This window comes from Mus caroli, unplaced genomic scaffold (genome assembly GCF_978045245.1).
Source record: "Mus caroli unplaced genomic scaffold, Mus_caroli_1 scaffold_5, whole genome shotgun sequence".
Lineage (NCBI taxonomy): Eukaryota > Metazoa > Chordata > Mammalia > Rodentia > Muridae > Mus > Mus caroli.
Genome location: NW_028227260.1, coordinates 62,315,583 through 62,387,671, shown reverse-complemented (window position 1 = coordinate 62,387,671; position 72,089 = coordinate 62,315,583). Strand labels below are relative to the sequence as shown.

Here is a 72,089-nt window from a genome sequence, read left to right as displayed (position 1 = left end):
TTGAAGCAATAGCATGAATTTGCATGATAGTTGGAAGAGGAAAAGGAAGTGTTTGGACCTTTGTAAATCTAAGGAAAAAGGATCAGATGAAAATTATGGTTTTCTTTCCAATTAAACATGCATTGGATAGGTTTTTACAACAAGAGAAATGAAAATGATTTCATGTACATGTTCATAACAAAAGCAAAGGAAATCAGTATTTATTAGATAATTTTGTTCAATAAAGCATAGCATACCCTATAACAGTTAAAGTTTAATTATATTGTGGATTTGAATCATGGGTTATGGCCAGTGAGAATCAAGAAATTCTATGATCCTGTGTTCCTCAGAGACCAGTCTGCACAGGTGAGCGCGGCCTGTGGAGTGTGAGCAAGCAGACTGCAGAACCAACACAGCTTCTGTAACAGGCCCTGTTTTGGGTTTCAGACATTGGGCACCTTCCCCCACAGAGGAGAGGTGGCTGCCTGGGAGGGTTCTGAATGTCAGAGCAGGTAAGGGAGCTGTAGGACCCCCGATATGGGGACCCCCACTCTAGTCCAGCGACAGGGTGCACCTGTGAACACACAAGAGTTCTTCTTACTGAAATACACACAAGGTTTTATTGGCAGAGCTCTGGGCCGACATGTACCTCACACAGGAGGCAGGGGAGTCGACATGAGTCTTGAGAGCTAGGGGTTTTTATGGAAGAAAAAGGGATAGGGGTGTGAGGAATTTCAACAAAGGTATGGGATTGGCTCATTCAAACAGTAACAGAAAGAATACATGTCAGCAAAAGGGCATCAGGACTTTGTTACTGTGGGCTGGGGGCTTATCTTTGTTCACATAGCAACCAGTTGATGTATGACTTTACCCAGTGTCAAGGGGCAATAGATAGAGGGGAGGTTCTGGCCAGATGGTGTTGACTCAGACAAGATAGCTTGTGTCCTTGCATTCCTTTTCATCTTTATGGTCAAGCTCTTCTTAGGAATGTCTTAACAACAGCTCTGCCCTGGCATGCATGCCTGGGCCTGTTCTGCTTTGTTCTTGGCTCCAGGCCGTGGGATCATAGACAACTTTTTTTTTTACATGAATCACAAGTTACAAAATCTCATTTTCCTTCAGAGCCATCTTGTGTCCTGGGTCCCTCAGAGACCAGTCTGCGCAGGTGAGTGCGGACTGTGGAGGGTGAGCTACCGGACTGCAGAAGCAACACAGCTTCTGGGACAGGCAGAAGTGACACAGCTTATGGGACAGACCCCGTTTCATGCTCCAGACATCTGAGCACCTCCCCTGCCAGAGGAGAGGTGGCTGCCTAGGAGGGCTCTGACCGCCAGAGCAGGTGAGGGGGCCATCTTGTGTCCAGGGTCCTTCAGAGACCAGTCTGCAACAGGTAAGCACGCAGACTGCAGAGGCAACACATCTTCTAGGACAGGCCCTGTTTTGGGCCTTCATCTTCAGCCAGGAGGCAGGTCTGAACGCCAGACCTCTGTGCACCTTCCCTGCAAGAGGAGAGCTTGCCTGTAGAGAGTACTCTGACCACTGAGACTCAGGAGAGAGCTAGACTCCCAGGTCTGCTGACAGAGGCTAACAGAATCACAGGACAAACAAGCTCCAGCCAGAGACAACTATAACAACTAACTCCAGAGATTACCAGATGGCAAAAGGCAAACGTAAGAATCTTACTAACAGAAACAAAGACCACTCACCATCATCAGAACCCAGAACTCCCACCTCAGCCAGTCCTAGATACTTTGTTCCTTCTTAGCATGGGGAACAAAGTACCCACGGAAGGAGTTACAGAGACAAAGTTCGGAGCTGAGACAGAAGGAAAGACCATCCAGAGACTGCCCCACCCAGGGATCCATCCTATAATCAGTCACCAAACACAGACACTATTGCATATGCCAACAAGATTTTGCTGAAAGGACCCTGATATAGCTGTCTCTTGTGAGGCTATGCCAGTGCCTGTCAAGTACAGAAGTGGATGCTCACAGTCATCTATTAGATGGTCCCCTAAAGAAGTAGCCAGAGAAAGTAACCAAGGAGCTAAAGGGGTCAGCAACCCTATAGGAGGATCAACAATATGAACTAACCAGTACCCCATAGAACTGTGTCTCTAGTTGCATATGTAGCAGAGGATGGGCTAGTTGGACATCATTGGGAGGAGAGGCACTTGGTCTTGCGAAGATCATATGCCCCAATACAGGGGAATGCCAGGGCCAGGAAGCAGGAGTGGGTGGGTAGGTGAGCAGGGTGGGGGGAGGGTATAGGGGACTTTTGGAATAACATTTGAAATTCAAATGAAGAAAATATCTAATAAAAAATAAGTGAAAAAATATTATCTTCCAGCTTTTAATTTTACTTTCATCCTGTTTAGAGGGTAGAGAAATAGAAGTTTTAACATGAGCAAATCAAATTAACCAAATAACTCCATTATGTTGGCTGTGCTTTTTTTTTTAAATATTTTTTATTACATATTTTCCTCAATTACATTTCCAATGCTATCCCAAAAGTCCCCCATAGCGCCCCCCCACTTCCCTACCCACCCATTCCCATTCTTTTGGCCCTGGCATTCCCCTATATTGGGGCATATAAAGTTTGCAAGTCCAATGGGCCTCTCTTTCCAGTGATGGCCGACTAGGCCATCTTTCGATACATATGCAGCTAGAGACAAGAGCTCCGGGGTACTGGTTAGTTCATAATGTTGTTCCAACTATAGGGTTGCAGATCCCTTTAGCTCCTTGGGTACTTTCTCTAGCTTCTCGATTGGGAGCCCTGTGATACATCCAATAGCTGACTGTGAGCATCCACTCCTGTGTTTGCTAGGCCCCTGCATAGTCTCACAAGAGAGAGCTATCTTTGGGTCCTTTCAGCAAAATCTTGCTAGTGTATGCAATGGTGTCCGCGTTTAGAAGCTGATCATGGGATGGATCCCTGGATACGGCAGTCTCTAGATGGTCCATCCTTTCATCACAGCTCCAAGCTTTGTCTCTGTAACTCCTTCCATGGGTGTTTTGTTCCCAATTCTAAGAAGGGGCACAGTGTCCACATTTTGGTCTTCATTCTTCTTGAGTTTCATGCGTTTAGCAAATTGTATCTCATATCTTGGATATCCTAAGTTTTGGGCTAATATCCACTTATCAGTGAATACATATTGTGTGAGTTCCTTTGTGATTGTGTTACCTCACTCAAGATGATGCCCTCCAGGTCCATCCATTTGGCTAGGAATTTCATAAATTCATTCTTTTTAATAGCTGAGTAGTACTCCATTGTGTAGATGTACCATAATTTCTGTATCCATTCCTCTGTTGAGGGACATCTGGGTTCTTTCCAGCTTCTGGCTATTATAAATAGGGCTGCTATGAACATAGTGGAGCATGTGTCCTTCTTACCGGTTGGGACATCTTCTGGATATATGCCCAGGAGAGGTATTGCTGGATCCTCCGGTAGTACTATGTCCAATTTTCTGAGGAAGCGCCAGACTGATTTCCAGAGTGGTTGTACAAGCTTGCAATCCCACCAACAATGGAGGAGTGTTCCTCTTTCTCCACATCCTCGCCAGCATCTGCTGTCACCTGAATTTTTGATCTTAGCCATTCTGACTGGTGTGAGGTGGAATCTCAGGGTTGTTTTGATTTGCATTTCCCTGATGATTAAGGATGTTGAACATTTTTTCAGGTGCTTCTCTGCCATTTGGTATTCTTCAGGTGAGAATTCTTTGTTCAGTTCTGAGCCCCAATTTTTAATGGGGTTATTTGACTTTCTGGAGTCCACCTTCTTGAGTTCCTTTTATATATTGGATATTATGGCTGTGCTTTTTTTTTTAATCAAGTGTTTGCCTAGACAGAAGTCATAAATATTTCCTCTTATTTTTTATAAATATGTTTTCAATAATTTTCTTGTTTATAAATATAATACACATTTATATTTAGAAGAAGTTCATTTGTTTCCGTTTATGGACATTGGTGTTTTGCTTTCATGTGTGCCTGAATGAAGGTGTAATATCTTTTGATACTAGAGTTCCAGGTCATTTTAAGCTGCTATGTGAGGGGTGGGAATTGAACCCAGGTCCTCTGGAATAGCAGTCAGTGATCTTAACAGGTGACCTAACTGTCAAACCAACCTACCTTTCTTTCTTTCTTTCTTTCTTTCTTTCTTTCTTTCTTTCTTTCTTTCTTTCTTTCTTTCTTTCTTTCTTTCTGTCTGTCTGTCTGTCTGTCTGTCTGTCTGTCTTTCTTTCTTTCTTTCTTTCTTTCTTTCTTTCTTTCTTTCTTTCTTTCTTTCTCTTAATTCACTCATTTTTAAGATAGACATTCTTGATATATTGCCCAGTTTGGATTAAAGCTCGTGAGTGTAAGGAATCCTTGCATTTCAACCTTGAGTAGTTGATACTCCACATACACATTTTGCTTGGCTTGGTTTCTGTTTTTTTTTTTAGATTCTATTTTCTGGAAAGGGAGATGTAAACTCACTGTTAATTTATCTTTAAATGGGTTGTAGAATTCTCCAGTGAATCTGTTTGGGACTGTGTATTTCTAAATGGTTTTCATATAGAGAGTAAGTTTCTTTCATGACTACAGGGGTATTTTTATCACCTAGGCTCAGATTTAGTACATTATGGTTTTTGAGGACTAGTCTCATTTCGTTTGTACACACTTACATATGTAAAATTGTTCTGTGATTGTAAAATGAATGCTGTTTTCCTGCATAAATTAGTGATTTCTGTCTATTTGTTTTAGTGCAGATGAACCCTGGTCTCTCACACTGAATACCCCCATGCCCCATTGCCCCCTCAAAACCTCCCTTCACTCTGTTAGATCTCAAGGGAGCTTCCTTTCCCAAATGATTCTCACCTTTACCTCTTCAGTGCTAGCAACCAGGCCTAAGGCATTCTAGCCCAACTGCTCTGATTACCCCCAGCCTGTGGAAAATATCTGAGCTGGAGTCTTATGTCTCTCCCTTCAGGCAATGACCGTTCCTGCTCTGCGTCATAGCCTTCAATCTGTCCTTTACTAAGTTGTTTTTTCCTGTCCTCTCCTCTATTTTGTCCTTTTGCCTCCAGTCTTGTCACATCAGTTTTCTCTACCCCACAGCCTCTAGACAGTTTGTTCCCTCTGATATCCCTGATGCTTTGCTCCTAGCTGCAGACAATACCCTTCTTGTGACACAAACACACACCTCACCATTACTTAGAGACACTAGATGAGTCCCTTAAAGTTTCCCACCAGCTCAATTCTACCTCCTTTCCTGCGACCCTGGATTGTTGATTGAGGATAGATCCCTCAAAGACCCACCCCCCACACTTGTTTGATTCCCATTGTTGAGAAGATAGCATGAGAATCTCAACTGCTTCCATTCTCAGTGAGTGGAAGAGGTAAACTTCCTCCTTCTTAAGCAGGCAGAGCTCATTGCACTTGCTGGGTCCAATCCTCAGCCTGGAAACTGCAGTGATCATCTATCTTGACTCTCTATAGCTACCTACCTATAGCATGATTCATCCCATCTCCTAGATTTGGAGATAATAGCGGTTTCCTTATACCAAAAGCCAACACTATCATCAATGGGAGTATTTTCTCTATCCCTGTGAAGCATTCATATTCCCTAAAGGGGATGCTACCATTCACTGCCAAGAGTGTCTCACAGGCAAAGACTTTGTCACCCTGAGGAATTGAATGGTACCTCTTTGGGTTGGCCTAGTAGTCTAGGGCCAGGATGTGTCCCACTGTCTCTTTTCTCTGTTTACATCACATCTCTCCTGATCCATCCTCACTTGTGTTTTATGTTTTCATCCAGAAACTGTGGGTTCTTCAGGAATTAGTTTACTTACTGAACATTTCTTTTCAGCTGGGCTATGCCTTTCTTTCCTGAGTAGGACCTTTTGCTTTTTTGTCACACACATGAGCTTCCGGCTTCCTATTAATAGAATGATTGTCATTCTGCACAGGTGAGAGTGTGCACTACAGAAGCTAACAGCTTCTGGGACAGGCGGGAGCCACAGAGCTTCTAAGGCAGCCCCCTTTTCGGGCCCCAGACATCCAGCCACTTTCCCGGCCAGAGGATAGATGTCTGTCCGGCCCGTGAGCGCTTTGCCTGAGCATCAGCGGCAGACATCTTGGTTCTGAGACTCTGCAGAGAGTATTCTGCACAGGTGAGAGTGTGGAATACAGAAGGTAACAGCTTCTGGGAGAGGCCAAAGCAACTCAGCTCCGGGAAAAGGTCCTGTTTTGGGCCTTCATTTTTGGCCAAGAGGGAGGTCCGAATGCCAGATATCTGTGCATCTTCCCTGTAAGAGGAGAGCTTGCCTGCAGAGAGTGCTTTGACCAACTGAAACTCAGAGGAGAGAGCAAGTCTCCCAGGTCTGCTGATAGACTCTAACAGAATCATCTGAGGAACAAGCTCTAGCCAGAGACAACTAAATCAACTAACTCCAGAGATTACCAGATGGGGAAAGGTGAACATAAGAATCTTACTAACAGAAACCAAGACCACTCACCATCACCAGCACCCAGCACCCAGAACTCACACCTCGCCCAGTCCAGGGCACCCAACACACTGGAAAAGCTAGATCCAGATTTAAAAGCATATCTCATGATGATGGTAGACGACATCAAGAAGGACTTTAATAACTCATTCAAAGAAATACAGGAGACCACTGCTAAACAGGTAGAAGATTTTAAAGAGGAAGCACAAAAATCCCTTAAAGAATTACAGGAAGGTTCCGGGACCCCGCCGAGTGTATTCTGCACAGGCCCCAGACATCTGGCCACCTTCCGGCCAGTGGAAAGGGGTCTGAGCTGAGAGGGAGCGCTTTGCCTGAGCGTCGGCAACAGACATCTTGGTTCCGGGACCCCGCCCAGTGTATTCTGCACAGCCCCAGAGATTACCAGATGGCGAAAGGCAAACGCAAGAAATCATGACCACTCACCATCATCAGAACGAAGCACTCCCACCCCACCTAGTCCTGGGCACCCCAACACAACCGAAAAGCTAGACCCGGAATTAAAAGCATATCTCATGATGATGGTAGAGGACATCAAGAAGGACTTTAATAACTCACTTAAAGAAATACAGGAGAACATTGCTAAAGAGTTACAAGTCCTTAAAGAAAAACAGGAAAACACAACCAAACAGGTAGAAGTCCTCAAAGGAAAACAGGAAAACACATCCAAACAGGTGATGGAAATGAACAAAACTATACTAGACCTAAAAAGGGAAGTAGACACAATAAAGAAAACCCAAAGTGAGGCAACGCTGGAGATAGAAACCCTAGGAAAGAAATCTGGAACCATAGATGCGAGCATCAGCAACAGAATACAAGAGATGGAAGAGAGAATCTCAGGTGCAGAAGATTCCATAGAGAACTTCGGCACAACAATCAAAGAAAATACAAAATGCAAAAGGATCCTAACTCAAAACATCCAGGAAATCCAGGACACAATGAGAAGACCAAACCTACGGATAATAGGAGTTGATGAGACAGAAGATTTTCAACTTAAAGGGCCAGCAAATACCTTCAACAAAATTATAGAAGAAAACTTCCAAACCTAAAGAAAGAGATGCCCGTGATCCTACAAGAAGCCTACAGAACTCCAAATAGACTGGACCAGAAAAGAAATTCCTCCAGACACATAATAATCAGAACAACAAATGCACTAAATAAAGATAGAATATTAAAAGCAGCAAGGGAGAAAGGTCAAGTAACATATAAAGGCAGGCCTATCAGTATTACACCAGACTTTTCACCAGAGACTATGAAAGCCAGAAGAGCCTGGACAGATGTTCTACAGACACTAAGAGAACACAAATGCCAGCCCAGGCTTCTATACCCAGCCAAACTCTCAATTACCATAGATGGAGAAACCAAAGTATTCCACGACAAAACCAAATTCACACATTATCTTTCCACAAATCCAGCCCTTCAAAGGATAATAACAGAAAAAAACCAATACAAGGAAGGAAATCATGCCCTAGAAAAAGCAAGAAAGTAATCCCTCAACAAACCTAAAAGAAGACAGCCACAAGAACAGAATGCCAACTCTAACAACAAAAATAAAAGGAAGCAACAATTACTATTCCTTAATATCTCTTAATATCAATGGACTCAATTCCCCAATAAAAAGACATAGACTAACAGACTGGCTACACAAACAGGACCCAACATTCTGCTGCTTACAGGAAACCCATCTCAGGGGAAAAGACAGACACTACCTCAGAGTAAAAGGCTGGAAAACAATTTTCCAAGCAAATGGCCTGAAGAAACAAGCTGGAGTAACCATTCTAATATCGAATAATATCGATTTCCAACCCAAAGTTATCAAAAAAGACAAGGAGGGACACTTCCTACACATCAAAGGTAAAATCCTCAAAGAGGAACTCTCAATTCTGAATATCTATGCTCCATATGCAAGGGCAGCCACATTCATTAAAGACACTTTAGTAAAGCTCAAAGCACACATTGCAACTCACACAATAATAGTGGGCGACTTCAACACACCACTTTCACCAATGGACAGATCCTGGAAACAGAAACTAAACAGGGACACAGTGAAACTAACAGAACTTATGAGACAAATGGACTTAACAGATATCTACAGAACATTTTATCCTAAAACAAAAGGATATACCTTCTTCTCAGCACCTCACGGGACCTTCTCCAAAATTGACCATATAATTGGTCACAAAACAGGCCTCAACAGATACAAAAGTATTGAAATTGTCCCATGCATCCTATCAGACCACCATGGCCTAAGAATGATCTTCAATAACAACATAAATAATGGAAAGCTAACATTCGCATGGAAACTGAACAACACTCTTCTCAATGATACCTTGGTCAAGGAAGGAATAAAGAAAGAAATTAAAGACTTTTTAGAGTTTAATGAAAATGAAGCCACAACGTACCCAAATCTATGGGACACAATGAAAGCATTTCTAAGAGGGAAACTCATAGCTCTGAGTGCCTAAAAAATGAAACTGGAGAAAGCACACACTAGCAGCTTAACAACACATCTAAAAGCTCTAGAAAAAAAAGAAGAAAATTCACCCAAGAGGAGTAGAAGGCAGGAAATAATCAAACTCAGGGGTGAAATCAACCAAGTGGAAACAAGAAGAACTATTCAAAGAATTAACCAAACATGGAGTTGGTTCTTTGAGAAAATCAACAAGATAGATAAACCCTTAGCTAGACTCACTAGAGGGCACAGGGACAACATCCTAATTAACAAAATCAGAAATGAAAAGGGAGACATAACAACAGATCCTGAAGAAATCCAAAACACCATCAGATCCTTCTACAAAAGGCTATACTCAACAAAACTGGAAAGCCTGGACAAAATGGACAAATTTCTAGACAGATACCAGGTACCAAAGTTAAATCAGGATCAAGTTAACGATCTAAACAGTCCCATATCCCCTAAAGAAATCGAAGCAGTCATTAATAGTTTCCCAAACAAAAAAAGCCCAGGACCAGATGGTTTTAGTGCAGAGTTCTATCAGACCTTCAAAGAAGATCTAATTCCAGTTCTTCACAAACTATTCCACAAAATAGAAACGGAATGTACTCTACCCAACTCATTCTATGAAGCCTCAATTACTCTGATACCTAAACCACAGAAAGATCCAAGAAAGATAGAGAACTTCAGACCAATTTCCCTTATGAATATCGATGCAAAAATCCTCAATAAAGTTTTTGCTAACTGAATCCAAGAACACATCAAAACAATCATCCATCCTGACCAAATAGATTTCATCCCAGGGATGCAAGGATGGTTCAATATACAGAAATCCATCAATGTAATCCAGTATATAAACAAACTCAAAGACAAAAACCACATGATCATCTTGTTAGATGCTGAGAAAGCATTTGACAAAGTCCAACACCCATTCATGATAAAAGTCTTGGAAAGATCAGGAATTCAAGGCCCATACCTAAACATGATAAAAGCAATCTACAGCAAACCAGTAGCTAACATCAAAGTAAATGGTGAGAAGCTGGAAACAATCCCACTAAAATCAGGGACTAGACAAGGCTGCCCACTCTCTCCCTACCTATTCAACATTGTACTTGAAGTCCTAGCCAGAGCAATTCGACAACAAAAGGAGATCAAGGGGATACAAATTGGAAAAGATGAAGTCAAAATATCACTTTTTGCAGATGATATGATAGTATATGTAAGTGACCCTAAAAATTCCACCAGAGAACTCCTAAGCCTGATAAACAGCTTCAATGAAGTAGCTGGATATAAAATTAACTCAAACAAGTCAATGGCCTTTCTCTACACAAAGGATAAACAGATGGAGTAAGAATTTAGGGAAACAACACCCTTCTCAATAGTCACAAATAATATAAAATACCTTGGCGTGACTCTAACTAAGGAAGTGAAAGATCTGTATGATAAGACCTTCAAGTCTCTGAAGAAAGAAATTAAAGAAGATCTCAGAAGATGGAAAGATCTCCCATGCTCATGGATTGGCAGGATCAACATTGTAAAAATGGCTATCTTGCCAAAAGCAATCTACAGATTCAATGCAATCCCCATCAAAATTCCAACTCAATTCTTCAACGAATTAGAAAGTGCAATCTGCAAATTCATCTGGAATAACAAAAAACCTAGGAAAGCAAAAACTCTTCTCAAGGATAAAAGAACCTCTGGGTGGAATCACCATGCCAGACCTAAAGCTGTACTACAGAGCAATTGTGGTAAAAACTGCATGGTATTGGTATAGGGACAGACAAGTATACCAATGGAATAGAATTGAAGACCCAGAGATGAACCCACACACCTATGTTCACTTGATCTTTGACAAGGGAGCTAAAACCATCCAGTGGAAAAAAGACACCATTTTCAACAAATGGTGCTGGCACAACTGGCGGTTATCATGTAGAAAAATGCGAATTGATCCATTCTATCTCCTTGAACTAAGGTCAAATCTAAGTGGATTAAGGAACTCCACATAAAACCTGAGACACTGAAACTTATAGAGGAGAAAGTGGGGAAAAGCCTCGAAGTTATGGATACAGGGGAAAAAATTCCTGAATAGAACAGCAATGGCTTGTGCTGTAAAATCAAGAATTGACAAATGGGACCTCATAAAATTGCAAAGCTTCTGCAAGGCAAAGGACACCGTCAATAAGACAAAAATGCCACCAACAGATTGGGAAAGTATCTTTACCTATCCCAAATCGGATAGGTGACTAATATCCAATATATATAAAGAACTCAAAAAGGTGGACTCCAGAAAATCAAATAACCCCATTAAAAAATGGGGCTCAGAGCTGAACAAAGAATTCTCACCTGAGGAATACCGAATGGCTGAGAAGCACCTGAAAAAAATGTTCAACATCCTTAATCATCAGGGAAATGCAAATCAAAACAACCCTGAGATTCCACTTCACTCCAGTCAGAATGGCTAAGATAAAAAATTCAGGTGACAGCAGATGCTGGCGAGGATGTGGAGAAAGTGGAACACTCCTCCATTGTTGGTGGGATTGCAAGCTTGTACAACCACTCTGGAAATCAGTCTGGCAGTTCCTCAGAAAACTGGACATAGTACTACCGGAGGATCCAGCAATACCTCTCCTGGGCATATATCCAGAAGATGTCCCAACCAGTAAGAAGGACACATGCTCCACTATGTTCATAGCAGCCTTATTTATAATAGCCAGAAGCTGGAAAGAACCCAGATGCCCCTCAACAGAGGAATGGATACAGAAAATGTGGTACATTTACACAATGGAGTACTACTCAGCTATTAAAAAATGAATTTATGATTCCTAGGCAAATGGATGGACCTGGAGGGCATCATCCTGAGTGAGGTAACCCAATTACAAAGGAACTCACACAATATGTACTCAGTGATAAGTGGATATTAGCCCAGAAACTTAGGATACCCAAGATATAAGATACAATTTGCTAAACACATGAAATTCAAGAAGAACGTAGACCAAAGTGTGGAAACTTTGCCCCTTCCTAGAAATGGGAACAAAACACCCATGGAAGGAGTTACAAGACAAAATTTGGAGCTGTGAGGAAAGGATGGACCATCTAGTGATTGCCATATGCAGGGATCCATCCCATAATCAGCTTCCAAACGCTGACACCATTGCATACACTAGCAAGATTTTGCTGAAAGGACCCAGATATTGCTGTCTCTTGTGAGACTATGCCGGGGCTTAGCAAACACAGAAGTGGATGATCACAGTCAGCTATTAGATGGATCATATGGCCCCCAATGGAGGAGCTAGAGAAATTACCCAAGGAGCTAAAGGGAACTGCAACCCTATAGGTGGAACAACAATATGAACTAACCAGTACCCCGGAGCTCTTGACTCTAGCTGCATATGTAACAAAAGATGGCCTAGTCGGCCATCACTGGAAAGAGAGGCCCATTGGACTTGCAAACTTTATATGCCCCAGTACAGGGGAACTCCAGGGCCACAAAGGGGGAGTGGGTGGGTAGGGGATTGGGGGGGTGGGTATGGGGGACTTTTGGGATAGCATTGAAAATGTAAATGAGGAAAATACCTAATAAAATTAAATTAAAATAAAAAAAGTTAATATTCCTCCAACTTGGATCAATATCTAAACAAAAAACAATAAAGGAGAGTAAAGCAAAAAAAAAAAAAAAATCTTCCAAGAGGAACTATCAATTCTGAATATCTTTGCTCCATATACAAGGGCAGCCACATTCATTAAAGTAACTTTAGTAAAGCTCAAAGCACACATTGTACCTCACACAATAATATGGGAGACTTCAACACACCACTTTCAACAATGGACAGATCATGGAAACAGAAACTAAGCAGGGACACAGTGAAACTAACAGAAGTTATGAAACAAATGGATCTAACAGATATCTACAGAACATTTTATCCTAAAACAAAAGGATATACCTTCTTCTCAGCACCTCATGGTAGCTTCTCCAAAATTGACCACATAATTGGTCACAAAAAAAGCCTCAACACATATAAAATATTGAAATTGTCCCATGCATCCTATCAGGTCACCATGGACTAAGGCTGATTTTCAATAACAAAATAAATAATAGAAAGCCAACATTCACATGAAAACTTAACAACACTCTTCTCAATGATACCTTGGTCAAGGAAGGAATAAAGAAAGAAATTAAGGACTTTTTAGAGTTTAATGAAAATGACACCACAACATACCCAAACATATGGGACACAATGAAAGCATTTCTAAGAGGAAAACTCATAGCTCTGAGTTGCCTCCAAAAAGAAACTAGAGAGAGCACACACTAGAAGCTTGACAACACACTTAAAGCTCTAGAACAAAAGGAAGAAAATTCACCCAAGAGTAGTAGATGGTAGGAAATAATCAAAATCAGGGGCAAAATCAACCAAGTGGAAACAAGAAGAACTATTCAAAGAATCAACCAATGGAGGAGCTGTTTCTTTGAGAAAATCAAAAGGATAGATTAACCCTTAGCCAGACTCCCTAGAGGGCACAGGGACAGCATCCTAATTAACAAAATCAGCAATGAAAAAGGAGACATAACAACAGATCCAGAAGAAATCCAAAACACCATCAGAACCTTCTATAAAAGGCTATACTCAACAAAACTGGAAAACCTGGATGAAGTGGACAAGTTTCTAGACAGACACCAGGTACCAAAGTTAAAACAAGATCAGGTTAATGATCTAAACAGGTATATATCCCCTAAAGAAATAAAAGCAGTCAGTCATTAATAGTCTCAAAAAAAAAAAAAAAAAAAAGCCCAGGGCCAGATGTGTTTAGTACAGTGTTCTATCAGACCTTCAGAGAAGATCTAACCCCAGTTCTTCACAAACTATTCCACAAAATAGAAACAGAAGGTACTCTACCCAACTCATTCTATGAAGCCACAATTACTCTGATACCTAAACCACAAAAAGACCCAACAAAGATAGAAAACTTCAGACCAATATCCCTTATGAATATTGATGCAAAAATACTCAATAAAGTTCTCTCTAACCGAATCCAAGAATATATCAAAACAATCATCCATCCTGACCAAGTAGGTTTCATTCCAGGGATGCAGGGATGGTTCAATATATGGAAACCCATCAATGTAATCCAGTATATAAACAAACTCAAAGACAAAAACCATCTTCTTAAATGCTGAGAAAGCATTTGACAAACTCCAACACCCATTCATGAAAAAAGTCTTGGAAAGATCGGGAATTCAAGGCCCATACTTAAACATGATAAAAGCAATCTACAGCAAACCAGTAGCCAACATCAAAGTAAATGGTGAGAAGCTGGAAGCAATCCCACTAAAATTAGGGACTAGACAAGGCTGACCACTCTTTCCCTACCTATTCAACATTGTACTTGAAGTCCTAGCCAGAGCAATTCGACAACAAAAGGAGATCAAGGGGATACAAATTGGAAAGGAAGAAGTCAAAATATCACTTTTTGCAGATGATATGATAGTATATATAAGTGACCCTAAAAATTCCAACAGAGAACTCCTAAACCTGATAAACAGGTTCAATGAAGTAGCTGGATATAAAATTAACTCAAACAAGTCAACAGCCTTTCTCTACACAAAGGATAAACAGATGGAGTAAGAATTTAGGGAAACAACTCACTTCTCAATAGTCACAAATAATATAAAATACCTTGGCATGTCTGTAGCTAAGGAAGTGAAAGATCTGTAGGATAAGATCTTCAAGTCTCTGAAGAAAAAAATTAAAGAAGATCTCAGAAGATGAAAAGATCTCCCATGCTCATGTATTGGCAGGATCAATATAGAAAAATGGCTATCTTGCCAAAAGCAATCTACAGATTCAATGCAATCCCCATCAAAATTCCAACTCAATTCTTCAACGAATTAGAAAGGGCAATCTGCAAATTCATCTGGAATAACAAAAAAACTAGGATAGCAAAAACTCTTCTCAAGGATAAAAAAACCTCCGGTGGAATCACCATGCCTGACCTAAAGCTGTACTACAGAGCAATTGTGATAAAAACTGCATGGTACTGGTATAGTGACAGACAAGTAAGCCAATGGATTAGAATTGAAGACCCAGAGATGAACCCACACACCTATGGTCACTTGTTCTTTGACAAGGGACCAAAAACCATCCAGTGGGGAAAAACAGCATTTTCAACAAATGGTGCTGGTACAACTGGTGGTTATCATGTAGAAGAATATGAATTGATCCATTCCTATCTCCTTGCACTATGGTCAAATCTAAGTGGATTAAGGAATTCCACAAAAAGTCAGAGACACTGAAACTTATAGAGGAGAAAGTAGGGAAAAGCCTTGAAGATATGGGTACAGGTGGAAAATTCCTGAATAGAACAGCAATGGCTTGTGCTGTAAGATTGAAAATTGACAAATGGGACCTCATAAAATTGCAAACTTCTGCAAGGCAAAAGACACAGTCAATAAGACAAAAAGGCCACCTACAGATTGGGAAAGGATCTTTACCTATCCATATCAGATAGCTGACTAATAAATAATATATGTAAAGAACTCAAGAAGTTGTACTCCAGAAATTCAATTAACCCCATTAAAAATGGGGGTCAGTGGTATACAAAGAATTCTCACCTGAGGAATAACAAATGGCTGAGAAGCACCTGAAAAGATGTTCAACATCCTTAATCATCAGGGAAATGCAAATCAAAACAACCCTGAGATTCTACTTCACTCCAGTCAGAATGGCTAAGATCAAAAATTCAGGTGACAGCAGATGCTGGCGAGGATGTGGAGAAAGAGGAACACTCCTCCATTGTTGGTGGGATTGCAAGCTTCTACAACCACTCTGGAAATCAGTCTGGTGGTTCCTCAGAAAATTGGACATAGTACTACTGGAGGATCCCACAATTCCTCTCCTGGGCATATATCCAGAAGATGTTCCAACTAGTAAGAAAGACACATGCTCCACTATGTTCATAGCAGCCTTATTTATAATAGCCAGAAGCTGGAAAGAACCCAGATGCCCCTCAACAGAGGAATGGATACAGAAAATGTAGTACATTTACACAATGGAGTACAGGTATTAAAAAGAATGAATTTATGAAATTCCTAGGCAAATGGTTGGACCTGGAGGGCATCATCCTGAGTGAGGTAAAACAATCACAAAAGAACTCAAATGATATGCACTCATTGATAATGCCACCAACAGATTGGGAAAGGATCTTTACCTATCCATATCAGATAGCTGACTAATAAATAATATATGTAAAGAACTCAAGAAGTTGGACTCTGGATATTAGCCCAGAAACTTAGTATAACGAGATATAAGATAACATTTGCAAAACACATGAAACTGAAGAAGAACCAAGACCAAAGTGTGGACACTTTGCCCCTTCTTAGAATTGGAAACAATCACCCATGGAAGGATTACAGAGACAAAGTTTGAAACTGATACAAAAGGATGGACCATCTAGGGACTGCCATATCCAGGGATCCATCCCATAATTAGCTTTCAAACAATGACAGCATTGCATATACTAGCAAGCATTTGCTGCAAGAACCCTGATATAGCTGTCTCTTGTGAGACTAGGCCAGGGCCTAGCAAACACATAATTGCATGCTCACAGTCAGCTATTGGATGGATCACAGGGCTCCCAATGGAGGAGCTAGAGAAAGTATCCGAGGTGCTAAAGGGATCTGCAACCCTATAGGCGGAACAACATTATGAACTAACCAGTACCCCGGAGCTCTTGACTCTAGCTGCATATGTATCAAAAAAATGCGTAGTCGGCCATCACTGCAAAGAGAGGTCCATTAGACTTGCAAACTTTATATGACCCAGTACAGGGGAACGCCAGGGCCAAAAAAATGGGAATGGGTGGGTAGGGAAGTGGCAGGGGAGGGTGTGGGGGACTTTTGGGATAGCATTGGAAATCTAATTGAGGAAAATATGTAATAAAAATTATATATATAAAAGAAAAACCTGTATAGAAGGATGGATGGATGGATAGATACAATTTTATTTTTGATAATTGTACTGGCTAGTTTTGTTTCAACTTGACACAGCTGGAGTTATCACTGAAAAAGGAGCTTCAGTTGAGGAAATGCCTACATCAGATACAACTGTAAGGCATTTTCTCAATTAGGATCAAGGGGGAAAGGCTCCTTGTGGGTGGGACCATCTCTGGGCTGGTAATCTTGGTTCTATAAGAGAGCAGGCTGAGCAAGCCAGGGGAAGCAAGCCAGTAAGGAACATCCTTCCATGGCCTCTGCATCAGCTCCTGCTTCCTGACCTGCTTGAGTTCCAGTCCTGACTTCCTTGGTGATAAACATTAGTATGGAATTGTAAGCTGAATAAACCCTTTCCTCCCCAATTTGCTTCTTGGTCATGATGTTTGTGCAGGAATAGAAACCCTGACTAAGACAATAATTTTTCTTCTTATTCAGAGACTTGATGTGAAAATGTAAATTAATGTAAAGTTTTATTTCTTTGATAAATAGTACTTAAAGTTGTGAGATGTAATAATCCCAGCCAACAATCCTCTGTCCTGTGTAGTAGAGATGGGGATATGCAAAACCCTCTTCCATGGAAATCTTTCTTTGTTATGTCATGTATTTTATGAGCACCACTACCTTAAAAAGATAAACAAGTTAACTTTCAGCATTGGAAGGAGAAGGAGGGAGAAGTGGAGGAGCTACATCAGTAGGAGGAGACTGCCTATTTGCTTCCACCTCTGATTACCCTTTGCTTTTGAGTAGCCTTTGATTAAAAGTATCAATAGCTTCCATTTTAGAGCTTCCTTTTTAGGATGTAGAGCTAGAAGGAATTCCTTGGTCTTTGCTCAGGAAGATATATCTCTGGGAATATAATCCCTCTGTTTGTGTGACAAATAGGATCTCACCCAGAAAGTTACTCTTAAAGTGAATGAATGAATTGTGTGAGACATGCTGTTCTTCAAAGCACTTGGTGTCTAAACTCTTTTAAATGAGCTACTTACAACAAAATCTATACTATTTTGGTTAAATATATATAGTACTAAAATGTAATTTGGCTTCTCTGAATGTGTAGTATCACTGTTGGTGTATGGTATAAATATATATTGAATGAAGGGGAAAGACAAACTCAGAACTTCCTGGTGGCTGCTTTTCTGATGACTACATTGTTCAGTTCCTTCAGTTTCATCTTGGTGCATGTGTGCAGATGAGCAGATGAGTGGATTTGAAGATGTGCATTCTGACCATCTGAACTTGAGCCTTAGAAACCTAGAGCAGCTCTGTGCTGTGTCAACTACATGTTGAAAACCACATACCTCCCAGATCATACCATCCAAGAAAACCTTGATATGCTCCTCAATGGAGGCTGCAGCCTACTAAGAACATTATTTTGTTCACATATAAAGTGCTTTAAAATGATTGAATCTTTCAGAAGAATCGTGGTTCTTTATGAGTAATTACGAGACTAAAACTTTGCTGTTAAATGTGTGTGAGATCCCATATAAACAAAGTTTGTCTTCACAGTGGTGATGGCATTACTGTGGTCCTACATGATCTACAACCTAGCATGGTCTACTTTTTAAGGTAAGGACTCTGTCCTACATAACCAACCACCAGCCTGTAACTAGAAGACTTTTTTTTTTTTCTTGAGACAAGGTTTCTCTGTGTAGCCCTGGAACTGACTCTGTAGACCAGGCTGGCCTCAAACTCAGAAATCTGCCTGCCTCTGCCTTCCAAGTGCTGGGATTAAAGGCATGTGCCACCACTGCCCAGCAAGAGGAGACTTCTTAATCTATATGAGTTGAGTACTTAGAATTGCTACAGGAAGTCTAGCTCTTTGCTGGCAAAGTGCCCGTATACTCATGCAAGTAATCATAGTTTAAGCTCAAGAAGCTAGAAAAGATAAAAGAAAAAATGGTGAAAATAGAGCAAGGATGGGTGAGCGAGCAGACTGCAGAAGCTACACAGCTTCTGGGACAGGCAGAAGCAATACAGCTTCTTGGATAGGCAGAAGCAACACACCTTCTGGGATAGGCAGAAGCAACACAGCTTCTGGGACAGACCCCATTTTGGACTCCAGACATCTTGGCACCTTCCCCACCAAAGGAGAGGTGTCCACCTGTGGGGGCTCTGCCAGAGCATGTGAGGGAGCCATCTTGGGCCTTGGGTCCCTCAGAGACTAGTCTTCTCAGGTGAGAGTGTGGACTACAGAAGGGACACAACTTCTGGGACAGACCCTGTTTTGGGCTTCAGAATCTGGGCACCTGCCCTGCCAGAGGAGAGGTGTACACCTGGGAGGGCTCTTTCGGAGCAGGTGAGGGAGCCATCTTGTGTCCAAGGTCCCTAAAAAACCAGTCTCCGCAGGTCAGCTAGCAGACTGTGAAGGGTGAGCTAGCAGACTGCAGAAACTACATAGCTTCTGGGACAGGCAGTAGTGACACAGCTTCTGGGACAGACCCCATTTCAGGCTCCAGACCTCCGGGCACTTTCCCTGCCAGAGGAGAGGTGTATGCCTGGGAGGGCTCTGCAGGAGCAGGTGAGGGAGCCATCTTGAGTCCAAGGTCCCTCAGAGACTAGTCTGCACAGGTGAGAGTGTGGACTACAGAAATGACACAGCTTCTGGGACAGACACCATTTCAGGCTCCAGATATCCAGGCACCTTCCCTGTCAGAGGAGAGATGTCTGCCTGGGAGGGCTCTGATCGCCAGAGCAGGTGAGAGAGCCATCTTGTGTCCTGCATCCCTCACCAGTCTGTGCACGTGAGCATGCAGACTGCAGAGGCAAAACATCTTCTGGGACAGGCCCTGTTTTGGGCCTTACTCTTCAGCCATGTGGCAGGTCTGAATGCCAGATATCTGTGCACCTTCCCTGCAAGAGGAGAGCTTGCCTGGAGAGAGTACTCTGACCACTAAGACTCAGGAGAGAGTTGGACTCCCAGGACTGCTGACAGAGGCTAAGAGAATCACAGGACAAACAAGCTCTAACCAGAGACAACTGTAACAACTAACTTCAGAGATTACCAGATGGTGAAAGGTAAACGTACGAAGCTCACTAACAGAAACAAAGAACACTCACCATCATCAGAACCCAGCACTCCCACCTCAGCCAGTCCTGAGTACCCCAACACACCCAAAAAGCAAGAATCGGATTTAAAATCATATTTCATGATGCTGGTGGAAGACTTCAAGAAGGCCATTAATAACTCAAAGAAATACAGGAGAACACTGCTAAAGAGGTAGAAGTCCTTAAAGAATTACAGGAAAACACAACCAAACAGGTGATGGAATTGAACAAAACCATCCAAGACCAAAAAGGGAAGTAGAAACAATAAAGAAAAACCAAAGGGAGACAACTCTGGAGATAGAAACCCTAGGAAAGAAATCTGGAACCATAGATGCGAGCATAAGCAACAGAATGCAAGAGATGGAAGAGAGAATCTCAGGTGCAGAAGATTCCATAGAGAACATCGGCACAACAATCAAAGAAAATGCAAAATGCAAAAAGATCCTAACCCTTAACATCCAGGAAATCTAGGACACAATAAGAGGACCAAAACTATGGATAATAGATATAGATGAGAATGAAGAGTTTCAACGTAAAGGGCCAGTAAATATCATCAACAAAATTATAGAAGAAAGCTTCCTAATCTAAAGAAAGAGATGCTCATGAACATACAAGAAGCCTACAGAACTCCAAATAGACTGGACCAGAAAAGAAATTCCTTCTGACACATAATAATCAGAACAACTCATGCACTAAATAAAGATAGAATATTAAAAGCAGTAAGGGAAAAAGGTCAAGTAACATATAAAGGCAGGCCTATTAGAATTACACCAGACTTCTCACCAGAGACTCTGAATGCCAGTAGATCCGGGACAGATGTTATGCAGACCCTAAGAGAACACACATGTTAGGCCAGGTTACTATACCTAGCCAAACTCTCAATCACCATAGATGGAGAAACCAAAGTGTTCCATGATAAAACCAAATTCACACAATATCTTTTCATGAATCCAGCCTTTCAAAGGATAATAAATGGAAAACACCAACACAAGGAAGGCAATAATGCCCTAGAAAAAGCAAGAAAGTAATCCTTCAACAAACTCAAAGAAGACAGCAGCAAGAACAGAGTCCCAACTTTAACAACAAAAATAACAGGAAGCAACAATTACTTTTCTTTAATTTCTCTTAACATCAATGGACTCAATTCCCCAATAAAAGACATACACTAACAGACTGGCTACACAAACAGGACCCAACATTTTGCTGCTTACAGGAAACCCACCTCAGGGAAAACGACAGACACTAACTCAGAGTAAAAGGCTGGAAAACAATTTTCCAAGCAAATAGTCCGAAGGAACAAGCTGGAGGAGCCATTCTTATATCGAATAAAATTGACTTCCAACCCAAAATTATCAAAAAAGACAAGGAAGGACACTTCATACTCATCAAAGATAAAATCTTCCAAGATGAACTCTCAATTTTGAATACCTATGCTCCAAATGCAAGGGTATCTACATTCATTAAAGAAACTATGGTAGAGCTAAAACATATTGCACCTCACACAATAGTAGTGGGAGACTTCAACACCCAACTCTCATCAATGGACAGATCCTGGAAGCAGAAACTAAACAGAGACACATGGACACTAACAGAAGTTATGAAAGAAATGGTTTTAACAAATATCTACAGAACATTTTATCCTAAAACAAAAGGATATACCTTCTTAGCACCTCATGGTACCTTCTCCAAAATCAACCATATAATTGGTCACAAAACAGGCCTCAACAGATACAAAAATATTGAAATTATCCCATGCATCCTATCAGGTCATCACAGACTAAGGCTGATCTTCAATAGCAACATAAATAATAGAAAGCCACATTCACGTGGAAGCTGAAGAACACTCTACTCAATGATACCTTGGTCAAGGAAGGAAGAAAGAAAGAAAGAAAGAAATTAAAAACTTTTTAGAGTTTAATGAAAATGAAGCCACAACATACCCAAACTTATGAGACACAATGAAAGCATTCCTAAGAGGAAAACTCATAGCTCTGAGTGCCTCCAAAAAGAAACAAGAGAGAGCATACACTACCAGCTTGACAGCACACCTAAAAGCTCTAAAACAAAAGGGAGCAAATTCACACAAGAGGAGTAGATATCAGGAAATAATCAAACTCAGTGCTGAAATCAACCAAGAAGAAAGAAAAAGAACTATTCAAAGAATCAACCAAACCAGGAGCTGGTTCTTTAAGAAATTCAACAAGATATATAAACCCTTAGCAGACTAACTAGAGGGCACAGTATCCTAATTAACAAAATCAGAAATGAAAAGGGAGACATAACAACAGAAACTGAGGAAATCCAAATCACTAACAGATCCTACTACAAAAGGCTATACTTGACAAAACTGGAAAACCTGGATGAGATGGACAAATTTCTAGAAAGATACCAGGTACCAAAGTGTAATCAGGATAATATTAATGACGTAAACAGCCCCATATCCACTAAAGAAATAGAAGCAGTCATCAATAGTCTCCCCCCCCCCAAAAAAAAAAGCCCAGGACCAGATTGGTTTAGTGCAGAGTTCTATCAGACCTTCAAAGAAGATCTAATTACAGTTCTCCTCTTAAGTATTCCACAAAATAGAAATTGAAGGTACTCTGCCCAATTCATTCTATGAAGCCACAATTACTCTGATACCTAAATCACATAAAGACCCAACAAAGATAGAGGACATCAGACCAATTTCCCTTATGAATATCGATTCAAAAATATTCAATAAAGTTCTTGCTAACCGAGTCCAAGAACACATCAAAGCAATCATCCATCATGATCAAATAGGCTTCATTCCAGGGATACAGGGATTGTTTAATATATGGAAATCCATCAACGTAATCCACGATATAAACAAACTCAAAAACAAAAATCACATAACCATCTTGTTAGATGTTGAAAACACATTTGACAAAATCTAACACCCCTTCATGATAAAAGTCTTGGAAAGATCAGGAATTCAAGGCCCATAACTAAACATAATGAAAGCTATATACCACAGCCTAGTTTTCATTATCAAAGTAAATGGAGAGAAGCTGAAAACAATCCCACTAAAATCAGGGACAAGACAAGGATGGCCACTTTCTCCCTACTTATACAATATAGTACTCAAAGTCCTAGCCAGAGCAATTAGACAATGAAAGGAGGCCAAGGGGATACAAATTGGAAAGGAAGAAGTCAAAATATCACTATTTGCAGGTGATATGATAGTAGGTATAAGTGATCCTAAAAATCCCACCAGAGAACTCCTAAACCTGATAAAACAGCTTCAGTGAAGTAGCTGGATATAAAATTCAATAAAAAAAATCAATGACCTTTTTCTACACAAAGATAAACAGGCTGAGAAAGAAATTAGGGAAACAACACCCTTCACAATAGTCACAAATAATATAAAATACCTTGGTGTGACTCTAAGGAAGTGAAATATCTGTATGATAAGAACTTCAAGTCTCTGAAGAAAGAAATTGAAGATCTCAGAAGATCGAAAGATCTCCCATGCTCATGGATCGGCAGGATTAATATAGTAAAAATGGCTATCCTGCCAAAAGCAATCTAAAGATTCAATGCAATTGCCATCAAAATTCCAACTCAATTCTTCACTGAGTTAGAAAGGACAACTTGCAAATTCATCTGGAATAATAAAAATCCTAGGATAGCAAAAACTATTCTCAATGATAAAAGAATCTTTGGTGGAATCACCATGCCTGACCTAAAGTTGTACTACAGAGCAATTGTGATAAAAACTGCATTGTACTGGTACAGCAATCGACAGGTAGATCAATGGACTAGAATTGAAGACCCAGAAAAGAATCCACATAGCTATTGTCACTTGATCTTTGACAAGGGAGCTAAAACCATCCAGTGGAAAAAAGGCAGCATATTCCATAAATGGTGCTGGCACAACTGGCGATTATCATGTAGAAGAATGCGAATTGATCCATTCGTATCTCCTTTTACTAAGGTCAAGTCTACATGGATCAAGGAACTGCACATAAAAACCAGAGACACTGAAACTTTAGAGGAGACAGTGGGGGAAAGCCTCAAAAATATGGGCACAGGGGAAAACTTCCTGAACAGAACAGCAATGTCTTGTGCTGTAAGATCGAGAATTGACCAATGGGACCTCATAAATATTGCTAAGCTTCTGTAAGGCAAAAGACACTGTCAATAAGACAAAAAGCCCACCAACAGATTGGGAAAGGATCTTTACCTATCCTAAATCAGATAGGGGACTAATATCCAATATATATATATAAAGAACTCAAGAAGATGGACTCCAGAAAATCAAATAACCTTATTTAAAAATGGGGTACAGATCTAAACAAAGAATTCTCACCTGAGGAATACTGAAGGGCTGAGAAGCACCTGAAAAAATGTTCAACATCCTTAATCATCAGGGAAATGCAAATCAAAACAACCCTGAGATTCCACCTCACACCAGTCAGAATGGCTAAGATAAAAAATTCAGGTGACAGCAGATGCTGGCGAGGATGTGGAGAAAGAGGAACACTCCTCCATTGTTGGTGGGATTGCAAGCTTGTACAACTACTCTGGAAATCAGTCTGGTGGTTCCTCAGAAAATTGGACATAGTACTACTAGAGGATCCCACATTTATTCTTCTGGGCATATACCCAGAAATATTCCATCTTGTAATAAGGACACATGCTCTACTGTGTTCATAGCAGCCTTATTTATAATAGGCAGAAGCAGTAAAGAACTCAGATGTCCCTCAACAGAAGAATGGATACAGAAAATGTGGTACATTTACACAATGGAGTACTCCTCAGCAATTTAAAACAATGAATTTATGAAATTCTTAGGTAAATGGATGGATCTGGAGGGCATCATTCTGAGTGTGGTAACTCAATCACAAATGAACACACATGGTATGCACTCACTGATAAGCAGACATTAGCCCAGAAACTTAGAATATCCAAGATACAATTTGCAAAACACATGAAACTCAAGAAGAAGGAAGACCACAGTGTGGATACTTTGTTCCTTCTTAGAATGGGGAACAGAATACCCATGGAGGGAGTTACAGAGACAAAGTTCAGAGCCAAGATGGAAGGAAAGACCATCCAGAGAGTGCCCCACCCGGGGATCCATCCCATATACAGTTACCAAACCCAGACACTATTGCATATGCCAGGAAGATTTTCCTGACAGGACCCTGATATAACTCTTTCCTGTGAGTCTATGCCAATGCCTGGCAAATACAGAAGTGGATGCTCACAGTCATCTATTGGATGGTGGTACACAGGGCGCCTAATGAAGGAATTAGAGAAAGTACCCAAGGAGCTAAAGGGATCTGCAACCCTATAGGAGGAACAACGATATGAACTAACCAGTACTCCCCCCCCAACCCACAGAGCTGTGTCTCTACTTGCATATGTTGCAGAGGATGGCCTAGTTGGCCATCAGTGGGAGGAGAGGCCCTTGGTATTGCGAAGTTAATAAGGGAATGACAGGGCCAGGAAGTGGGACTGGGTGGGTTGGGGAGCAGGATGGCAGGAGGTTATAGGGTTCTTTGGGGATAGCATTTGAAATGTAAATGAAGAAAATATCTAATAAAAATATAAAAGATAAAAAGATATTTACTGGCCCTTTAATTTGAAAAATCTTCATTGTCATCTACTCCTATTTTCTGTAGATTTGGTCTTCTCATTGTGTCCTGGATTTCCTGGATGTTTTGAGTTAGGATCTTTTTGCATTTTGCATTTTCTTTGATTGTTGTTTCCATGTTCTTTATGGAATCATGTGCATCTGAGATTCTCTCTTCTGTCTCTTGTATTCTGTTGCTGATATTTGCACCTATGGTTCCTGATTTCTTTCCTAGGGTTTCTATCTCCAGAGTTGTCTCCCTTTGGGTTTTCTTTATTGTTTCTACTTCCCTTTTTAGATCTTGGATGGTTTTGTTCAATTCCATCACCTGTTTGGTTTTGCCATCACCTTTTTGGTTTTGTTTTCCTTTAATTCTTTAAGGGATTTTTGTGCTTCCTCTTTAAGGGCTTCTACCTTTTAACTGTGTCCTCCTGTATTTCTTTAAGTGAGTTATTAATGTCCTTTTTTTTAAAGATTTATTTATTATATGTAATTACACTGTAGCTGTCTTCAGACACACCAGAAGAGGGAGTCAGATCTCATTACAGATGGTTGTGAACCACCATGTGGTTGCTGGGATTTGAACTCTGGACCTTCGGAAGAGCAGTCGGGTGCTCTTACCCACTGAGCCATCTCACCAGCCCTATTAATGTCCTTATTAAAATCTTCTACCAGCATCATGAGATATGATTTTAAATCTGAGTCTTGCTTTTCCGGTATGTTGGGGTATCCAGGACTCATTGTGGTGGGAGTGCTGGGTTCTGATGATGGTGAGCAGTCTTGGTTTCTGTTAATAAGATTCTTATATTTGCCTTTTGCCATCTGGTAATCTCTGGCTTTAGTAATAGCTGTCTCTGGCTGGAGCTTGTACCTCCTATGATTCTGTTAGCCTCTGTCAGCACTCCTGGGAGTCCAACTCTCTACTGAGTCTCAGTTGTCAGAGTACTCTGTGCAGGCAAGTGTGCAGAGGTCTGGGTCTCAGCTCTGCCTCCTGGATGAAGATGAAGTCCTGAAGGGGACTCTGTCCCAGAAGCTATGTTGCTTTTGCAGACCGCATGCTCTCTTGTGCAGACTTGTCTCTTTGGGATCTGGGAAGCAAGATGGTGTTCTCACCTGGTCCAGTGGACAGAGCCCTCCTTGGAGGCCACCTCTCCTCTGGTAGGGAAAGTGCACAGAGGTCTGGGTCTCAGCTCTGCCTTTTGCCTGAAGATGAAGGCCAGGACTAGCTTTTCGGGTGTGTTGGGGTGCCCTTGACTGGGCGAAGTGGGAGTGCTGGGTTCTGATGATGGTGAGTGGTCTTGGTTTCTGTTAGTAAGATTATTACGTTTACCTTTCGCCATCTGGTAATCTCTGGGGTTAGTTGTTGTCGTTGTCACTGTTTAAAGATTGGAGCAGAAGCTGTGTTCCACTCACCAGCAGTCTCAAAATCCTGTGGCGGGAGTCGTGGGTAGCTGGCATTACCCAGGTGCTGTTCAGGCTGGAAGAGGCCTGTGGTCCTACTCAGGCCGGTTTTCTGCTTCCCTAACTAATGCAGTCTCAGGTCCCGTGCGCAATTGGATTGGAGCAGAAGCTGTGTTCCACTCACCAGAAGTCTTAAGATCCTGTGGCGGGTGTTGTGGGTAGCTGGCGAGTGTCAGCGGACCCTGTGCCCTAGCTACCCCGGTGCTTTTCTGACCGGAAGACGCTTGTGGCCCTACTCAGGCCGGATTTCTGCCTCCCCAACCAAAGCAGTCTCAGGTCCAGCGTGATTGGACTGGAGCAGAAGCTGTGTTCCACTCACCAGCAGTCTCAAAATCCTGTGGCCGGGGTCGTGGGTAGCTGCGCTCTAGCTACCCCCGTGCTGGTCCGGACGGAAGAGGTGGGCTTACTTCTTAAGACCTGGCTTTCTCTGGTGTTAGCTGGTCATGTTGTCTCTGACTGTAGCTTGTCCCTTCCATGAGTCTGTGAGCCTAGTATCTTAGGTGTGTCAGCACTCCCTGGGAGAAAAGCTTACTCCAAAAGAATTGGAGTGCAGAGAGCTGTTGCATAGGGTCAGCTTGGGGGCACAGATGGAAACCAGAAGGACATCCCTGGCTGCTCTCCTGTTCCGGTGTCCTGTGGGCTCTGGTCGGTTCCCACTTGGGCCAGGTATTGGAGCACTAGTTATTGTCTCAGCTGTCATCTTAGGTGTGTCAGTGCTCCTGGGAGACCAGGTTTCTCCAGGCAGGATTGGGGTACACAGAGCTGTGGCACAGGATTAGCTCCAGGGCACAGATGGAAACTGGAAGTATCCTGTCCTCTAGCATTTCTTATAGGACAGGTTTGATGACCCTAATTTTGCTTGACCCTTACTGTCTGAGAACTTTTATTTCTTCTTCATTTGTAGAGAATAACTTCACTGAATACTAGTATTCTGAATTGGCATTTTTGTTTTGTTTTGTTTGGTACAGTGAACATTTTTGGAACTGGAGTTAACAGACTGTAGCGAACAGTTGAAATCATCCAAGGGCCTCAGTAAGAACAGAAAAATGAATTGAGCCATCTCTCTACCACTCCCTCATTATCTTTCCGAATAAGCTTTCTGAATAAGTACACCTTTGGGCTTCTTGTCTCATTTGCTTTCCTTAAAGACGAACATTTTGCTAAACATTTTGTCCTTCTCATGCTGTCTTTGAGTTCCCATATGCTCTTTTTTTCATTTCTCCTAGCTTTCTTTGTCATCTGATTATGTATTTCCAAGTAATCTGTCATAAAGTTTCCTCATTTTGTTTCCTCTTTGATCTGTTGTACCACACCATCTTTCTATCATGCTTTGATTCTCAGTATACATTTCAGCTCAAGAACCTTTGTAGGTTGGATGTAGTGGCACACATCACATCTATACCCCAGCCGTCAGGAGGCAGAGGCCATGAGATTTTGAGCATCTTGGTAGCCCAGGCACAAAAAACCAAAAAAGAAAAAGTTACATTAGAAAAAAGCATTCTCAGTTCCTCCAGTTTACTACTAGATCATGTCTCTGTTCTACTGAGGCTCATCCAGTTCTTTAATTAATTAATAATGAATTAACATCCCAAACACTGCCCCCTCCTGGTCTTTCATCACAGAATCCCTCCTCTCACTCTGTCCTCTTCACCTCTGACAGGGTTCTCCTCTCCTGGTATCTCCTCTGCACAAATGTATCAATTTTCTGAAGGATTAGGTGAATCCTCACTAACTTAGGCAGAGAAAGGCAGCCCTCTGCTACATATGTGCTGGGGGCCATGGTCCAGCCAGTGTATATGCTCTTTGGTGGTTGGCTAGTCTCTGAGAGCTTTCAAGATCCAAGTTAGTTGACACCGTTGGTCTTGCTTTGGGGTTCCTATCCCCTTCAAGGCCTTCAATCCTTCCCCCAAGCTTTCTATAAGGGTCCCTGACTTCTCTCCAGTCCTTAAAGATGTAACCCAGACCTGAAAGGACATGCATGGTATGTGCTCACATACACAAAGAAGTTAAACAGGAAGGAAGGCTCAAGAGAGGATACTGGAATCACACTTAGAAGGTAGAACAAAATAGTCATTGGAGGCAGATTGAGAGAGGGTCCTGAATGGGAGAGGGGAGTGGGGAGAGTATGGGGGTAGGATCAGATTATTTTTCTCCTCTGTGCCCAGCTTGTAGTCATATAGCTAGGAAGTGAGCCTCACAAGAAAGTAGGTCCCTTTCGGATGCTGGGCATATCTCAAGGCTCCATCTATAAAGGTTAGTCAGGGAGACAGGGGCCTTTGGAACCTTTCAGATAACAAGTCTCCATGTAGTGGCCCTGACACTGAGCTCCAAGAAAAAGCATTAGTCTCACTTTACTTCTTTGCATTTCACCATGTTGTATGCTCTCCCTGCATTGCCTCCTGAGGTTGAGAGGAGGACGGGTGAAGGTGGACTCTTAGCCATCAGGCTTGGGAAGGTCCAGGTGTTCAGTGTGAGGATAAGACTTGGGGTCAAGGTGTAAGGGGCCGTGCTTGGCATTAGATTTCAAACCTTAAGTCTGGATTTAATTATCTTTCCCTAGTGAGAGGTGTCTTGAACAGAGCTGCCTGGAGCTGTGGGTGGAGCACCACAGGCAACTCTTTCCTTTTTGCATCCTTCAGGGATTCTTTTATAGACCAGGAACATGGAGGCTTTCCCCTGGTTTACTGGGAGCCTATGCACACAAATTGGTGCGTGGTTCACTGTTTAAATTGGCATGTCTGAAGCCCGGCATGGTGGCGCACGCCTTTAATCCCAGCACTCGGGAGGGAGAGGCAGGCAGATTTCTGAGTCCGAGGCCAGCCTGGTCTACAAAGTGAGTTCCAGGACAGCCAGAGCTATACAGAGAAACCCTGTCTTGAAAAACCATTAAAAAAAATAAAAACAAACAAATTGGCATGTCTGTGGGGATGGTACATCTCCCTCAGCTGCCATCTTTCTGCCAACCCTGTATATCCTTCACTTCTGCATTTGAATCCTTTCAACTGCTATTTCACTTTAACACTTAATAATTGTACACTGTGACATTTTAATTCATGCATTCAGCACACAATGTTCAAACCATGTCCTTGTCTCATTGACAGTTAGGTTTTGAGCCTTCTTATGGATTTTTAAAAGACTACTTATAGCATTTGAGTATCTCTCTTGTAATTCTTCATAATATTCTGACTACCATTATTCCACTATGCTGTGGAAAACTATGAGCTTTTACTTTTGCCTGGTTTTCAATAACCCTCAACTAATCTCATGTTTCCATCTTGTCCACTTCCTTATACCTTAGTGTTGTACAATCTGATTCCTTTAGGTTTCTCTATATGAGCTACCATCATGTGGTATTTCTCTTTCTGTGTTTGGCTTATGTCAATTAACAGACTGTCCTTCAGTTCTGACAATTTTCCTACAAATAACAGGATTTTGTGTATATGGCTGAGTAACATTCAATATGTTACTCATACCTTACCAGCTCAGCCACCCTTCTTTCCTCCCTTCCTCCCTCCCTCCCTCCCTCCCTCCCTCCCTCCCTCCCTCCCTCCCTCCCTCCCTCCCTCCCTCCTTCCTTCCTTCCTCCCTTCCTTCCTTCCTTCTGCCTTTCCATCCCTCCTTCCTTCCCTCCTTCCTTCCCTTCTTCTTCCTTCCCTCCTTTCCCCCTCCCTCCCGCTTTCCCCCTCTCCCTCCCTCCCTCCCTTCCTTCCTACCTTTCTTCCTTTCTTCTTCCTTCCTTTCTTCCTTCCTTCTTTCACTCCCTTCTTCCTTCCCTTCTCCTTCCTTCTGTCTTTCATTCCCTCCTTCCTTCCATTCTCCTTCCTTCTGTCTTTCATTCCCTTCTTCCTTCCTTCCTTCCTTCCTTCCTTCCTTCCTTCCTTCCTTCCTTCCTTCCTTCCTTCCTTCCTTCCTTCCTTCCTTCCTTCCTTCCTGTCTCTCTCTTCTTCCTTTCTCTTTTGTTCACTCTTTGTTTGTTTGTTTCTTTACCTCTCTTTCTTTTTCCTTTTGAGAGTGGGAACCTAGACATAGTTTTTCTGTGTAGCCCTGGCTTTCTTAGAACTAAGTGTGTAGATCCAGCTAGTCTCAAACTCAGAGATCCACCTGAGGCTGCTTCGTTAGTGAAGAAATTAAAGGCAAGAGGTATGAGGCACTACTGCCCAGCTCAGTCACAGTTTTTTAATCAATGGGTGCTTACTGTACATAGGGCTGTGATACTGTTTAGTAAATTTTTTTCTAAAATGTCTAATCTTTTGCAAGAGTATCAATCTAGTGTCAGAAATCAATTGGAATGCATGTCGAACTAGATTTATTGCAGTTGTCAGTTTGGACCTACAGTTATTGGCTTAGTGCAAATCAAATGGTATCTATCACAAGAAGGCAACACAGTGCCTATAGAGAAGCAAGTCTGAGGAGTGGAGAGATGGTTCAGCCATTAAAGTCTAGGCTCACAACCAAACTTATAAGAGAAGGAAGACTAAGCCAATGTGTATCAAAATGTGGTGGTAATTATATAATATCACTTATCAGTGTCCAATCAAAGGCTATATCTTAGAATATGCCAAAATTGTCAGTGGCCTTTAGAAGTGGATATCTTTACCATGAATTTAGTGTATTCAGTGTTAGAACCACTGAAATTGGAAATATCATCTTAAACATTTTCAGTGAGGGCAGTAAGTTTCATGATATATTCTGAGAAAAGCTCCTGGAGGGTGAACTGTGGGAACCATGGTGCGATGCTTCCTGTGTAACTAGAAATGGTTGTGAATCCATCTATGGTGAGAGAAAACAATAATAACACTCCATGTCCATATGGATATACAGGATTGTGTATGTATACAATATTTGGGAATAACAATGAGAGGGTTTTAAAGAGCCTACAGTGGTATAGAATTGTTCTCTATGTCCTCCTTTCTATTTTGCCATCTTCCTATTACAGCAAAGTGCTATAAATTACTCTTTCCCCACTACAAAGCATGATGACTAATGTTGGTTGTCAACATGACTGCATCTGGAGTCAATGAAAACCCAAGGTGCTTGGTTCTCCTGTGTGAAGAATTTTCTTAATTAGATTACTTCAAGAAGGTAGACACATCCTAGATTTTGGGTCTACCTTCTGGTGGCAGAGTACATCAAAGGACACAGGACAAGGAAGATGTTGGTGTTTTGCCTGCTTTCTCTTACTCTTCCTGGCAAGTTTACCTATCCTGTTGCTTTCCTGTATTAAATGCAACTTCTTCAGGATTCCAATGCAATCTGAAAACCAGCAGCTCTCCAGGAATCCTCAAGGACTCCAGCCCCAGTCTGGGAGTGTTGAGCCAGCCAGCTTTCTGGATGAAACAACTACTAATTCTTGGCCTCTTTTTCAGGAGACAGTCAGTGTTGGACTATCCAGACCACACAGACAACTCTCAGGATCTCTGACAAATCCCCCATTAGTGTGTGTATGTGTATGCACACATATATATTCTGTGAGCTATGTTCTTTAGCAAATCCTAACAAACACACCAAGTCTTTATCAGGGGAGAAAGCAATAGCTGAGTATATTATTTTGTACAGACAAGCATACACAAGTAGTTTGCTAGATACCTTTTTATTACTTTATATGAATGTTAACAGGAAAGATAGAAGTGATTTTTTTCTTACTTTGTTCTAAAATAAATTCCAAAATACTGTTGTTATTTTATAGTCCTAAATTCTTTGAAAACATTAACTTGAAAAGTGAAGGCAGAAAGTTTCCACAGATGTCTTAGTTTTATATAACAAGGCAATGTTTGTTGACAGAAGAATGAAAATGGTAAAATTTAAGGTACCCTCTCAAAATCTTTTAAAATGAAAGATATGGCTTTTCGTGCTTGTCATATATTTTTTTTCATTTCTTGTTTTTTTTTTTTTCTGTTACTACTTTCTGTAAGTAAGCGTTAAGATATATCTAAGGCTTTCTAAATGTGATATAAGTTGCTTCTTTTCTTCTAAATAATTGACTATATGAACAGGAAGTACTGAATAGCAACAGCACACAAAATAGCAATAAGTGCAAACCCTATCCTGTACTTTCCCACTTTCCCATTGTGTTTGCCTTTTCCTTTACCCCCACTGCCTTTGCCATGCCCGGAGTGATGCTTACAAGTTGAGAAAAGAGCACTGGGACTATATGGCCCCCACAGCTCTTGAAGACCAGTGGAGGTTTCGTATCGGCGTCCTGCACAGACCTTGAATTGATAGCGTGAATTTGTATGATAGTTGGAAAAGGAAAAGGAAGTGTTTGGTCCTTTATAAATCTAAGGAAAAATGATCAGATGAAAATTATGGTTTTCTTTTCAATTAAACATGCATTGGATAGGTTTTTACAACAAGAGAAATGAAAATGATTTCATGTACATGTTCATAACGAAAGTAAAGGAATTCAGTATTTATTATATAATTATGTTCAATAAAGCATAGCATACCTTACAACTGTTAAAGTTTAATTGCATTGTGGATTTGAATCATGTGTTATGGCCAGTGAGTATCAGGAAATACTATATAATTAAATGTAATGATTTAATTAAATGAACATGCTAGTTGTCTCCAAATAAAGATTAGGTACATAAATGGTAAGGATGAGATGGAAATTTGGGATAAGATTTAGTTACTTTACATACCTTCAACAATAACTTACCCCCTTGCAAAAGGGTAGCCCTCAGCTGGGTGTAGAAGTATAATTTTATATATATATTTTTTTAGTCCTGACTGTCCTATAAATCCTTTCCCCTTCGACCACACTGGCATCAAATCAAATTTCCACCTGCCTCAATCTCCCAAGTACTGGGATCAAAGGCATGCTCCCCCACAACCTGGCATTTTTTTTTTAAAGCAAGGTGTCTACCTTCCAAGTTGTTGTGTAGCCAAAGAGGACCAGTATCCTCCTGCCTTTTCCCCACAAGTGCTCAGGCTACAGATATGTACTACCATGCCTGGCAAAATGGTGAAGACTAAATTTGAGAGAATATACCTGATATGCCTTTTTTCCAGTGTTGACTTGAAGACAGTAAATAATGGGATCACCTTCAATTGGCTCCAAAGACTCCCATTTGATCTCACAACAGTTGTTATTCAGTGGATGAACTTTAGGTGCTGGGGGAAAAAGTGACATTTTAGAATGTCTAAGCAGTTTGTAATCTTTAGATTTCAAATACATTGAAAAGACTCATGCAAGCACACAATCATTACAAGAACATATAGACCTAATATGAGAAATCCATAACCATACTTTAAAAACGATTAATCTCAATCTCAGACATATGTCTTCCACTCCATGTCTTACTCCTAAAAGTGGTAGGGTTGTAATTGGTGATGATCTCTAAGACATTTGAAACATACTGACTGTGGTATTTTTGTTATACAATTTTTATGGTTTCCAAGACATGGTGTCTGTGTAGCCCTGGCAGTCCTGTACTCTGTATGTAGACCAGGCTTGCCTTGAACTCAGTCACATTCCTCTCCCTCCCGAGTGGTGGGATTAAAGACATAAACCACCTCTACTGGGCCTGAAATCTTAATGAATCTTATTTACATTGCTCTTTAAATCTCTAATTAAGCACTGTATTATTTGTGGAATTTCCTATTTGTGAATTTTAAAAATTACTATTGCTACTTTTAAAATTTAATTTTTAAATTGCTTATTTTATGTTTGTGGAGAGTTTATTTCATAAATGGTATGTCTGCACCATGTGCGTGCCTGGTCCCTGTGGAGATCATAAGACAGCATTAGTTCCCCTGGAACCAAATTTAGAAGCAAGAGTTTTCATGAGCAGTACACCTGGCATTTGTCTTTCTGAGCCAGGGCTCCCATCTTACCTTAGAATTTTCTGATTACTGCTGAATTCAATTCATGATCCGTGGAAGCACCAGTAATATGGTTAGTGTCTTTGTATACCACTTACCTTTCAGTGCAGTGGGTGGGGACTTTGTAGTAGTGAAAGTGTAGATGTCAGACTCTGGTCCTTCCCCAGCTTCATTACATGCCTGGATTTTAAACTTGTATTCTGTATACTCCCTCAATTTTTGTACTTTGTGAGTCACATCTGACCCATGGTAAATGATAGAAAATCTGAGAGAAAGAAGATAAAGATTAAGGAGACAATATTATAATCATCAGTTAAGCCCAGAGAAGCCAAATTAACCCAGTAAGGTAAACCAAACCAAACCAAACCAAACCAAACCAAACCAAACCAAACCAAATCAAACCAAACCAAACCAAACCAAAGCAAATAAGAGGCCAATAGAAATCAAGGTGGTTGAGTGTGTGTGTGCGTGTGTGTGTGTGTGTGTGTGTGTGTGTGTGTGTGTGTGAGAGAGAGAGAGAGAGAGAGAGAGAGAGAGAGAGAGAGAGAGAGGAAGACAGACACAGAGAGAAAAACAGACAGAGAGAAAGACAGAGACAGAGACAGAAAGACAAAGCAACAGAGAGACAGAGAGAGAACATGCCTGACAGGATACAACAATTTAAATTGCTTTTTACTGCAGTAGATTTTAAATGGTAAAATAGTTACCTGCCAGATCGATCTTCAATTAGTAAGTTGTAGTTGATAAAATGGGCAAGTGTCTTTTTGCTTGAGACGGTGCCCCATTTGAGTCTGAGACTCTGGTGTCCATAGACCACACAATTAAGCTGTGGAAGCTCTGGTGGTAGTGGTTTGGTTTTGCATCTTATTGTTGGGCTAAAAGGACTTACTCCATAATGATTGATAGCTTGAATTCTGATTCTATTGGTAAAAGTAAGATGTATGAATTCATATTCAATAAATAAAATTATTTTCTTCATATAAGTCAACCCACTCTATCTATATTAGAAGGAGGTTCATCTTGATCACAAGACAGATTTCCAAGACATAATTACTATTGAGAATTATTGATGAAAAGCAGACGTTGACTCTTACTGTTATCAAATTTCACCAATTAAGAACTCTTTTCAAGGGACATCTGTGTGTATTAATTACACAAATGTGTCTGTGCTCAAAATTCTTAGCATTCTCTTCATTTACCCAAAATAAGATATGAGTGACTAACCTGTATGTAGTATTAGGTTGTAGACCGTTCAGAACATTCTCAGTTATTCTTTTGACAGTCATGATTTTTTTATCTCCATATTCAATATTATATCTGGTGATAGGTGAGCCATGACAGTCTGGCTCCTCCCATCGGATAGCTATGCAAGTTGATGAGAGCTTGGCAGGCACTCTGTTTTTAATTTCTTGTAACACAGGGACCCTTGCTGGGATGTTTCCAGGTGTAGTCACTTTTGCAGTTCCTCCAAACATTCCAACCCTAACTGTATTCACAGCTTGAAAAACGCATGCTTGGTTAACAATTCCTTTCAACCATTTCCCATGCATGGACCATTTTGTTGCATACGAAAACGATGACTCATATACACATAGTCTAACCACTTGGTTCTATGTCACATATTCTAATCATATGGTTTTGTGTCACAGAAATAAAAGCTGAGACTTGCAAGCTGCATTTTTCAGAATGTAAAGAGAACACACAAGGGGAAGAAAGTCAAGAGTGTTGAAGAGGGCATTTAAGGACATTACACCCCTGAAAGTCTCACCTATCACTTCACTAAGCTTTCCCCTATTATTCTTCATGCTTGAGTCTCTCTGTTAAAATCCCACCCAGTTAATCAATTTCTGTTATCTTAGGAAAGCATTATTTTTGATTGTTGTTTTGAGAGTATAAATAGAGATATATTTTGTACCTATTTCCCTCTGAAGACAATGTTTTCAATCTCTAAATTCCCCTCCCACAACCAGGAAATCACCATTCATAAAACCCCCTGATGTTATTCAGAATTGTGTGCACTTATTTGTATGTGTAAATTTTATTCGGTGGCTACAGCTACTTCAATTTTAAGAATTTTTTTTTCTCACAGGTTCCTCTTGCTTCTCTTATAGCCAGTCTCTTCCTACACTGTCCATCTTCTAACTTCTGGAAACCACCATTTGCTTGCCATCATTACCACACTTCTGGCATTTTCAGAATATTACATAAATTGAATATGCAAGAGATAAACTTTGATGCAGGCTCATTTTGCAGTTACTGCAATTCCCTGGAGACTTTCAGCTATTGTATATATTAATAATATGCTTACTTTCATTACTGAACAGTATGTCACAGTGCAGATGTATCACTGTTTACTAAACCACTCACTTATTGATAGATATTTGAGCTATTTTAGTTTTTTGTCCTACAAATAAACATAAGATGCTACTGTGCTCTTTTCAGGAAGGGTTACAGCTCTTATCAGTAATGCGTGAATGATCAGTTTTCTCATGTCTGTGACAGCACTTGGTGTTACCATTACTCCTTAGCTTAGGCACTCTGTAAGATATGGAAAGGCATTTCATTGTGCATTTCCCTAATAGTCAATGCTGCTGAACATCTTCTCTTGTGTTTATTTGCCATCTGTATATTCTCTTCAGTCACCAATTTTAACCATTTCCTAAGTGACATGTTTCAATCCACTGTTGAATTTTAGAGGTCTTTATATGTTTTAGGTGCTATTTCTTTACAAGATATATGTATTGCAAATATTATCTTCCAGCCTTTAAGTTTACTTTCATCCTGTTTAGAGGGTAGAGAAGTAGAAATTTCAAGCTTTGAGTTAATCAAATTCACCAAATACCTCCATTATATGGGTTGTGCTTTTGGTAACAAGTGTTTTCCTAGACAGAAGTCATAAATATTTCCTCTTATTTTTTATAAGTCTGTTTTTAATAATTTTTCTTGTTTATAAATTTAATACTTATTTATATTTAGAAGGAGTTCATTTATTTCTGTTTATGTTCATTGGTGTTTTGCTTGCATGTGTACCTAAATGAAAGTGTAATATCGTTTGATACTAGAGTTCCAGGCCATTTTAAGCTGCTATGTGAGGGGTGGGAATTGAACCCAGGTCCTCTGGAATAAGAGTAAGTGATCTTAACAGGTGAGCTAACTGTGAAACCAACCTTCCTTCTTCGTTCCTTCCTTCTTTTGTTCGTTCCTTCCTTTCCTCCTCCTCCTCCTCCTCCTCCTCCTCCTCCTCCTCCTTCTTCTTCTTCTTCTTCTTCGCTCTCTCTCTCTCTCTCTCTCTCTCTCTCTCTCTCTTTCATTCACTAATTTTTAAGATAAACATTTGTGGTATATTGCCCAGGCTGGACCAAAGCCTGTGAGTGTAAGGAATCCTAGCATTTCAACCTTGAGTACCTGAGACTCCATGTACATGCCATTTTGCTTGGCTTGGTTTCTGGTTTTATTTTAGTTTCTATTTTCTGGGAAGGAAGATGTAAACTCACTGTTAATTTATCTTTAAATGATTTGTAGAATTTTCCAGTGAATCTGTGTGGGACTGCGTATTTCTAAGTGGTTTTCATACAGATAGTAAGTTCCTTTCATGACTACAGGACTAATTATATCACCCAGGCTGAGGTTTAGTTCTTTGTGATTTTTGAGGACTAGTCTCATTTTTTTTTATGAACTTACATATGTAAAATTGTTCTGTGATTGTGAAAGTAATGCTGTTTTCCTGCAGAAATAAGTGATTTCTGTCTATTCTTTTTAGAGCAGATGAACCCTGGTCTCTCACTGAATACCCCATGCCCCACAGCCCCCTCAAAACCTCCCTTCACTCTGCTAGATCTCAAGGGAGCTTCCTTTCCCAAGTGCTTCTCACCTTTACCTCTTCAGTGCTAGCAACCAGGCCTTAGGCATTCTAGCCCAACTGCTCTGATTACCCCAGCCTGTGGAAAATATCTGAGCTGGAGTCTTATGTCTCTCCCTTCAGGCAATGACCGTTCCTGCTCTGCGTCATAGCCTTCAATCTGTCCTTTACTAAGTTGTTTTTCCCAGTCCTCTCCTCTATTTCGTCCTTTTGTCTCCAGTCTTGTCACATCAGTTTTCTCTACCCTGCAGCCTCTGGACAATTTGTTCCCTCTGGTATCCATGACGCTCTGCTCCTAGCTGCAGACTACACCCTTCTTGTGACACAAACACACACCTCACCATTACTCAGAGACAGTAAATGAGTCCCTTAAATTTTCCCACCAGCTCAATTCTACCTCCTTTCTTGCAACCCTGGATTGTTGATTAAGGGTAGATCCCTCAAAGACCCCCCACCCACTTGTTTGATTCCCATTGTTGAGGGATAGCATGAAAATCTCTACTGCTTCCATTTTCAGTGAGTAGAAGAGGCAAACTTCCTCCTTCTTAAGCAGGCAGAGATCAGTTCAATTGCCACGGTCTACTCCTCAGCCTGGAACACTGCAGTGATCATCTATCTTGACTCTCTATAGCTACCTACCTATAGCATGATTCACTCCATCTTCTAGATTTGGAGATAATGGCGGTTTCCTTATACCAAAGGCCTACACCATCATTAATGACAGTCTTTTCCCTCTCTTCTGTGAATCATTCATATTTTCTTAAGGGGATGCTACCATTCACTGCCAAGTGCATCTCACAGGCAAAGACTTTGTCACCCTGAGGAATTGAATGGTACCTCTTTGGGCTGGCCTAGTAGTCTAGGGCCAGGATGTGCTCTACTGTCTCTTTCCTCTGTTTACATCACATCTCTCCTAATCACTCCTCACCTGAGTGGTATAACTTTTCTAGTTGTGTTTTATGTTTTCTTACAGAAAGAATGGGTTCTTCAGGAATTAGTTTACTTAGTACACATTTCTTTTCAGAGCTAGGGTACGCCCTTCTGTTCTGATGAGGACCTTTTGCTTTTTTGTCATGCACAAGTGCTTCCATCTTCCCATTAACAGAACGATTGTCTACAAAACATGTAAAATGCACTCAATTTCCCTTCCCTGCTCAAATTTACCTTGGTAGTAGGGATGTAACCCTGTGAGTTGTGAATACTAGGCACACACTGCATCATTTGGCTCCACACCAAGTCCTAGTTTTTAGCTAAGTTTCTTTAAAACAATATAACATACTGTACAGTGCATTAGGACAACTCTACATATGCCTAGATACTCAAAGCTCCATTAACTTCTCAATTTAACTTAGACATTAAAAAGTTGGTTGTCAGTTACCAAGGATTCGTTTGTTAACCTTTATTCCATTCTGTTCTAAAAGGAAATGGTACTTGCTAATATTCACACATGGACACCAAGCAAAAGTCACAAGACGGGAAGTTTAGGGACAATTGTGAATCACATAAGGAAGCCTTACTTACCAGGAAGGTTGGCATCCTTGCCCTTGGTTTTACCACGTAAGGGCTGTGAACAGCAATACTGGGGTGGAAGAGTAGGTGTCTGAATTGTCAGTACATCTGAAGGCTGAGAGAAATACAAAGTATTTTGCTACTATACTAAATTCAAGATGAACTTCAGAAAACATTTAGTAATATAACAGTTTATTTCAATTCTCAATTGGAGAACTTTTCCTATTCTGTTTTCTTACACGGCTTTGGCCTGCAAGTGAAGTGCATAAGACTCTCAGTTTATATGTGGTGGCTGGTTGGAGGTCATCATACAGAAATTCCTGTTGAGTGCCATTGTAGATCATTTTCCAGAGATTCGCTGAAGGAAGAAGAGAAATTTGGTACAATTTCTTCATAAATAATGTATAATTTTTGTAGCTCACCATAAGAGGTAATGTTTGCATTATATAACGAATATATACAATCTACATATTACATGTATGTTAAGAAACAACCATTTTGGGAAATAACTTGATCTTAAATATTGTTTTAAAGATTTATTTATTCATTTGATGTACTTGAGTACACTGTTGCTCTCTTCAGACTCACCAGAAGAGGCTATCAGATCCCCTTTTTTTTCCAGACCCTTTTACAGATGGTTGTTGGTAACCATGTGTATGTTGGGAATTGAACACATGACCTCTGGAATTTCAAGCAGTCAGTACTGTTACCTGAGCCATATCTCCAGCCCCAATCCAATAATAATTTTTTGGTTGTTAAATAATTTCATTACCAGTAGATTTAATGAAAAAATGCAAGTTACCAGTAAATAAGAATGTCTTATTAAAATCCAAAGGAATACAGTGTGTTTTAGGGTTTGGTTTATAGGTATGTATTAATCCATATTTTCTGGTTGTGCTAATTGTACTATATTTGCATGAGACACTGCTATTTGGTGAAGTCAAGTGCAAGTTTCACAGAGAAACTCTGTAGAATTTTCTAATAATGTCTAGATTAGTGTAAGATTATTTCAAAGAAAAATCTTTTAAAATTTGTGTTGCCACTTGTAATAAGGGCACATGCTCTACTATGTTCATAGCAGCCTTGTTTATAATAGACAGAAGCTAGAAAGAACCCAGACATCCCTCAACAGAGGAATGGATACAGAAAATGTGGTACATTTACACAATGGAGTACTACTCAGCAATTAAAAACAATGAATTCATAAAGTTCTTAGACAAATGGATACCTCTGGAGGATATCACTGTGAGTGAGGTAACCCAATCACAAAAGAACACACATGGTATGCACATGATATGTACTCACTGATAAGTGGATATTAGCCCAGAAACTTAGAATATCCAAGATACAATTTGCAAAACACATGAAACTCAAGAAGAAGGAAGACCAAAGTGTGGATATTTTGTTCCTTCTTAGAATGGGGAACAAAGTACTCATGGAAGGAGTTACAGAGACAAATTTCAGAGCTAAGTGGAAGGAAAAACCATCTAGAGACTGCCCCACCCGGGGATGCCTTCTGTATACAACCACCAAACCCAGACACTATTGCATATGCCAGAAAGATTTTGCTGACAGGTCCCTGATATAGCTCTCTTGTGTGAGTCAATGCCAATGCCTGGCAAATACAGAAGTAGATGCTCACAGTCATCTTTTGGATAGAACACAGGACCCCTAATGAAGGAGCTAGAAAAAGTACCCAAGGAGCTAAAGGAGTCTGCAACCCTATAGGACTGGGCATTGCCTCTGGCTTTTTGCCTGGTCTTGGGATCCTTTTCCTCTTGTTGGGTTTCTTCCTCCAGGGTTGATGTGAGTGTTTGTGTCTAGTCTTATTGCAATTTGATATGCCATGTTCAGGTGATATGCCTGGGAGGCCTGCCCTTTTCTGATGGAAAGGGGTGTGTGTATCAGGGGGGAGGGCAGGTTGGAGGAGTGGGATAGTGGAGGAGGGCAAACTGGTGCAGGTGTGTTGTATTCTATGAGAGAAAAATCTATTTTCAACAAAATTAGGAGATTTATTCTCTTTTCAAAAGGTCATTTTTTCAAGATGTAATAAGATAGCAGAAATGGGCGTAAGTACTTATTAGTTACAAACTGGAACTCATCTTAATGATATTTAATGAATTTAAATTTTGGTAACATGGATAGAGTAACTTATAGCTGCTTTTTAAATTGACTATCTCTTTGACACAGATTTGGAAGTTCAGAGAGGAATGAAGTAGTTGCTAACCCTCATGAGGAAACTAGATGAAGAGAGGACACAGCTTGAGAATTTCTTTGAAGGTTCTTAAAAGTATGTGTGGCCACAGAGAGTCACCTAAAACAACAGGCTTGGAGTTGAAGATGCTAACTGTCTTCTTTGTATAGACATTGGGTAGAGCGTGGAGCTCCTGCATTCAGCTAGTTTAGGGATAAGGAGGCCTATGCCGACCTGCCCAAAAGTGGCTCTGCATTGCTTCCATTCTAAACATAGAGATTAAGGCTGGGTTCTTTTTCAAGTGAGAAATATATATAAAGAGTTGTTGAAAGATGAGGTTAAGCTTATGGTAAAAAAAGAAAAAAAAGAAAAAAGGAGACTTACAGATTTTGCTTCCTCCATCTCTAGCACATAAGTAAGAGTGTCATTTGGGTTTGGGTTTGTTGGGGCACACCACTCTAGAGACAAATTGTAGATTCCCGCTTCTTTCAACTTAGGTGGCAGTGGTGCTGGAGGGGTCTTTCCTGATGTATAGAAGACTGCTGTTTCACTGAAATTGCTAAAAGAATAAGTTGAAATGAAAGCATTAATGTCAGGATCTGATGGCAGTGTAGATTTTCCAGTGGTGCAAATAATTCAGTGTACCTGCAGCCAAAGTCATTTTTGGCAGCTAATCTGAATGAATACTTTGTCGAAGGGTTCAGTTTAAAGAGCTTGTGCTGTTTCAGGTGTCCACTGTAACAACTTTTGAAGTCTTCACCTTTACCCTAGACAATGCACACAAAATATTAACATATTGAAAAATGCCACACTTAACACACGTTCACCATAGTATTAACCATTCCCAATCAGGTGATTTTTAAAAGTTCCTTTGTACTAGGTCTAAGCAAGATAGCATCCCAGCCCTGTGCAAGGGAACTGGACTGTAACCCAGAGTGTTAACTGCTTGCAAAAAAGTGAGTTTCCAACAATGGAGCCTCACTGGGTGTATAAACCACAGAAGAGGGCAGACCCTCTGCCCAGCTGTGGTTAGCCAACACAGAATGAGCTCAATAGTAATTCTGAAGATTTTTGTGTGCATGTTTGTGTATTTGTGTGACACAAGTTGTGTTACATGTCATTAAAAAAAAAACCCTACATGTATTTTGCTTATATATAATGTTTTCTGGGTTTGTGTCTTTATGAGATGTTGGTGTGTATGAAAGTGGGTGTATCTTTGTCTACATGTGTTCCTTGTGCTGTATAATTTGTTCTTTTTTCGGTTCATTTGTGTGTTTTGTCCTGTTCAGTTTTCTTTGTTTGCAGTCATATCTTATTGTATTATTTTTCTCTTCCATGTTTTCTGAGAGACCTGTTTTCTAAAGAGAAAAAGAAAGGGTGGATTTGCATAGGGGTGGCTTGGAGTGTAGGGATCTGGAGTTGGTAGAAAGGAAACAGTAATCAGATTATATTATATGAAAAAATCTCTTATTAATAAAAAATGAGCATACCTCATCCCATTACAAAAGAAAGCTGCTTATTTTGGATCCATTTTCATTGGAACCCTGAAAAAGTGAGAATGATAAAATTATGTTGGTTTATTTTTGTTTTTTTTTTTAATTTTTAATATTGTATTACATATTTTCCTCAATTACATTTCCAATGCTATCCCAAAAGTCCCCCATAGCGCCCCCCAATTCCCTACCCACCCATTCCCATTATTTTGCCCTGGCATTCCCCTATATTGGGGCATATAAAGTTTGCAAGTCCAATGGGCCTCTCTTTCCATTGATGGCCGACTAGGCCATCTTTCGATACATATGCAGCTAGAGACAAGAGCACCGGGGTACTGGTTAGTACATCATGTTATTCCAACAATAGGGTTGCAGATCCCTTTAGCTCCTTGGGTACTTTCTCTAGCTTCTCCATTGGGAGCCCTGTGATACATCCAATAGCTGACTGTGAACATCCACTCCTGTGTTTGCTAGGCCCCGGCATCGTCTCACAAGAGACAGCTATATTTGGGTCCTTTCAGCAAAATCTTGCTAGTGTATGCAATGGTGTCAGCGTTTAGAAGCTGATTATGGGATGGATCCCTGGATACCGCAGTCTCTAAATTGTCCATCCTTTCATCACAGCTACGAACTTTGTCTCTGTAACTCCTTCCCTGGGTGTTTTGTTCCCATTTCTAAGAAGAGGCACAGTGTCCACACTTTGGTCTTCATTCTTCTTGAGTTTCATGCGTTTAGCAAATTGTATCTTATATCTTGGGTATCCTAAGTTTTGGGCTAATATCCACTTATCAGTGAATACATATTGTGTGAGTTCTTTTGTGATTGTGTTACTTCACTCAAGATGAAGCCCTCCAGGTCCATCCATTTGGCTAGGAATTTCATAAATTCATTCTTTTTAATAGCTGAGTAGTACTCCATTGTGTAAATGTACCAAAATTTCTGTATCCATTCCTCTGTTGAGGGACATCTGGGTTCTTTCCAGCTTCTGGCTATTATAAATAGGGCTGCTATGAACATAGTGGAGCATGTGTCCTTTTTACCGGTTGGGACATCTTCTGGATATATGCCCAGGAGAGGTATTGCTGGATCCTCCGGTAGTACTATGTCCAATTTTCTGAGGAACCGCCAGACTGATTTCCAGAGTGGTTGTACAAGCTTGCAATCCCACCAACAATGGAGGAGTGTTCCTCTTTCTCCACATCCTCGCCAGCATCTGCTGTCACCTGAATTTTTGATCTTACCCATTCTGACTGGTGTGAGGTGGAATCTCAGGGTTGTTTTGATTTGCATTTCCCTGATGATTAAGGATGTTGAACATTTTTTCAGGTGCTTCTCTGCCATTCGGTATTCCTCAGGTGAGAAATCTTTGTTCAGTTCTGAGCCCCATTTTTTAATGGGGTTATTTGACTTTCTGGAGTCCACCTTCTTGAGTTCTTTATATATATTGGATATTAGTCCCTTATCTGATTTAGGATAGGTGAAGATCCTTTCCCAATCTGTTGGTGGTTTTTTTGTCTTATTGATGGTGTCTTTAGCCTTGCAGAAGCTTTGTAGTTTCATGAGGTCCCACTTGTCAATTCTCGATCTTACAGCACAAGTCATTACTGTTCTATTCAGGAATTTTTCCCCTGTGCCCATATCTTCAAGGCTATTCCCCACTTTCTCCTCTATAAGTTTCAGTGTCTCTGGTTTTATGTGAAGTTCCTTGATCCACTTAGACTTGACCTTAGTACAAGGAGATAGGAATGGATCGATTCGCATTCTTCTACATGTTAACAACCAGTTGTGCCAGCACCATTTGTTGAAAATGCTGTCTTTCTTCCACTGGATGTTTTTAGCTCCCTTGTCGAAGATCAAGTGACCGTAGGTGTGTGCATTCATTTCTGGGTCTTCAATTCTATTCCATTGGTCTATTTGTCTGTCACGATACCAGTACCATGCAGTTTTTATCACAATTGCTCTGTAGTAGAGCTTTAGGTCCGGCATGGTGATTCCACCAGAGGTTCTTTTATCCTTGAGAAGAGTTTTTGCTATCCTAGGTTTTTTGTTATTCCAGATGAATTTGCAGATTGCACTTTCTAATTCGTTGAAGAATTGATTTGGAATTTTGATGGGGATTGCATTGAATCTGTAGATTGCTTTTGGCAAGATAGCCATTTTTACAATGTTGATCCTGCCAATCCATGAGCATGGGAGATCTTTCCATCTTCTGAGATCTTCTATAATTTCTTTCTTCAGAGACTTGAAGTTTTTATCATACAGATCTTTCACTTCCTTAGTTAGAGTCACGCCAAGATATTTTATATTAATTGTGACTATTGAGATGGGTGTTGTTTCCCTAATTTCTTTCTCAGCCTGTTTATTTGTGTAGAGAAAGGCCATTGATTTGTTTGAGTTAATTTTATATCCAGCTACTTCACCGAAGCTGTTTATCAGGCTTAGGAGTTCTCTGGTGGAATTTTTAGGGTCACTTATATATACTATCATATCATCTGCACAAAGTGATATTTTGACTTCATCTTTTCCAATTTGTATCCCTTTGATCTCCTTTTGTTGTCGAATTGCTCTGGCTAGGACTTCAAGTACAATGTTGAATAGGTATGGAGAAAGTGGACAGCCTTTTCTAGTCCCTGATTTTAGAGGGATTGCTTCAAGCTTCTGACCATTTACTTTGATGTTGGCTACTGGTTTGCTGTAGATTGCTTTTATCATGTTTAGGTATGGGCCTTGAATTCCTGATCTTTCCAAGACTTTTATCATGAATGGGTGTTGGATCTTGTCAAATGCTTTTTCTGCATCTAAGGAGATGACCATGTGGTTTTTGTCTTTGAGTTTGTTTATATACTGTATTTCGTTGATGGATTTCCGTATATTGAACCATCCCTGCATCCCTGGGATGAAACCTACTTGGTCAGGATGGATGATTGTTTTGATGTGTTCTTGGATTCGGTTAGCAAGTACTTTATTGAGGATTTTTGCATCAATATTCATAAGGGATATTGGTCTGAAGTTTTCTATCTTTGTTGGGTCTTTTTGTGGTTTAGGTATCAGAGTAATTGTGGCTTCATATAATGAGTTGGGTAGAGTACCTTCTGTTTCTATTTTGTGGAATAGTTTGTGAAGAACTGGGATTAGATCTTCTTTGAAGGTCTGATAGAACTCTGCACTAAACCCATCTGTTCCTGGGCTTTTTTTAGTTGGGAGACTATTAATGACTGCTTCTATTTCTTTGGGGGATATAGGGCTGTTTAGATCATTAACCTGATCTTGATTCAACTTTGGTACCTGGTATCTGTCTAGGAACTTCTCCATTTCATCCAGGTTCTCCAGTTTTGTTGAGTATAGCCTTTGGTAGAAGGATCTGATGGTGTTTTGGATGTCTTCAGGATCTGTTGTTATGTCTCCTTTTTCATTTCTGATTTTGTTAATTAGGATGCTTTCCCTGTGCCCTCTAGTGAGTCTGGCTAAGGGTTTATCTATCTTGTTGATTTTCTCAAAGAACCAGCTCCTTGATTGGTTGATTCTTTGAATAGTTTTTCTTGTTTCCACTTGGTTGATTTCGCCCCTGAGTTTGATTATTTCCTGCCGTCTACTCCTCTTGGGTGAATTTGCTTCCTTTTGTTCTAGTGCTTTTAGGTGTGTTGTCAAGCTGCTAATGTGTGCTCTCTCTAGTTTCCTTTTGGAGGCACTCAGAGCTATGAGTTTTCCTCTTAGAAATGCTTTCATTGCGTCCCATAAGTTTGGGTATGTTGTGGCTTCATTTTCATTGAACTCTAAAAAGTCCTTAATTTCTTTCTTTATTCCTTCCTTGACCAAGTTATCATTGAGAAGAGTGTTGTTCAGTTTCCACGTGAAGGTTGGCTTTCTATTATTTATTTTGTTATTGAAGATCAGCTTTAGTCCATGGTGATCTGATAGGATGCATGGGACAATTTCAATATTTTTGTATCTGTTGAGGCCTGTTTTGTGACCAATTATGTGGTCAGTTTTGGAGAAGGTGCCATGAGGTGCTGAGAAGAAGGTATATCCTTTTGTTTTAGGATAGAATGTTCTGTAGATATCTGCCAGATCCATTTGATTCATAATTTCTCTTATTTTCTCTGTGTCCCTGTTTAGTTTCTGTTTCCATGATCTGTCCATTGGTGAAAGTGGCTTGTTGAAGTCTCCCACTATTATTGTATGAGGTGCAATGTGTGCTTTGAGATTTACTAAAGTTTCTTTAATGAATGTGGCTGCCTTTGTATTTGGAGCATAGATATTCAGGATTGATAGTTCCTCTTGGAAGATTTTACCTTTGATGAGTATGAAGTGTCCCTCCCTGTCTTTCTTAATGACTTTGGGTTGGAAGTCAATCTTATCAGATATTAGAATGGCTACTCCAGCTTGTTTCTTCATACCATTTGCTTGGAAAATTGTTTTCCATCCTTTCATTCTGAGGTAGTGTCTATCTTTTTCTCTGAGATGAGTTTCCTGTAAGCAGCAAAATGTTGGGTCTTGTTTGTGTAGCCAGTTTGTTAGTCTATGTCTTTTTATCGGGGAATTGAGTCCATTGATATTAAGAGATATTAAGGAAAAGTAATTGTTGTTTCCTGTTATTTTTGTTGTTAAAGTTGGCATTTTGTTCTTGTGGCTGTCTTCTTTTAGGTTTGTTGAGGGATTACCTTCTTGTTGTTTCTAGGGCGTGGTTCCTGTCCTTGTATTGGTTTTTTTCTGTTATTATCCTTTGAAGGGCTGGATTCGTGGAGAGATAATGTGTGAATTTGGTTTTGTCGTGGAATACTTTGGTTTCTCCATCTCTGTTAATTGAGAGTTTGGCTGGGTATAGTAGCCTGGGCTGGAATTTGTGTTCTTTTAGTGTCTGTATAACACCCGTCCAGGATCTTCTGGCTTTCATAGTCTCTGGTGAGAAATCTGGTGTAATTCTGATAGGCTTGCCTTTATATGTTACTTGGCCTTTTTCTCTTACTGCTTTTAGTATTCTATCTTTATTTAGAGCATTTGTTGTTCTGATTATTATGTGTCGGGAGGTATTTCTTTTCTGGTCCAGTCTATTTGGAGTTCTGTAGGCTTCTTGTATGTTCATGGGCATCTCTTTCTTTAGATTTGGGAAGTTTTCTTCTATAATTTTGTTGAAGATGTTTGCTGGTCCTTTGAGTTGAAAATCTTCATTCTCATCCACTCCTATTATCCGTAGGTTTGGTCTTCTCATTGTGTCCTGTATTTCTTGGATGTTTTGAGTTAGGATCTTTTTGCGTTTTTCATTTTCCTTGATTGTTGTGCCGATGTTCTCTATGGAATCTTCTGCACCTGAGATTCTCTCTTCCATCTCTTGTATTCTGTTGCTGATGCTGGTATCTATGGTTCCAGATTTCTTTCCTAGGGTTTCTATCTCCAGTGTTGCCTCATTTTGGGTTTTCTTTATTGTGTCTACTTCCCTTTTTAGGTCTAGTATGGTTTTGTTCATTTCCATCATCTGTTTGGATATGTTTACCTGTTTTTCTTTAAGGACTTCTACCTGTTTCATTGTGTTATCCTGTTTTTCTTTAAGGACTTCTACCTGTTTGATTGTGTTATCCTGTTTTTCTTTAAGGACTTGTAACTCTTTAGCCATGTTCTCCTGTAATTCTTTAATTGGGTTATTAAAGTCCTTCTTGATGTCCTCTACCATCATCATGAGATATACTTTTAGATCCGTGTCTAGCTTTTCCGGTGTGTTGGGGTGCCCTGGACTGGGCGAAGTGGGGGTGCTGGGTTCTGATGATGGTGAGTGTTCTTGGTTTCTGTTAGTAGGATTATTACGTTTACCTTTTGCCATCTGGTAATCTCTGGGGTTAGTTGTTATCGTTGTCACTGTTTAAAGATTGGAGCAGAAGCTGTGTTCCACTCACCAGCAGTCTCAAAATCCTGTGGCGGGGGTCGTGGGTAGCTGGCGGTACCCCTGTGCTGGTCCAGCCGGAAGAGGCCTGTGGCCCTACTCAGGCCGGTTTTCTGCTTCCCTAACTAATGCAGTCTCAGGTCCTGCGCGCAATTGGATTGGAGCAGAAGCTGTGTTCCACTCACCAGAAGTCTTAAGATCCTGTGGCGGGTGTTGTGGGTAGCCTGCGAGTGTCAGCCGACCCTGCGCCCTAGCTGCCCCGGTGCTTTTCTGACTGGAAGAGGCTTGTGGCCCTATGTAGGCCTGATTTCTCTCTCCCCAACCAGAGCAGTCTCAGGTCCTGTGTGATTGGACTGGAGCAGAAGCTGTGTTCCACTCACCAGCAGTCCCAAAATCCTGTGGAGGGGGTCGTGGGTAGCTGGCGGGTGTCAGGCGACCCTGCGCTCTAGCTACACTGGTGCTGTTCCGGCCGGATGAGGCCTCTGGCCCTACTCAGGCCGGTTTCTGCTTCCCTAACTAATGCAGTCTCAGGTCCCGCGCGCAATTGGATTGGAGTAGAAGCTGTGTTCCACTCACCAGAAGTCTTAAGATCCTGTGGCGGGTGTTGTGGGTAGCTGGCGAGTGTCAGCCGACCCTGGGCCCTAGCTGTCCCGGTGCTTTTCTGACCGGAAGAGTGGCTTCATTTTCATTGAACTCTAAAAAGTCCTTAATTTCTTTCTTTATTCCTTCCTTGACCAAGGTATCATTGAGAAGAGTGTTGTTCAGTTTCCACGAGAAGGTTGGCTTTCTATTATTTATTTTGTTATTGAAGATCAGCCTTAGTCCTTGGTGATCTGATAGGATGCATGGGACAATTTCAATATTTTTGTATCTGTTGAGGCCTGTTTTGTGACCAATTATGTGGTCAATTTTGGAGAAGGTACCATGAGGTGCTGAGAAGAAGGTATATCCTTTTGTTTTAGGATAGAATGTTCTGTAGATATCTGCCATATCCATTTGATTCATAATTTCTTAGTTTCTCTGTGTCCCTGTTTAGTTTCTGTTTCCATGATCTGTCCATTGGTGAAAGTGGTATGTTGAAGTCTCCCACTATTATTGTATGAGGTGCAATGTGTGCTTTGAGATTTACTAAAGTTTCTTTAATGAATGTGGCTGCCTTTGTATTTGGAGCATAGATATTCAGGATTGATAGTTCCTCTTGGAGGATTTTACCTTTGATGAGTATGAAGTGTCCCTCCCTGTCTTTCTTAATGACTTTGGGTTGGAAGTCAATCTTATCAGATATTAGAATGGCTACTCCAGCTTGTTTCTTCATACCATTTGCTTGGAAAATTGTTTTCCATCCTTTCATTCTGAGGTAGTGTCTATCTTTTTCTCTGAGATGAGTTTCCTGTAAGCAGCAAAATGTTGGGTCTTGTTTGTGTAGCCAGTTTGTTAGTCTATGTCTTTTTATCGGGGAATTGAGTCCATTGATATTAAGAGATATTAAGGAAAAGTAATTGTTGTTTCCTGTTATTTTTGTTGTTAAAGTTGGCATTTTGTTCTTGTGGCTGTCTTCTTTTAGGTTTGTTGAGGGATTACCTTCTTGTTGTTTCTAGGGCGTGGTTCCTGTCCTTGTATTGGTTTTTTTCTGTTATTATCCTTTGAAGGGCTGGATTCGTGGAGAGATAATGTGTGAATTTGGTTTTGTCATGGAATACTTTGGTTTCTCCATCTATGTTAATTGAGAGTTTGGCTGGGTATAGTAGCCTGGTCTGGAATTTGAGGTTTTTTTTTTTTTTTTTTTTTTTTTTTTTAAAGATGAGATAAGTCTCCTTTATATGATAATCTGGAAGAACAAATTCCCAAGTACAAATCATTGGACTTGCAATGATATTCAGTTTGGCTCTTAAACTTGTTTTAAGTAAAGGGGATGGGGGTATCATTATAGCTGGAACACTTCAAGCAAGTGGACACAAAGCATCATTTACTCGATAAGTGGTTCTCAAAGTATGGTCACATACCTTTATTGTCATAGACATCATAGCAAGCAAGCTATACTCTTAAGTTTAAGGGATAAGACACTGTATTCTCAGACACCCAATTTAAGTAGGAATTTGTGTTCTTTTAGTGTCTGTATAACATCCGTCCAGGATCTTCTGGCTTTCATAGTCTCTGGTGAAAAATCTGGTGTAATTCTGATAGGCTTGCCTTTATATGTTACTTGGCCTTTTTCTCTTACTGCTTTTAGTATTCTATCTTTATTTAGAGCATTTGTTGTTTTGATTATTATGTGTTGGGAGGAATTTCTTTTCTGGTCCAGTCTATTTGGAGTTTTGTAGGCTTCTTGTATGTTCATGGGCGTCTCTTTCTTTAGATTTGGGAAGTTTTCTTCTATAATTTTGTTGAAGATGTTTGCTGGTCCTTTGAGTTGAAAATCTTCATTCTCATCCACTCCTATTATCTGTAGGTTTGGTCTTCTCATTGTGTCCTGTATTTCTTGGATGTTTTGAGTTAGGATCTTTTTGCGTTTTACATTTTCCTTGATTGTTGTGCCGATGTTCTCTATGGAATCTTCTGCACCTGAGATTCTCTCTTCCATCTCTTGTATTCTGTTGCTGATGCTGGTATCTATGGTTCCAGATTTCTTTCCTAGGGTTTCTATCTCCAGTGTTGCCTCATTTTGGGTTTTCTTTATTGTGTCTACTTCCCTTTTTAGGTCTAGTATGGTTTTGTTCATTTCCATCATCTGTTTGGATGTGTTTTCCTGTTTTTCTTTAAGGACTTCTACCTGTTTGATTATGTTATCCTGTTTTTCTTTAAGGATTTGTAACGCTTTAGCAGTGTTCTCCTGTAATTCTTTAAGGGATTTTTGTGCTTCCTCCTTAATGTGTTCTACCTGTTTACCAGTGTTCCTTTGTATTTCTTTAAGTGTGTTATTAAAGTCCTTCTTGAAGTCCTCTACCATCATCAGGAGATATGCTTTTAGATCCGTGTCTAGCTTTTCCGGTGTGTTGGGGTGCCCTGGACTGGGCGAAGTGGGAGTGCTGGGTTCTGATGATGGTGAGTGGTCTTGGTTTCTGTTAGTAAGATTATTACGTTTACGTTTCGCCATCTGGTAATCTCTGGGGTTAGTTGTTTTCGTTGTCACTGTTTAAAGATTGGAGCAGAAGCTGTGTTCCACTCACCAGAAGTCTCAAATTCCTGTGGCGGGGGGTCGTGGGTAGCTGGCGGGTGTCAGCTGACCCTGCGCTCTAGCTACCTCGGTGCTGTTCAGGCTGGAAGAGGCCTGTGGCCCTACTCAGGCCGGTTTTCTGCCTCCCCAACCAAAGCAGTCTCAGGTCCAGCGTGATTGGACTGGAGCAGAAGCTGTGTTCCACTCACCAGCAGTCTCAAAATCCTGTGGTGGGGGTCGTGGGTAGCTGGCGGGTGTCAGCCGACCCTGCACTCTAGGTACCCCGGTGCTGGTCCGGCCGGGAGAGGCTTGTGGCCCTACTCAGGCCGGTTTTCTGCTTCCCTAACTAATGCAGTCTCAGGTCCTGCGCGCAATTGGATTGGAGCAGAAACTGTGTTCCACTCACCAGAAGTCTTAAGATCCTGTGGCGGGTGTTGTGGGCAGCTGGCTAGTGTCAGCTGACCCTGCGCCCTAGCTACCCTGGTGCTGTTCTGACCGGAAGAGCGGTTTATTTTTGTATAGCACATAAATATCCTACACACACTGGGCATGCATTAATGCATTTAAAGTGTGTTGAATTTGTACTGCAAAAATTTGTGTAGGGATATTTGTTTTTATGGCAATTGGGATTTAAGTTTAAAACACACATTTTCCAGTCTCCAAGACACACCCTAGTCATATATCTCATGTTTCCAGACTGCATAAAAGGAAGTTAAAATGGATACCTAAGGAACCAGAGACATAGTGTTATTTGTAACTGGGATGATTGACACCAAAACATGAGTGCTAGAAATGGGCCTTTAGCTTTTTATTAATGATCCAAAGAATATTGACATTTCTCAAGTCATGAGGCATGGTCTCTTAGACTAAACAGAAAGATCATTGTGAAGAGATGTGATGGAGAAATAACTTAGATGAAACATGCATCATTTATGGTTAAATTCAGGAAACAGGACAGTGTTTGAAATCACATTGAGATTCTTTTGTCAGTCAAATCCTTACTTTCCATTGTAAATTCAGGCTGTTCTTGGTTCTGCTGATCAGTGTGGGTGCAAGAGGAGGGTCTTTCACAGCCTGGTGTTTTGAAGCTAACCACTTCAGACACACTTCTGTGTTCTGCATCTCTTATGATTGTTACTCTGAAAGGGGAACAGAAATTGGTGCATTTAGGTCCCAAGTCACAAGTTTGTATTTCTAGACATATTCTTTGTTATTCTTTTGTTAGCACATGTTGAGTATACACAGTAACATCTTTCATTATGGCATCCTCATATATGGCCATCTTCCTACCTCTCCATAAAACTCTTTTGTTCACTTCCCATGCTCCCTGATTCCCTCAAACTAGTCACCTGATTTCTATTTTCATCATTTTTTCCTTTTTCTTTTCTAGCCTCTTGAGCTTAAACTATGGTTGCTTACATGAGTATTCAAGGGCACTTTGTCAGCAAATAGCTAGACTTCTGTAGAAATTCTACTTACTAAACATATAGGTTAAGAAGTCTCTGCTAGCTACAGGCTGGTGGTTGGTTGTGTGGGACAGAGTCCTTACCTTAAAAAGTAGACCATGCTAGGTTGTAGATCATGTAGGACCACAGTAACGCCATCACCACTGTGAAGATAAACTTTATTCATATGGGATCTTAAACACATTTTAAAGCAAAGTACACTGTTTTAGTCTCATAATTAATGAATAACTGATAAAGAACCACAATTCTTCTTAAAGATTCAATCACTTTAAAGCACTTTATATGAGGGCAAAGTAATGTTCTTTGTAGGCTGCAGCCTCCATTAAGGAGTATATCAAGTCCTTGAGGGGTGGTATGATCTGGGAGCTATGTGGTTTTCACCATCTATGGGACACACCATAGAGCTGCTCTTGGTCTCTAAGGTTCAAGTTCAGAGGGTGGGGATACACATCTGCAAATCCACTCTACTACTCATATGCACACCTGCACCAAGAGGAAGCTGAAGGAGCTGAACAAAATAGTCATCAGAAAAGCAGCCACCAAGAAGTTCTGAGTTTGTCTTGTCTCTTCATTCAGTATATATTTATACCATAGTCATTCAAAGTATCTAATTTGCATTTTATTACTTTATATATTTAACCAAAATAGTATAGTTTTGGTTTTAAGTAGCTTATTCAAAATGTGTAGATACCAAATGCTTTGAAGAACAGCATGTCTCACACAATTCACTCATTCAGTTTAAGAGGGACTTTCTGGGTGAGATTCTGTCTGTCACATGAACAGAGGGATTATATTGCCACAGCTATGTCTTCCTGAGCAAAGAGCATGGAATTCCTTCTAGCTCTAGATCCTAAAAAGAAAGCTCTAAAATGGAAGCTATTGATACTTTTAATCAAAGGCTACTTTGCTTTTGAGCAAAGGGTAATCAGAGGTGGAAGCAAATAGGCAGTCTCCTCCTACTGAAGTAGCTCCTCCTCTTCTCCCTCTGTCTCCTTCCAATGCTGAGAGCTAACTTGTTTATCTTTTTAAGGGAGTGGTGCTCATAAAATACATGACATACCAGAGAAAGATTTCCATGCAAGCCAATTTTGCATATTGCCATCCGTGCTACACAGCATAGAAGATTGTTGGCTAAGATTATTAGATCGCACAACTTTAAGTATTAATTATCAAAGAAATAAAACTTTACATAAATTTACATTTTCATATTAAGTCTCTGAATAAGAAGAAAAATTATCAAAATAAAATTGTATCAATCCATTCATCCATCCTTCTATCTATCTAGGTTTTTCAAGACAGTAGCCCTCACTCTGTAGTCCAGGCTGGCCTTTAACTTAGAGATCACCCTGCCTCTATCTCCTGAGTGCTAGCATTAAAGGTGATTACCACCACTGCCTGGCTGATGAGTAGATGTTTGAATACATACCATGATTTTAATAAGCTATGTGGATTGGCTTGGTAAGTTACTACTAGATACCTACTCCTGTCAAAAAGAATTTAGGAGAAAATGAGGAATTCAGCCTAGGTGCAAGTTGGGGCACAGGGACCATATGTTTATATTGTATGCTTGAATTAAATAATGCAAGATAACTAAAAACACTTACGTATAAATGTTTTTATAGGGTCCATTTTTACCATTGCTGGACAGTGCCAATTCATATGTCATAGAAGAATTAATATCATATTTTTCATTACTCTTTCGAGTCCATGAAACAGTAGCGGATCGGGTTTGAATATTAGAAACCTAAAATGAAGGAAATGCAAGCAGTATACTTAAAAGTCATAATCTCTACTTTTAAATGCAAACTTTTCTTTAGTTGTTTGATACTAGCTCCAATTCTTATATTAGGTGCTTAAATACTATTATTATTTAATTAGCCACCACTCCTATCTTTAATGATGCCACACTGGATCTTATTGCATTGCTGCAGAAGATTATGAAAATATCAACACAGTAAATGCTTTAAAAGTAGGAATGATTTTGGAGGGTTTAGATGGAAAAGATGGAAGAGCATGGAATCTTCACTTTTGTTACATACCACAGGTTTTTCAATGTCGAAACAACCTGGTTGTGTTCTGTCCTCTGTATTGTGTTCTAAAAGTAAGAAAAAAAAAACTCAGATAAAATAATACATTGTCCAAAACAAGAGAAAAGAGATAGATCACACTACAAGTATATCATCACTATGAAATCTAGTAAGACCCAATTAAATTTGTATTTAAAGATTTGAATCAGAACCCAGTGAACATATATATTAAACGTCATGATCTCACTTGTATGTTGAATTAGGTAAAGTTGTAAGAAACATAATAATCAGGAAATAGGAGCAGGGTGGAATTGCTGATCAAAGGAAATAAAATTCATATAGAAGGAATAGGTTTTTCGAGTAATTATACAGCAGGATCACTTAGTCATTATAAGGTATATTTCAATACAGTGGACATACATTTTCATATGTTTCAACATAAAAAAGAAAAGAAAAATCCAATCCTAATCAATAAGTGAGATGATGGGTGTTAGTTATCTTCATTTTCTAATTCCAAATTATATTTATATATTCCATATATAAATGTGTATCAAAATGTCTCATTGCATTTTATAAGTTTAGGCTTATTATATTGTCAGTTAATAATACATTAAAAATAAATTAGAAAAAGTGGATGTGAAGGGGAAACAGAAGCAGAGAATGGCACTCTAATGTTTTGACGTGGCTGGCAAGGTGACATGAAGAGTAAAGGTTCTTTTTACCATGTGCTATAACCTGAGTTTGAAACGGTTACCTGCATCTTTGAAAGGAGAAAACAAATTCCCATAAGATTCCCTCTGATCTCCCTTGTTCACATACACATATAAATAGGTAATTATGTATAATAGAAATTTATTTAAAATGCACTGTGAGTCCAAATTATTTGGCTTGTACCCTCATTGGCAACAGAATGGGGTTCCTGCGTTTACCTTTCAGTGATGCATTTGATGACTGACTCTTCTTTTGGTTTTCACCTAACATCTGCTTATTGTCTCCAGCTCCCATGTTAGCCTCTGTCTCTCCATGATCGTTTTCAGAAATGCTGGAAGCATCAGAAGGTCTGAGGCTATCATTAGTTGAGATGAAAGTGTTCCAAGAATTCTCAGAAGTACAGCTTGAAATACTTTTAATATCTGGTGGTTCATGAGTTTCATCATAGGTGACTTGATTGTAATTACTTATGGAAGGGCCTATAATGTTGTTATTGATGTCAGTGTTAAAGCCCACATTTGAGGTAGAAATGATTGCTGCATGACCAGAAGAACTAGTGATTCTGTCAGTTGTGTTAGTGTCTGCATTATTGTCAGCCATGTTTCTTGGAGCACCGTCTATGATGTAAGTGTTTAAGACAGTAGTCAGAGAGTACGTATTTGAAGTACTGTTATCAGTGTTAGTATCTGGAGCAGTATTCACAGTGGAAGGACAGAGAGTACCAGGAGGAGCAGATGTGTCAATGGCTTTGTTCAGAAGCAAAGGGGTGTCACTAAATGTAGAGGCAGTCTTGTGTTCACCAAATTGGTGATCTCTTATTTTCTTCTTTGAATATTCTCCAGTCTTTACAGTCTTTTCATCGGATTGGTTATGGCTCACTCTTCTGTGAGGATAGGTTTCTAAGAGATATAATAAATGCAATAAAGTTCAGTAGTAATCATATTCTCTCAAGTCCTTTACCTAACCATCCAAAGAACACTGACAAATCATGAATTACTTTAAAAGCTTTTCTTAATTTTCTTCTATACAAATATTTGAAGTATATATATATATATATATATATATACACACACACACACATATATATATATACATATATATTCTGTGTATACATATTGAAGATACAGGGGTTGGTGCAGAAAAATGAGAAAATACAGCATTTTAAAAAATTAATTTACTTTTTTATTAGATATTTTCTTTATATACATTTCAAATGCTATCCCGAAAGTTCCCTATAACCTACCTCTGCCCTGCTCCCCTACCCACCCACTCCTGCTTCTTGGCCCTGGCATTAACCTGTACTGGGGAATATAAAGTTTGCAATACCAAGGGGCCTCTCTTCTCAGTGATGGCCAACTAGGCCATCTTCTGCTTCATATGCAGCTAGAGACACGAGCTCTGGGGGTACTGGTTAGTTCATATTGTTGTTCCACCTATAGGGTTGCAGACCCCTTCAGCTCCTTGGGTGCTTTCTCTAGTTTCTCCATTGGGGACCCTGTGTTCCATCTTATAGATGACTGTGAGCATCCACTGCTGTATTTGCCAGGCACTGGCATAGCCTCATATGAGACAGCTATAACAGGGTCCCTTCAGCAAAATCTTTCTGGCATATGCAATAGTGTCTGGGTTTGGTGGCTGATTATGGGATGGATCCCCGGGTGGGGTAGTCCCTGGATAGTCCATCCTTTCATCTTAGCTCCAAACTTTGTCTCTATAACTCCTTTCATGGGTACTTTGTTCCCTATCCTAAGGAGGAATGAAGTATCCACCCATTGGTCTTCCCTCTTCTTGATTTTCTTGTGTTTTGCAAATTGTATCTTGGGTGTTCTATGTTTCTGGGCTAATATCCACTTATCAGAGAGTGCATATCTAATGACTTCTTTTGTGATTGGGTTACCTCACTAAGGATGATACCCTCCAGATACATCCATTTGTCCAAGAATTTCATAAATCCATTGTTTTTAATAGCTGAGTAGTACTCCATTGTGTAAATGTACCACATTTTCTGTATCCATTCTTCTGTTGAGGGACATCTCCGTTCTTTCCAGCTTCTGGCTATTATAAATAAGGCTAATAAAGCATTTTCCTAGTGCTCCACTATCTCCATATATTATACAGACACTCACATGTAGGTATAGGATATGTTTTAAAATACATTTTTTGTCATTATAAACAACTCTGCAAAGAATATTATGTATACGCTATAATATTATTTCAAAGGTATAAAATTGTACATCTGATAAATTGCATACTTGAAGATTAAAGAAAGACAAAGCAAGATTTGTACATGGATGCCAGAATTGTCTAGTTCCCGATTATCTTAGAAAGCCCTAGAGCTCTATCTAGTGGCTACCCTGCTTATTCTCAAGGAATCAGCTCACTTTTGCTCCAAAGGACTCCTTCCTATTATTGCTGTTGTCAGTCAGGACATTTTAGCCATGAGTTCTAAAAGTTACCCAGCTATATGTTTCTCTCAGGACATGTCCAATCAACAAAGTACAGAGCCATTGTAAGCAAGAAAGTACCTCTCTGCCTTGTGAGGGAAGGCCAACCTCCACCCAAAGAACAAACCTAAATTAGGACAACTGCCCATGCTTTTGGGAAAGAACAAGAACATGAGTCATTGGCAGCCTTCATTCCAGCCCTGTCTCCTCCTGTCAATAAATTCCAGTTTGAATAATCCCTTCTTCCTGTCACTAGCAGTTTCAATTTCCCACAGTCAGCTTCCCACAGTTCACACCACTAACATCATTCCTGTGCATCTCTGTTTAACCATGATTTTCACCTGTCCAACTTGACCTCAGCCCCTTCCTATCTCTGATAAAACCATAGCCTGTAAGAGACATTTGTTCTAACATCTTCTGTGATGAGAGACCTCCTAAGGTTTATTTCAAAATTAATCTGTCCCCACTGCTGTGGATCTGCCTCCATAGTGTCAGGGTCTTCTTGCAAACCAGGAAGCAGCTGACTGTGGTAGGTCATCCTGTACTCTATTCTGGGAGGTTGTTGGCTTTCTCTCCCTGTTCTCCTTTCTTCCTTCTTTCTTTCAGCTTTGCTCTCAGTTAGGATGAAGATGATTGTACATTTTGTAGAAGTATGGGAACCTAGTCATGAAACCCAAAACCCTCTTAAGAATGTATCCCTTCTCCGACACATTCTATGTACTAGGTGAACCACTGGACTGGATCACTCTTTTTATCTCTCACTTCTCTCTTTTTCTTTCACTTCTCTCTTTTTTCCTCTCACTCTTGTTCTCACACCTCTCTCTCTCTCACCTGTTTCTCCTTTCTTCTCCTCTACTACCTCTCCTGTTCAGCCCTCTCCACCATTTTCTTTCACATTCCCTTCTGTAGCGGCTCTGGCATTGTGAAGGTTTCTTTTTCTTTTTTCTTTTTCTTCTACTTCTTGGAACTGTTCAGTGATTCTTTTCTCTCTGCTTCTTTCCCAAGGTGACTAGGAAATCTGTTCCTTGGGTACTTCCTCTATGGGAGGCCAAGGAGTTGTTACTGGGGTGCCTGCCATTTCTCCCCCAGAAGTGTCCCACAGTTGACTGACATCCTGACAGGGATACAGGTCAGGGGTCTCAGGAGTAAAATCTGACCTATCCAATGTTCCAGTTCTAATATAAATTGAATATCTCTCTGTGGTATTAATAGCATATGTGACTTGGCAAATTCTCAGGAACTTCAATCACTTTAGGTTCAGAACCAGAAAATGGTAGGAAGTTCTCTCTTTACAAGTCTTCTGCCCCCTTGTTGGTTTTACCTGTGCCAATCTTGTTCTACTCACCTTGTGAATATCCCCATGCCCACAAACTGTGTTGCCATTGACAACATGCCCATCTTTAATATTTGAAAGCCCAATGTTTCTCCCACCTTTTTCTAGACTTTTGACAGGATGATAGTCTCTACTTGCCATCCTCACATGAATCCCCCAACTGTCTACTATTTTCTCTCAGATCCCCCAGACATCATCTCCATTTTCAATCATAGAAACTAAAGTTGCCTTGTTCACCATTATCCTCCAACAAAATCTTGAACTCTTTCTGCAATCTTTTCACTTGGACTGACCCTGATTAGTATGTCTTGCAGCAACTTACCTGGCAGGGTCTCAGCAGGGATTTGGACACAGTACCTATCATTTCTGGAATGTTTTTCAGTTGCAGTCAGGCTCTCTTGTTTCTTCTCTCCTATCTTTCCCTCTGACTCTCCCTTTTCTTCCCTCCAAATATCCCCCTCTCCCCACAACATTCTTCTCCCAATAGAGTAGACCCAAGTAGTCCTAAGACAGAGAGACCCCCTTCAGGTTTATGCCACAGTGGCTACTTACAGTTGTAGGTCTCCAGTGTCCTCGCTAGTGTCTCCCAACCTTCTTATGCTTCATCCAGAGATGATCTCATTGTCATCTGTTTCCAGTCCAGACACACAGCAAGGTTTTATAGCCCTGAATCAGGCCCTCAGGAACTCCTGCCCTTAGGCTCCCCAACCCTTCCTGACCCTTCCTGACCATTACCTCGCTGGTGTTCGCAAGTAGGTGTTAGTCCTTCTAGTCCAACCAATAGGAGACTCACTCTGACCTGTTGCCCATTTCTCTATATTGCAGAGCTGGCCCCTTATGCCTTAATGTTCAAGAACCTGCCATTCTGCTCATACCCAGGCCCTTCAAAGTTATTCTCCTTTAAGCTGTGGTTTGACCCTACCTCTATGCAACACGATCAGCCCTTCTGCATTGTCCTCCACTTCCTCCTTTTGTTCCCAGACTTGTCACACTTCCCTTCCCCAATGTCAAGTTCCCCTTCAGCCCTGAAATCCACTCAACCCTAACCACTCTTCTCTCTATACAAATTCAGGTAACATCTTTCTTGTGGCCCCAATACTTGGTAATTATTACAAGGTAATGGATAGTCCCTTTTGTTTTTGTGGCACTTCCCATTCCTGGGCCTCTGGATAGGCTCACTGATGGTAGTTTTTCAGGAACCCCCATATCCATCTGGCTTGACAACAGTCTTAGAGTGCTACCATTATGATTTTGGCTGCTCTAGGGCTTCCCCAATGGGTGGATGAGGCAAGTTCCCTTCCTTTTTTAGCATGCAGAGTTCATTGGCCAATGGGGGTCATACAACTAGCTACAAATTGGACAGTTAGCATTTACACTCACTTTAAACATTCCTATGATACCATTCATTCAAACTCCCACACTTGGAGAGAGTAGTGCTTCCTCACTTCAAAGGGCTTCTCCTTAGTAACAGGAAACTTCTCCTGTGTGTCCTTGAAGCAACCCCATTACCTGAAGGCTCAATTTTGGAAACATGATTGCCTAACCCCTGATTCTGTTAGCTGGCCAAGGGCCATGATGTGTCCCACTATCTTTTCCCTCTGACTGTTTATACATAGCTTCTTGTCTTTTCAAATTTATCGTCTCATACCATCAGAACACATCAGATCCATCAAAGTCAACTTTTGACAACCCTACTGGTATTTTAACAACCTACTATTCTGTTCCTCAACTAAAAAGCTTTTTCTTCCTCCATGAGAGCCATTCCTACTTTCCAGGCCAACCCCTTTCCCCTCTGACATGTTCTTTTTTTTTTTTTTTTTTTTTTTTTTTTTTTTTTTTTTTTTTTGGTTTTTCGAGACAGGGTTTCTCTGTATAGCCCGGCTGTCCTGGAACTCACTTTGTAGACCAGGCTGGCCTCGAACTCAGAAATCCGCCTGCCTCTGCCTCCCGAGTGCTGGGATTAAAGGCGTGCGCCACCACGCCCGGCTTGACATGTTCTTAGTACACAAGCTCATCTCTGCCTCTTATGAAAAATGCTTACAGGATCTGTGTAAACAATGTAACATCTGTCAATGTTCTCTCTTCAAGCTAGTATTAGGCATCCACCATTCCTGATTCATCTACTTACTGTGTAACTCATGCCTTCCTCCCATAAGATGCACCATGTACTTTCTGGTAGTAGCTGTAGTTGACACTTTCACAGGTTGGGTAGTGGCTTTCCCCACTTCTAACAAATGTGTCTCCATTTTAGCCTCAATGCTTGTAAGAGAAGTCATTTCTCATGCCTCCCATTCAATTTGACAATGTCTCTGAATATATTTATCAAACACCTCAATGGATCAGTAGTACCCTAAACATTTACAGAAGTTTCTACATTCTTGTCATAGCCAGTCCTATGGAAAAGGAGAGAGGGTGATTTAGTACCACCTAGCCTGCTCCTTTCTTAAGCTAAATATGTACTGGATTTCTTACTTTTTTTATTTTACTTTTTATTAGATATTTTCTTTATTTACATTCAAATGTTATTCCCTTTTCTAGTTTCCCCTCAAAAAATCCCCTATCCTCTCCCCCATTCCCCTGCTCCCCAACCCACCCACTCCCAAATCCTGTCCCTGGCATCCCCCTTTAGAGGACATGGAAACTTTACAGGAACAAGGACCCCGCCTCCCATTCGTGACTGACTAGGCCATCCTCTGCTACATATGCAGCTAAAGACATGAGTCCAACTATGTGTTTTCTTTGATTGGTGGCTTAGTCCCAGGGAGCTCTGGGTGTACTGGTTAGTTCATATTATTGTTCATCCTATCAGGTTGCAAAGCACTTCAGCTCCTTGCATACATTCTCTAGCTTCCTCATTAGGGACCCTGTGTTCTGTCCAATGGACGACTTTAAGCATCCACTTTTTTATTTGCCAGGAACTGGCAGAGCCACTCAGGAGACAGCAATATAAGGCTTCTGTCAGCAAAATCTTGTTGGCAGCTGCAATAGTGTCTGGGTATGGTGGTTGTTTATGGGATGGATCCCCAGGTGGGGCAGTCTCTGGATGGTCATTCCTTCAGTTTCTGCTCTGAACTATGTCTCTGTAACTCCTTCCATGGTATATTGTTTCCCCCTTCTAAGAAGGATCAAAGAATCTATACTTTGGCCTTCCTTCTTTCTTGAGTTCCATGTGTTTTGCAAATTATATCTGTGGTATTCTGAGTTTCTTGGCTAATATGCACTTATCAGTGAGTGCATATTGTGTGTATTCTTTTGTGATTGGATTAGCTCTCTTAACATGATATCCATCAGATCCATCCACTTGTCTAAGAATTTCATAAATTCATTGCTTTTAATAGCTGAGTAGTACTCTATTGTATAAATGTAGCACATTTTCAGTATACATTCCTCTGTTGAGGGACATCTGGGTTATTTCCAGCTTCTGGCTTTTATAAATAAGGCTGCTATGAACATAGTGGAGCATGTGTCCTTATTACATGGTGGAACATTTTCTGGGTATATGCCCAAGATGGTATTGCTGAATCTTCTGGTAGAACTATGTCCAATATTCTGAGGAACTGTCAAATTCATTTCCAGAGTGGATGTACCATCTTGCAGGAGTGTTCCATCATGGAGGAGTGTTCCTCTCTCTCCACATCCTCACCACCATCTGCTGTCACCTGAGTTTTTTTCTTATTTTATTTATTTTTTATAAGATATTTTCTTTATATACATTTCAAATGCTATGCCGAAAGTTACCTATACCTCCCTCCGAACTCCTCCCCTACGTACCCACTCCCACTTCTTGGCACTGGCATTAACCTGTACTGGGGAATATAAAGTTTGCAATACCAAGGGGCCTGACTTCCCAGTGATGGCCACCTAGTCCATCTTCTGCTACATATGCAGCTAGAGATACAAGCTCTGGGGGTACTGGTTAGTTCATATTGTTGTTCCACCTATAGGGTTGCAGATCCATTTAGCTCCTTGGGTAGTTTCTCAAGCTCCTCCATTGGGGGACCTGTAATCCATCCAATAGTTAACTGTGAGTATCCACTTCTGTGTTTGCTAGGCCCCGGCATAGTCTCAAAAGAGACAGCTATATCTGGATCCTTTCAGCAAAATCTTGCTAGTGTATGCAATGGTGTCAGCATTTGGAAGCTGATTATGGGATGGATCCCCAGATATGGCAGTCTCTAGATGTTCCATCCTTTCGTCTCAGCTCCAAACTTTGTCTCTGTAACTCATTCCATGGGTGTTTTGTTCCCAATTCTAAGAAGGGAAAAGTGTCCACACTCACTTTGGTTTTCATTCTTCTTGTGTTTCATGTGCTTTGTATCTTATATCTTGGGTATTTTAAGTATCTGGGCTAATATCCACTTATCAGTGAGTACATATCATGTGAGTTCTTTTGTGATTGGGTTACCTCACTCAGGATGATGCCCTCCAGGTCCAACCATTTGCCTAGGAATTTCATAAATTCATTCTTTTTAATAGCTGAGTAGTACTCCATTGTTTAAATGTACCACATTTTCTGTATCCGTTCCTCTGTTGAGGGACATCTGGGTTCTTTCCAGCTTCTGGCAATTGTAAATAAGGCTGCTATGAACATAGTGGAGCATGTGTCTTTCTTACTAGTTGGAACATCTTCTGGATATATGCCCAGGAGAGGAATTGTGGGATCCTCCGGTAGTACTATGTCCAATTTTCTGAGGAACCACCAGACTGATTTCCAGAGTGGTTGTACAAGCTTGCAATCCCACCAACAATGGAGGAGTGTTCCTCTTTCTCCACATCCTCACCAGCATCTGCTGTCACCTGAATTTTTGATCTTAGCCATTCTGACTGGTGTGAAGTGGAATCTCAGGGTTGTTTTGATTTGCATTTCCCTGATGATTAAGGATGTTGAACATCTTTTCAGGTGCTTTTCAGCCATTTGTTATTCCTCAAGTGAGAATTCTTTGTATACCACTGACCCCCATTTTTAATGGGGTTATTTGAATTTCTGGAGTCCAACTTCTTGAGTTCTTTACATATATTATTTATTAGTCAGCTATCTGATATGGATAGGTAAAGATCCTTTCCCAATCTGTTGGTGGCCTTTTTGTCTTATTGACGGTGTCTTTTGCCTTGCAGAAGCTTTGCAATTTTATGAGGTCCCATTTGTCAATTTTCAATCTTACAGCACAAGCCATTGCTCTTCTATTCAGGAATTTTCCACCTGTACCCATATCTTCAAGGCTTTTCTCTACTTTCTCCTCTATAAATTTCAGTGTCTCTGACTTTTTGTGGAATTCCTTAATCCACTTAGATTTGACCATAGTGCAAGGAGATAGGAATGGATCAATTCATATTCTTCTACATGATAACCACCAGTTGTGCCAGCACCATTTGTTGTAAATGCTGTTTTTCCCCCACTGGATGGATTTTGGTCCCTTGTCAAAGATCAAGTGACCATAGGTGTGTGGGTTCATTTCTGGGTCTTCAATTCTATTCCATTGGCTTACTTTTCTGTAGCTATACCAGTACCATGCAGTTTTTATCACAATTGCTCTATAGTACAGCTTTAGGTGAGGCATGGTGATTCCACCGGAGGTTTTTCTTATCCTTGAGAAGAGTTTTTGCTATCCTAGGTTTTTTTGTTATTCCAGATGAATTTGCAGATTGCCCTTTCTAATTCGTTGAAGAATTGAGTTGGAATTTTGATGGGGATTGCATTGAATCTGTAGATTGCTTTTGGCAAGATAGCCATTTTTCTATATTGATCCTGCCAATCCTTGAGCATGGGAGATCTTTCCATCTTCTGAGATCTTCTTTAATTTTTTTCTTCAGAGACTTGAAGTTCTTTTTTTTTTTTGGAATTTTAGTTTCTTTTTTTTTTCCTTTTTATTTTTTTAAATTTTTAATATTTTTATTACATATTTTCCTCAATTACATTTCCAATGCTATCCCAAAAGTCCCCCATAGCGCCTCCCACTTCCCTACCCACCCATTCCCATTCTTTTGGCCTTGGCATTCCCCTATATTGGGGCATATAAAGGGGCACAGTGTCCACACTTTGGTCTTCATTCTTCTTGAGTTTCATGCGTTTAGCAAATTGTATCTTATATCTTGGGTATTTTAAGTTTTGGGCTAATATCCACTTATCAGTGAATACATATTGTGTGAGTACTTTTGTGATTGTGTTACTTGAAGTTCTTATCATACAGATCTTTCACTTCCTTAGCTAGAGTCATGGCAAGGTATTTTATATTATTTGTGACTATTGAGAAGGGTGTTGTTTCCCTAAATTCTTACTCCATCTGTTTATCCTTTGTGTAGAGAAAGGCTATTGACTTGTTTGAGTTAATTTTATATCCATATACTTCATTGAACCTGTTTATCAGATTTAGGAGTTCTCTGTTGGGATTTTTAGGGTCACTTATATATACTATCATATCATCTGCAAAAAGTGATATTTTGACTTCTTCCTTTCCAATTTGTATCCCCTTGATCTCCTTTTGTTGTTGAATTGCTCTGGCTAGGACTTCAAGTACAATGTTGAATAGGTAGGGAGAGAGTGGGCAGCCTTGTCTAGTCCCTAATTTTAGTGGGATTGCTTCAAGCTTCTCACCATTTACTTTGATGTTAGCTACTGGTTTGCTGTAGATTGCTTTTATCATGTTTAAGTATGGCCTTGAATTCCCGATCTTTCCAAGACTTTTTTCATGAATGGGTGTTGGAGTTTGTCAAATGCTTTCTCAGCATCTAAGAAGATGGTTTTTGTCTTTGAGTTTGTTTATATAATGGATTACATTGATGGGTTTCCATATATTGAACCATCCCTGCATCCCTGGGATGATACCTACTTGGTCAGGATGGATGATTGTTTTGATATATTTTTGGATTCGGCTAGAGAGAACTTTATTGAGTATTTTTGCATTGATATTCATAAGGGATATTGGTCTGAAGTTCTCTATCTTTGTTGGGTCTTTTTGTGGTTTAGGTATCAGAGTAATTGTGGCTTCTTAGAGTGAGTTGGGTAGAGTACCTTCTGTTTCTATTTTGTGGAATAGTTTGTGAAGAACTGGGTTAGATCTTCTCTGAATGTCTGATAGAACTCTGTAGTAAACCCATCTGGCCCTGGGCTTTTTTTTTTTTTTTTTTTTTTGGTTTGGAGACTATTAATGACTGACTGCTTTTATTTCTTTAGGGGATATATGACAGTTTAGATCATTAACCTGATCTTGTTTTAACTTTGGTACCTGGTGTCTGTCTAGAAACTTGTCCACTTCATCCAGGTTTTCCCGTTTTGTTGAGTATAGCCTTTTGTAGAAGGTTCTGATGGTGTTTTGGATGTCTTCAGGATCTGTTGTTATGTCTCCCTTTTCATTTCTGATTTTGTTAACTAGGATGCTGTCCCTGTGCCCTCTAGGGTGTCTGGCTAAGGGTTAATCTATCTTTTTGATTTTTTCAAAGAACCAGCTCCTCATTTGGTTGATTCTTTGAATAGTTCTTCTTGTTTCCACTTGGTTGATTTTGCCCCTGAGTTTGATTATTTCCTACCATCTACTCCTCTTGGGTGAATTTTCTTCCTTTTGTTCTAGAGCTTTTAGGTGTGTTGTCAAGCTGATAGTGTGTGCTCTCTCTAGTTTCTTTTTGGAGGCAACTCAGAGCTATGTGTTTTCCTCTTAGAAATGCTTTCATTGTGTCCCATATGTTAGGGTATGTTGTGGCTTAATTTTCATTAAACTCTAAAAAGTCCTTAATTTCTTTCTTTATTCCTTCCTTGACCAAGGTATCATTGAGAAGAGTGTTGTTCAGTTTTCACGTGAATGTTGTCTTTCTATTATTTATTTTGTTTTTGAAGATCAGCCTTAATCCATGGTGACCTGATAGGATGCATGGGACAATTTCAATATTTTTGTATGTGTTGAGGCTTTTTTTGTGACCAATTATGTGGTCAATTTTGGAGAAGCTACCATGAGGTGCTGAGAAGAAGGTATATCCTTTTGTTTTAGGATAAAATGTTCAGTAGATATCTGTTAGATTCATTTTTTTCATAACTTCTGTTAGTTTCACTCTGTCCCTGTTTAGTTTCTTTCTCCACGATCTGTCCATTGATGAAACTGGTGTGTTGAAGTCTCCCACTATTATTGTGTGAGGTGCAATGTGTGCTTTGAGCTTACTAAAGTTTCTTTAATGAATGTGGCTGCCCTTGTATATGGAGCATAGATATTCAGAATTGATAGTTCCTCTTGGAAGATTTTACCTTTGATGAGTATGAAGTGCCCCTCCTTGTCTTTTTTGATGACTTTTGGTTGAAAGTCGATTTTATTAGATATTAGAATGGCTACTCCAGCTTGTTTCTTCAGACCATCTGCTTGGAAAATTGGTTTCCAGGCTTTCTTTCTGAGGTAGTGTCTGTCTTTTCCCCTGAGATGGGTTTCCTGTAAGTAGTAAAATCTTGTGTCCTGTTTGTGTAGCCAGTCTGTTAGTCTATGTCTTTTTATTGGGGAGTTGAATCCATTGATATTAAGAGATATTAAGGAAAAGTAGTTGTTGCTTCCTATTATTTTTGTTGTTAAAGTTGACATTATGTTCTTGAGGCTCTCTTCTTTTAGGTTTGTTGAAGGATTTCTTTGTTGCTTTTTCTAGGACATGGTTTCTGTCCTTGTATTGGTTTTTTTCTGTTATTATTCTTTGAAGGGCTGGTTTCGTGGAAAGATAATGTGTGAATTTGGTTTTTTTGTGGAATACTTTGGTTTCTCCATCTATGGTAATTGAAAGTTTGGCAGGATATAGTAGCCTGGGCTGGAATTTATGTTCTCTTAGTGTCTGTATAACATCTGTCCAGGATCTTCTGGCTTTCATAGTCTGTGGTGAAAAATCTGGTGTCATTTGGATAGGCTTGCCTTTATATGTTACTTGACCTTTTTCCCTTACTGCTTTTAATATTCTATCTTTATTTAGTGCATTTGTTGTTCTGATTATTATGTTTCTGGAGGAACTTCTTTTCTGGTACAGTCTATTTGGTGTTCTGTAGGCTTCTTGTTTATTCATGGGCATCACTTTCTTTAGGTTAGGGAAGTTTTCTTCTAAAATTTTGTTGAAGGTATTTGCTGGCCCTTTGAGTTGATAATCTTCATTCTCATCAATACCTATTTTCCTTATGTTTGGTCTTCTGATTGTGTCCTGGATTTGCTGGATGTTTTGAGTTAGGATCTTTTTGCATTTTGCATTTTCTTTGATTTTTTGTCTCTTTGTTTTCTAGGAATCTTCTGCTCCTGGGATTCTCTCTTCCATCTCTTGTATTCTGTTGGTAATGCTTACATCTATAACTTCTGATCTCTTTCCTAGGTTTTCTATTTCCAGATTTCTCTTCCTTTGTGATTTCTTTATTGTTTCTACTTTCATTTTTAGATTCTGGATGTTTTTGTTCAGTTCCTTCACCTGTTTGGTTGTGTTTTCCTGTAATTCTTTAAGGGATTTTAGTGTTTCTTCTTTAAGGGCTTCTACCTGTTTACCTGTGTTCTCCTGTAATTCTTTAAGGAAATTTTGTGTTTCCTCTTTAAGGATTTCTACCTGTTTAGCTGTGTTCTCCTGTATTTCTTTAAGGGAGTTTTAATGTCCTTCTTAGAATCCTCTACCAGCATCAAGAGATGTGATTTTAAATCTGAATCTTGCTTTTCCGGTGTATTGGGGTATCCAGGACTTGCTGTGGTGGGTGTACTGGGTTATGATGATGCCAAGTATTCTTGGTTTCTGTTGGTAAGATTCTTTAGTTTGCCTTTCCTCATCTGGCAATCTCTGGTGTTAGATGTTCTACTCTTTCTGACTGGAGCTTCTTTCTTCTGTGAGTCTATAAGCCTGTGTTAGCATTCCTGAGAGACCAGCTCTTACCTGACAAGACCAGTGCACAGGAGGCTGTTGAACAGCCCCTCCTCCTGGCTGTAGATGTAGACTTATAAGACCCTGTCCTAGAAGCTCTTTTGCCTGTGCTATTTTGATTGGACCCACCTTAGAGATACAGCGGAGAAAAAATGGTGATCTCCCCTGAGTCCCGGGGTCAGAGCACTCCCTCGAGGCAAGATCTCCTCTGGCAGGGAAGGTGCACAGAGGACGGAGGATCAGCTCCACTTCCTGTCTGTGGATGTAGGCCCCTTAGGACCATGTTCAAGAAGCTCTGTTGCTTCTGTGGCCCATGCTCTCCTGTGCAGAACTGCCTTAGAGAGACCCTGGAGAGAAAATGGCAATCTCCCCTTGTGGGGCAATGGGCTATGCACAGACAGTCTGGTCTCCAGTCGAGCTAAGGTAGAACCCTGGTGGTGGTAATTTCCACCTAAATGGGACGGTAGGTGTTCCCTCACCTGGTCTCCTGGACCCCTGGCTCCTGTCAAAGTTACCACCCCCATAGCTCTCACAGGAGAAGCATGTGGCTCTTAGTCACGTAGACAAAGTCTCAAGCTTCTGACCTTCAGGCTAGACTCCTCCCAGTTACCTAGCATCAGCAAGATAGCACAGCCGACTGTAGGAAGGACTGCGTGGCCCCTAGTCGCTCTCTTAAGCTTTTACTTTCCTTATTCTCCTTTTTACTCTCCCTCTTACTCTAGCCTTTCTTCTTTCTCTCCTTTTCCCCCTTCTCTCCTCTTGGCCATGGCCAGCCTCTCTTTTACATTCTTTCTTTCTCCCTGCCTTTCTACAATAAAGCTCTAAAACCATAGACTGTCTCTGTTCATCAAGGCCCTCTGTGCTTGGATGATGGGATAGGCTTTCTCCTAATGAGCCATGCCTAATCTCCCATCAGAACGCCTTCCTACACTGCAGCCACAGAGCAGACTAAGGACTCTCGCCTGCATGGGAACCTCTCTCACTCTGCCCTCTTCCTGTATCTCTGGGACTTGGTGCTGCCCTGGGGACCCTTTCTGTTCTCAGTTCCTTTGTCATATCCAGTGTGGGAGGCTGCCCCTTGTCCACCCCGTACCGAGTGGGGTCCATGGCTTAACACAGCCAGATACCCACCTGGGACCCAGTAGAAAACACCCAGCAGTTTTTCTGCGACCACCTGCCCATAGCATAGGAACTCTGGTGGGACACAGCACTCTCTCCTACTCCCATTTCCCCCTACACCCACAACCCCATATCCCCTGAGTCCCCAGATCAGAGCACTCCCTGGAGGCAAGCTCTCCTCTGGCCTGGATATCATTCTTAACCCAAGCA

The 72,089-nt window shown here is 40.5% G+C and overlaps 1 protein-coding gene across 1 annotated transcript; it reads right to left on the bottom strand.

Moving 5' to 3' along the window:
* Nucleotides 1-33,003: 33,003 nt before the first annotated feature.
* On the bottom strand, nt 33,004-57,749 carry LOC110287626 (fibronectin type III domain containing protein 3C1-like). Its single transcript, XM_085837818.1, is given in 17 exon segments — nt 33,004-33,300; nt 34,014-34,135; nt 34,945-35,111; nt 35,554-35,766; nt 36,071-36,344; nt 39,709-39,819; nt 40,227-40,329; nt 40,454-40,603; nt 42,793-42,967; nt 43,054-43,175; nt 43,899-43,952; nt 53,933-53,996; nt 53,998-54,069; nt 54,480-54,539; nt 56,001-56,140; nt 56,436-56,491; nt 57,353-57,749. Coding segments are annotated over 17 exon segments (2,562 nt in total). The 5' UTR covers nt 57,735-57,749.
* Between the last annotated feature and the right edge of the window lie 14,340 nt (nt 57,750-72,089).